Below are 72,089 nucleotides of genomic sequence, written 5' to 3'. Positions count from 1 at the left end.
TGTGGTATTCCTTGCACTTTACAGAGATGTGCAAGGGCTTGTTGTGGTTTGGTCCCCCAGCGGGGATTTCTTCATCGGTGAAGGTGAGGTGATCATTAGCCGTGATGTGACTAACAATCCCCTCAAACTTGTCTTGGGAGATAGTGTGCGACACATATGCCTCGTTCAAGACTTTCAACAGAGCTTGCCGATGCGGTTCGGAGCATAGGATCAACGACAACAGAGTAATCTTTGCTGGCGTTCTATGAAGTTGATCCACGATGGAGTACTCGCTCTGTCGGATAAACTTTAACAGCTCATCAGTCTCCTCCTCGGATTCTTTGTTTTCCTCGGTTTTCTCTTCTTTTTCTTTCCCTTTATTCTTGGGAGCTTTATCATGAAGATCTTCGGGAGTGTAGATCCTGCCACTCCTAGTCATGCCCCCAAGTCCAGCGATGTTAGAGATATCGCTGTCGGCAGAAGAATGGATGTCGTATATCCATGGCACAGCCTTATTTGATTCGTAGGGAAAAGGCCTTGGAGTAGTGATCCTTAACGGTGTCGGACCTTCCCTTTTATTCGTCTTGATTACCAACAACGGAGTTGATGTGCGCTCGCTTGGCGCGGTTGTTGGCTTACACTTAATAACAAATGGCGTGCGATCCATCTTGAACATACGCATCCATTAATTCTTTCTTTTTATTAATGTTTATTAATGATTTATTGGGAGGGATGTATGAAATGCAAACCTAGATTCCTCCATGATCTTTGATAAGAATGCATGACATGAGATGATGACGTTGAATATGCATGCATTGTGTTTATTCAACTAAGCATTATCATGTTTTCGGGATGCTCCTAAGATGATGCATGATATTGCTTGGTTTGGATAAATATATTTTTCTTTTTTTCTTTGAGTATTTTTTTTGTATTTTTGGGTGAAAAGGGAAACTACCTATATGAATGTGATGAAGGTAGATGTTAACACCATGTAATGGAAGATTTTTTTTTATTCCTATTTATTCTTATTTTAAAAAGGAATGTTGTATGTTTAAAGAATGCAATGTATGCTCAAACAATGTCACATAAACAATGCACACACAATTCACTCATCCACGAACAGTCACGAGCGAATCACGAGGTAGGGGTATCCTGCAGAAAAGTGCATATTCAAGGTGGTTCTAACTGTTCTCACCGGTCTGAGGCCCCCAAGGTGCCCCCATTATAGGGACCCAATTCCTCTCGTCGTAAGTCGATGGAAAGTTCCAACGCACTATCGGACTTGAGTTCATGGTTATCACCTTGAGTGATGCTTTTCGACAACGGTCTACGGGCACCTAGGCCCATTCGACAACCGGCCGTACTAACATCCGCTCCCTATGGCTTACCACTCATGCCCCCGGGTATAGAGGGAACTGTTGTGTGCAAAGGTTTGTGTGCAGTTTATATTTCAAACAATTGCGAGAATTTAAATATACAACAGTTATTAAAGCCAAATAGATAAAGCATGTTATCATACAAGTAAGGGGTAATAAAGTAATTTTAAACTATTATTTTGAAAAGAATCCATCACTAAATGGGACTGACTCTCGAGGCTTCCCCAGTGGAGTCGCCATCTGTCGCCACCCGCCAAAACGGACGTTGGCATTCGCGACGATGGTCGGACTCTTTTTAGGTTTTGGAAAAATGATGGATTGTTAGAACGACTTATTCTCAAACTGAGACCTCATCGAACTAACAATTTTATTAAATGATTCACCAATCCATGTTAATCCCAAGCGGGACCCTCCATGGATTAGTGGTTTTCGCAAAAAGAAGGGTTCTTGGAGTCGCCACCAATGTTTTACTCAAAACATTGGAAAAAGGGATAAGGCAATTGATTTTCGTAAATCAACCTTGGCCATTACAACCAGAGTTGGGTAAGGGAGTCGATTACATGCGGGGAAGGTGTTAGCACCCCACAACGCCCCTTTCGGGTTCCCTATGACGGATTATTTTATTAATAATAGTGTAAAATTACTAAATTACCCCTATTTATTATAAACGGCTATGAATAAGATATCTACATGATGAATAAATTAAACATGCGATGCAACAATCAGAAAGCAGTAAAAGGAAGGATTTTGAAGAAGAAACCTTTGAAGCGTGCTTTTATATATTCAAATGTTAGGAGGCTTTTTGGCGCTCCTTCTCACTACACGCTCGCTCGCTCCTTCCCTAAAAATTAATTTTTACTATGGAAATCCAAAAGATTTCCCTTCGACTAGGTTCGAGACTCAAGCAAATGGCTCGTGACTCAAGAACTTCGTCGGATCGGCTCTTGGAGAGATTCCTAGGGCAGAACACTGCTCAAAAACCCCAGAATACTCAAGAAGAGAGTCCAAGAAGTGTGAAAAAGTGTGGAATGACGTCCAAATGACGTCCTATATATAGGGATGAGGCGCAGTACGGCCTCTGACATCAATACGGCCCGTACTGAGTTTTTGAACTACAGTACGACCGTATTGAATTCAGTACGGCCGTACTGAAGTTCAAAAACTTCAGTACGGCCGTATTGGTTTCAGTACGGCCGTATTGTAGTGTAAATTGTTCAGTACGGCCGTACTGAACTTCTAGGAGGCCGTATTGAGCTTCAATCCTCCCACATCCTTATTTTAAGCTACTCTAAGACCTCTAAACCTACGAATAATTATCCTAGGGTCTTCCAGGGTCTTCCAGGAGTCCTTCCGGTTGACTTTCCTTCGGTCTTCGAGAGTCTTCGAGTCTTATTTCCGACCCGGACAATTTTAGGGGTCTACAAGCCTCCTAGAGGCAAAAATGTTGAAGACACTCACAGACCAAAAACAATCATTCACACACTTGCTCATCTCCAAGTGAAGGGTTTTATAGTAGTCACCATGATGATGGCTACTATCAAATACTCCCTGAGCAACATAGGCCTAGGCATGAATAAAGCTCTCTAAGAGAACCTCAAGTTGACCTTCCTCCCTTTCATGTAAAGGATAATGTGGATGATTACTTGGATTAGGAGATGAAGGTTGAACAACTCTTCACTTGCCACAATGTGAGTGAAGAGAGAAGGGTTCCAATGGTTACCCTAAGCTTTCAAGGGTATGCCATGTATTGGTGGACTTCCCTTGAAAGGGAAAGAAGAACTCATCATACGCTTCCAATTCAATATTGGAATGAGCTTAAAAGTGGCTTAAGGAGAAGGCACATTCCTCCTTATTTTGAGAGGGAGTTGATGGACAAGCTCCAAAGATTCAAAAAAGAAACCTTAGTGTGGAGGAATATAGACAACAAATGGAGTTGCTAATGAAGATGGTTGGTATTAGGGAAGAGGAGATAACCACCATTGCTAGGTTTCAAAGTGGTTAAACCTAGAGATTAGGGACAAGGTTAAACTACTACCTTATAGAGACCTTAATGAATTAGTTCAACTTTGTGTGAGAGTAGAACAACAACTTAGGAGAAAGCCTACCCTTAGGAAGGAATCTACCTCATACCCTAGAAAGCACTTCAAGAAGGAGGGTCACTCCTCCTATTCAAAAGATAGACCACTTGAAAAACAAAAAGAAAAAGAAAAAGAAAAACCTTCCAATGAGACTAGAACTAGTTCCATTAAGTGCTTTAAATGCTTAGAGAGGGGACACATAGCTTCCCAATGCCCCATAAAGAAAACAACGATCATTAGGGGAAATGAGATCCTAAGTGAGGAAACACTTCATCTTCTTCATCCTCCACAACTGAAGAAGATGAAAACCTTAGTTTTAGTGAGGAAGCGCCATGTGAAGGTGACATATTGATTGCTCAAAGGTTACTTACCAACCAACCCAATGAACAAGACCAATCACAAAAAGAGAACCTTTTCCATTCTAGATGCAAAATTTTTAAGAAAACTTTTTCTCTCATTGTTGATAGTGGATCTTGTAATAAATTTGTAAGCCAAAGGTTGGTTGATAAGCTTAACCTTAGTGCTATAACCCATCCTAAATCTTATAAACTTCAATGGCTTAATGAGGATGGACCTATAGAAGTTAAGGACCAAGTAAATGTTCCTTTCTCCATTAGAAAATATAAAGATGAAATTTTATCTGATATAATTCCAATGGATGCAAGCCAAATTTTACTTGGAAGGCCTTGGCAACATCATAGGAAGGCCATTCATGATGGTGTTACAAACAAAATTCGCCTGGTCCACCTAGGCAAGAAACATACCTTGACTTCTCTTTCACCCTCACAAGTGTTGGAGGATCAAGTATTTATGAAATAAAAAAAACAGAAAAAAAAGGAGAAAGAGAAGGTTCTAGAGTTGGAGAGTAATGTCTCCTCCAAGGAAGTTATTCCTAGAAGTTAATTTTCAATAAAACATTCTATTAAAAAATGTCTTCTAGTTGAACAACCTTCTTACCTTCTCAACACTAAAAATACACAACTCTTAGAAAAGAGTAAGGAGGATAATGTCTCTTCCAAAAATCTAGAGATAAAGGAAAGTCACTTTTCTAATAAAAATGATTGTCAAAATACTTTTCTTCTTCACATAGATTTTAGCTCTTTTTCGACTATTGTCACAGACTTAGAGCTCAAAATCCACAACCTAAATATTTTTGAAAAGAAAGGATCACAAGTTCTTAGTTTAGTGAAGAAGAAGCGGACTTCTCCTAGTTCTACTTCTTATGCTACTACTTTGGCGGTGCCTAAAGTAGATAGCCATTGTCTATTTAGGACTTCTTCTACTTTATTTGTTCTAATAAAGCACCCAACCTTTGGTTTATATTGTTTATTAGATACATCTCATGGTTTTTTATTTTCTATTTTTGATCTTAAGGGAAGTTCAAGCTTCTTTAAACTTAACTTGACTACTTCCCTTCAAGATCAAATTAGATTTTATGACTCTTCTAAATGTTAAGTCATATGAAGCGATTCCCAGCAATGTTTTGAATATGCCAAATACAATACATATTGTTATTACTAACCTGTACAGTATAAGAACAGGCAAAACTAAAGCATGAAGCATGGTCGAGCAAAACAAAGATCAGACAAATCAAGCCAAATGATAGAAGGATCATGACTTGTGCACCAAATGACAACGAATACCAAATGAAGATATGTCAAGAACAATCTAGAGCACAATATAAGAAATTAGAAACAAGACCAAAACTAGAACAAGACAATGTTGGCTCAGCACCAAATAAACATCAGATGAAGCTCACTAGTCAACCACATAAAGATAAAGTGATGTAATCATGCTTAGAAAGGCAAGAGGTGACATCCTAAAAGATCCAAGAGGAGTGGGCTAGACATGGAAGTTTGGGCCAGTCAAGACCCAATGGGCCCGATGGGCTTGGAAGGCCCAAATTAAACTTCACATGGGTCTATCTTGTTATGAACATTCTTCTTATGTTTTGTTAGTATAGTTTTCATATATTTTGGTATTGTATTTTGGACCACATAGAGTAGCATTTTGCGCTTTAGGCTTAAGGGACCTAGAATTGGTCTTCATGGGCCTTTGGGGTTTTGACACCTAATATTGGGATCATTTTCATTCTTGTAATTTTTCCTATTCATTGTATTTCATTGACCATTGTATTTAGGTCATTAGTATAGGAATTATGGAGGAATACTTGTTTAAGAGGATTAGGCAAAACTAGGTTTAATTTAGCTTGCATTTAAGTTGCATTTTGAGTCACATGGTTGGCGCCACCTTTGGCTGAACATGTGTGACTCAAATTCAACCCTAAATGCAAAATAAATCAAACCTAAATGCATTTAGCTCCTTGGAATCCGGTGATGCACATGTGGTTTAAGATTTGAATTCAAATTTCAAATTTGAATTCAAATCTTGGCGCCACATGTGAAGCCTCCACATTGGAGCCAAGTGCTTCCTAAATCTGGCCTTATAAAAGCATTCTTCCTAGCTTCATGTAATCACTTTTGATATATAGAATTTGTAAACATTTCTTCAGCCAAATTCTTCAAGAGTCACCGAGAGAGAGAGAATGCCTTCAAACCCTAGGAACCTTGCTTAGTTTCCTACCTTTGAAGTGAACAATCTTTTGATGCTTAAGCTTGGATACTTCCATCCATAGTTTAGGTCACTTTGCTCCAAAATCTTACATTCTTTTAGCCTTCTTCATTTGGTCAAGTATTCTTCAAAGAGGAGATCCTATGCAAGGTGAAAGCAAGGAAGAGTTCTTCAATCATTTCTCCTAGTTTTCTCCATCATTTTTGGCATCTAGAGCATGGTGCTTCTTTAGAGATAAGTTTACTTGAATTTGACTGATTATTTTGTGTGTCTTGTGTTCTTGTTTGTCACACATTGAGTTTCTATTCAGATCTATAAATTTTTGAAATCATTTTATCAATAGATCCAATTGTTGATTGTATCTTGAGTTTCAATCCACAATCAACACAAATAGGATTCAACTTGTGCTTGAGTTTAATTTCTTTGAGTCATTCTTATTTGCTTGTTTCGATTCGGCTATATCTTTGGTATGCACGTGTTTTGATTTTAATTTTTGAATCTTAGGTTGTCATGTCATGTTAGTCCTTTAAAATGTCAAAAATATTCAAGATATGCTTGTATTCATATGCTAAACACTTTTCATTCATTTTATAGTTTTGGCCGAGACTTGTTTGAATTTAATTGTGCCTTGCTTGTTTTCTTTTCCATTTACATATTTGAGTTAACTCTTAGTGTTAGGTTTCCATTGTGTACTTGAGTTTTCAAATTTACTTTCCTATTACTTTGAATCAATCTCTTGTAACTTGAAAATTTTAAGTGAATCATCTTACTTCTAGTAAACTAATTGTTTTGGATTCAATTTTTAAAAGTTTACTTCCTGGAAAACAGAGAAAATACAGAGCATAAAAATTCAAAATAGTTTTAAAAAAATAGAACAAAAGAATCCAACAAAGGTTTAAAATCTAGTGCACTAGTTCTTCAATTTTCACTTGAAATTCTTCATTCTAGTAGATCTAGTTTCTATACTTTGGAATTGTGAAAAATTTGAAATCAAAAAGCAAGTATCTTCTCTGGAAAATACATTTGAATTTAGAAAAAGAAAAGAATTAACATATATATATATATATATATATATATATATATATATATATATATATATATTAGCAAGGAAAAGCTGAGAAGAACAATTAATAGAAAAATACACTTGATTCCACAAAGTAATTGGACTAATAGTTTGCTTCTACTTGTTAATTTTTTTCCAAATCTTTTTTAGTTTTGTTAATCTACTCTAGTGCCTATCTAGGAACATTCTTAATTGTGTGCTAGCTTTCTTTGGAGTCTTAATTTTCAGCTTTCATTTTTGAATATCTTTGAGTCTTGTCTTAAACACTTTAATCTTCAATTTTTGGTATAAGCTTGTTAAATTATGCTTTTGTTGCTTGTCTAGTTTTCTTTGACTAAAAATTCTGTGCTGGAAGTGGCCTGAAATCCTTTCTTAAGGACCAAACATTGACTCAACAATAGTAGGAAAGGAATTGGACATAAAAGACTTGAAATCTTGACCTAATTTAGTGACCAAAAATTCCTAAACCTACCTTCACAAGAATGATCTTTCCATCTACCTTGTGAGCATCCTTCATTCATCTTTTGTTTGTGTTATTTGTAAAGGGTCCAGGAGCAACAATAAACAAGGATTAGTGGCGGATTGGGACACTTAAACAAGTGTTGGAAAACTTGGACAACAAATCTGTCACTAATTGGTCACTAAAGCCGCCACAAAATTTGTTTTATTATAGTTTAATTTTTTGCAATTTCTTTGTAATTCCAATCAATTTGTAAAGCTTGGCGGGAGTATTAAGAAGTTGGTCAGGTATATCTAACCCTTGGTAGCTCACTCACGCATAGTACTAGTGGAAGTGGCTTGGAAATTTCATATGTTTCAAGCTTCCACTTAGGGCAAAATGACTAGTTGCTTAATCTTGCTTCTTTTGAATTGTTTGTTCTTTAATTTGTTTACTTGGCTGCCTTATTCGACTAGCATTATGCAGAGCTCAATTTTTCACGTTTAGTTGTCATCCAAAACCATTGTGAAAAGCATACAACATAAAAATCTTTGTGAAAAGTTTTGTGGAATTGAAAATACCACAAGGGAGTTTAGTGATTTCCACTTGAAAAGGCTTGGTTATTAAGTGTCTCTTAGTAGCTCACCTCCCTTGATAGTGCAATTTGTACACTTAGACTTCCAAGTGTTATTTTTGTTCCTAGAAAAGACCAAAAATATTTTGTTTTCTTTTGCATAGCATATAAACTTCTTATTGCTTAATCATGAGTCACATTTCTCAAAGTGATAGTGATCTTGAATCTCCTAAAAGTTTTTCTCAAATTGTTAAGGAGGTTGAGGCACTAAAACTATGGAGACAACAAGAGGTACTTCAAAAAGAAAGGGAAAAGATTGAAAGGGAAGTACAACTTGTTGCTCTTGAGGAAGAGATAAACAAAATTAAGCAACAAGAAGCAAGACTTTTGGAAAAACAAAAAAAAAAGAGTAAAAAAAGTTCCACTAAAAGTTCCAATAGCTCCACAAGACAAGGGGATGTGGGTAGTTTGAATGTAGATGAATATTACCAACCCATACCTAGAAGAGTTATTAAGGAACCAAAGGTTAGGGAATCAAGAGTGGATCTCCCTTCCTTTCATGGAAAAGAAGATGTAGATGCCTACTTGGACTGGGAAATGAAAGTAGAGCAAATCTTCACTTGTCATCAAGTAGGTGAGGAAAGAAAAGTTCCCTTAGCCACCTTAGCTTTCCAAGGACAAGCTATGTATTGGTGGATAGCCTTGGTAAGAGAAAGGCGACTTCATAATGATCCTCCCATAACCTATTGGGATGATTTGAGGAGTTCTATGAGAAGAAGGCACGTACCTTCTTATTATAGTAGAGAGCTTATGGATAAGCTCCAAAGACTACAACAAAAGAATATGAGTATGGAGGAGTATAGGCAAAGAATGGAGTTGTATTTAATGAGGGCTGGAATAAGGGAGAAATAGAGATTGTCCATTGCTCGTTTCTTGAGTGGTCTAAACTTTAAAAGTTATAACAAGGAAGAGCAAAAGAGGGAGCGAAGTTCATTTAAAAGTTATGTTAAAGAAAACCCTTCTAAAACTCAAGAAATAGACAAAGATGTAGAAAAGAAAAAAGGTCACCTCACACACTAGTTCAAAGACGAGTAAGATCAAATGTTTTAAGTGTCTAGGGAGAGGCCACATTGCCTACCAATGCCCCACCAAAAGGGCCATGATCTTAAGGGGTAAAGACATTTATAGTGAAGACTCCTCATCATCTTCCTCTTCTAGTGAGAGTGAAGAAACTAGTGACCTTGAGGCCGAAAAGCTTTATCCTGTTGATGGTGATCTTCTTATGATCAAAAGGCTTCTTGGAAGCCAACCTTGTCCCAATTGTTGATTAACAAGTTCTAATTGTTGATAGTGGATCATGTTCTAATTGTTGTAGTACAAGGTTGGTTAACAAGTTAACTCTTACCACCATTCCCCACCCTCAACCTTATAAACTTCATTGGCTCAATGAAGGTGAGGAATTGGAGGTAAATCAAGAAGTGAAAGTCAAGTTTTCTATAGGAGATTATAAAGATAAAATTTTATGTGATGTAATTCCTATGGAAGCTTGTCATATTTTACTAGGTAGGCCATGGCAATTTGACAAACACACTATACATGATAGCCTCACTAACAAAATATCCTTCACTCATAAAAAAATGGAAATTGTTTTTAATCCTTTAACACCAACCCAAGTGTTTGAGGATCAAAAACAAATGAGAAGAAAAAAAAATAAAGAAAGAAAAGAAAATAAACTAGGAAAGAGTGTGGATGAAGGGTGTAGACCCCTAAAATTGTCCGGGTCGGAAATAAAGCTTGAAGACTCTTGAAGACTGAAGGAAAGTCAGCCAGAAGGACTCATGGAAGGCCCTAGGAGGATTCTCTGTAGGTCTAGAGGTCTTATAATAGCTCAAAATAAGGAAGTGGAGGGAATGAAGCCCAATACGGCCTCCCAAAAGTTCAGTACGGCCGTATTGAACATTTTGAACTACAATACGGCCGCACTGAACTCAATACAGCCGTATTGAAGTTTCTGAACTTCAATACGGCTGCACTGAACTCAATACGGCCGTATTGAGGTTTTTTGAACTTCAATACGGCCGTACTGAATTCAATACGGCCGTATTGTAGTTCAAAAACTCAATACGGGCCGTATTGACCCCCAGAGGCCGTACTGCGCCTCATCCCTATAAATATGACGTCAATTGGACGTCATTTGACACTTTCACACGGAGTTTTAACCCTCTTCTTGAGTATTCTGGGTTTTTTTTGAGCAGTGCTCTGCCTAGAAATCACTCGGAGAGTTGATCCGACGAAGTTCTTGAGTCACGAGCCATTTGCTTGAGTCTCGAACCTAGTCGAAGGGAAATCCTCCGGATTTCCATAGTTAAAATTTTATAAGAGGGAGCGAGCGGTCTTGTAGAGGGAGGGAACGCCAAAACGCTTCCCAATTTCTGTCAAGATATATAAGAAAGCACGCTTCAAAGGTTTATCTCTTTAAAGTCCCTTCTTTTACCGCTTTCTGTGTGTACATATTTAAACTGTCATCATGTAGATAGTTAATTTATAATTGCTTAGAATAAATAGGGGTAATTTAGTAATTTTTGCATTATTATTTTAAGAATAATCTGTCATAGGGAACCCGAAAGGGGCGTTGTGGGGTGCTAACACCTTCCCCGCACGTAACCGACTCCCTTACCCAACTCTGGTTGTAATGGCCAAAGTTGATTTATAAAATCAATTGCCTTATCCCTTTTTCCAATGTTTTGAGTAAAACATTGGTGGCGACTCCAAAGAACCCTTCCTTTTTATGAAAACCGCTAATCCATGGAGGGTCCCGCTTGGGATTAACATGGATTGGTGAGCCTTTTAATAAAATTGCTCGTTTGACGAGGTCTCAGTTTGAGAATAAGTCATTCTAGCAATCCATATTTTTAAACAAATAAAAAGAGTCCAACCATCCTTCGCGAATGCCGAAAGCCCGTTTCGGGCCGGTGGCGACAGATGGCGACTCCACTGGGGAAGCCTCGAGAGTCAGTCCCATTTAGTGACAGATTATTTCTAAAAAATAATAGTTTAAAATTACTTTATTACCCCTTGCTTGTATAATAACATGTTTTACCTATTTGGCTTTAAATAACTGTTGTATGTTTAAATTTTTGCAATTGTTTGAAATAAAAACTGCACACAAACCTTTGCACACAACAGTTCCCTCTATACCCGGGGGCATGAGTGGTAAGCCATAGGGAGTGGATGTTAGTACGGCCGGTTTTCGAATGGGTCTATAGGTGCCCGTAGACCGTTGTCGGAAAGCATCAACTCAAGGTGATAACCATGAACTCGAGTCCGACAGTGCGTTGGAGCTTTCCATCGACTTACGACGAGAGGAATTGGGTCCCTATAATGGGGGCACCTTGGGGGCCTCAGACCGGTGAGAACAGTTAGAACCACCTTGAATATGCACCTTTCTGCAGGATACCCCTACCTCGTGATTCGCTCGTGACTGTTCGTGGATGAGTGAATTGTTTGTGTATAGGTTTATGTGATATTGTTTGTGCATTAATAAAACCTCGTGATAAGGTCTAAAGAATAATCCCCATGCATGAAAATACCATGACATGAGAGGAAAGACCATGTGTGGAAATATAATAAAAGTGAGGAGCATGTACATCATTACCAATAAGACATCATGCATCCTCATAGACCATGCATTTTAGGTTCACCAATACCTCTTGACATGAGTAAAAGAGACCCATAATTATCGAGATTCTCCGTTGAGGAGAGATTATAAGTCAAGGAGGGTGGTAACACTCTGTTTTAAAAAGGCAGCGCCTTAAAAATGGAGGGTTATCAAGCTCATGTCAAGAGCGTATTCATTCCATAAATTAATTAAATTAAATATTCATTTTTAGAAAGTGGCTGGTCATCTCTCTGTCCTCACACGCGCACAGAAAATCAAGAAGATGGAAGCGCTGGAGGACCAAAATAAGAAGCTTACAGCCGAGCTCTCACAGCTCAAAGAACAAATGGCGCAAATGATGGAACTCATGCGTCACCATAATGTACATGGGTCTCACCACAGTGACCATGAGTCCCATCATCATGAGGAGGAGGAGCACGAGGAAGAACCTCCACGAGCTGTACCCCTTGGGGCGGGGATCATGATTAAAGAGCCCGAGGTTTCAAGGGAACAATTCCATGCTCTTGAGGATCGGCTAAGGGCTATGGAGGGGCATGATTTTGACATCAAAGATGCCGCCGATATGTGCTTGGTGAGGGACATCCAATTCCCTCCCAAATTTAAAGTGCCAGATTTCCCAAAATATGTGGGATCGACTTGCCCCAAAAGTCATCTCACCATGTATTGCCGAAAAATGGCTGCATATGCTACCAATGAAAAGCTCTTAATTCATTGCTTTCAAGAGAGCTTGGCTGAAACCGCACTCAATTGGTATATGCAGCTGGATGGAAATCAAGTGTGCACATGGAGGCAGTTGGCCGACGCCTTTCTCAAGCGCTATAAGTATAACATCGACCTAACACCCGATAGGTCCGATCTTCAAGCCTTGAGCAAGAATAATGATGAATCTTTCAAAGCGTACGCCCAACGATGGAGGGAGTTGGCGGCACAAATAGAGCCCCCGCTGTCGGATAAGGAGACGGTGTCCTTGTTCATAAACTCGTTGACCGGTCCTTATTATGACAAGATGATAGGGAACACGACAACACTCTTCTCGGACATCATCACCATTGGCGAAAGAGTGGAACAAGGGCTGAAAAGTGGGAAGCTAGCTGGGCTTTCCCAATCATTTGAAGCCAAGAAGACCTACGGGAAGAAGAAGGAGGGAGGAGTCAATGCCGTAAATATTTATTCATCTTCTTCCACTTCGAAGTCAGGAAAGTCGCAATACAACCCTGTGAAGAAGTTTGATAAACTTCCGACCACATATAGCGACCTCCTGCCGAAGCTAGTGGAAGCACGTCTTCTAGCTTACGTTCCACTAAAGAAGATTGATCCACCTCATCCCTATTGGTACAAACCGCAAGACAAATGTCTATACCATTCTGGGGCATCGGGGCATTCAACGGAGAACTGTAAAGCTCTCAAAAATAATGTCCAAGACCTTATCGATGCTGGGTGGATCACTTTTGATTCAACAGCGCCCGACGTGAGCAAGAATCCTCTGCCGAAGCAGGAGTAGAGAGAAGAGCAAGCCACAATAGGGCCCCTCCATATTCTTCTTTTAGGGACTCATGATCAGTACCCGAGATCATGAGAACCTTTTCATGTAAATAAGGGTTTTTGTACAGTTTTAATACATATCAATAAAGAGGCATTTTTCACATATCATTCTCTCTTTTGTTCTTTTCTCTCTTCCCTCATTAACATTAATAATTCTAAACCTAAACAGAACCAATAAAATAATTATGTATGTAATTGTTCGCTCTGACCGGGATCCAAAAGTTGAGGATGAATGGGTTGAGTTGGACAGTGATGAGGAGACCATCTCTCCGGATCTGCAAAGACTGCTAGATCAAGAAACTCGTCTACTCCAACCGTGTCAAGAGAAATTGGAGACCGTGAATTTGGGGCAGGGCCGAGAGATAAAAGAGGTCAATATTGGGACCCATATCAGTGATGAAATAAAGACTAATGTTTCCACTATGATTATAATAAAATCATTCTTTATTCTTTCTCATTGCTTCTTTTCTTGCTTATAATAAAATTCTAAACCACATTATTTTTAAACCTGTTTGAATAAACATGAATGAGGTTAAAATCATCTTAATAATAATAAACCCGCATCATTTTTATGTGGAAGTGTGTGTGACAACTTGGAGCACCTTCCCTTGGCCTCGACAAGTGCCATCATGGGTAAAAAAAAATCTTTCAAAATAAAAGAAGCTCGGCAGGAAACCCAAAAAGGGGCTGCGCAAAAATAAGAGCAAAAGACCCGCTAGGAATCCCATGAAAGGGTAACCTAGGCAAAAGTTAGGGTTGCAAAAAATAAAAAAAAAACAAAAGTCCGCTAAAACGCCACAAAAGGGTGTTTTAGGCAGAAATAAGGACAATCAAAAAACAAAAGAAATCCATGATGGTACCACGAGCCGAATTCAAGAAAGGCTCAAGGGAAGCTATCTAAGTTGTCAAATCACAACGTCAATAAACAAAGATTTTCTTAACTTCATAAGTGTTTAATCAAACAAGCCTAAACACATAAGCCTACCTCGGCCATCCATTCTTACAAAAACCATTTTTGAAAAATAAATCCCCTCTAAAACACAAACTTCAGAATAAAAATATCTTTCCCTTCTTTTCTCTCTTATCCCAAAAGATTTTAGAATAATCTAGTGGAAGCATGGAAAAATAAATCATCACTGATAATGAATCTAATCTGAACAACAAAATGGTGGAAGAACTGTGCCAAGAATTCAAAATCCAACACCGCAACTCTTCCCCATATCGGCCAAAGATGAATGGGGCAGTCGAGGCAACCAATAAGAACATCCAGAAAATAGTGCAAAAGATGGTTGTCTCATTTAAAGACTGACACAAGATGTTACCCTTCGCTCTTCATGGTTATAGGACTTCAGTACGCACATCTACAAGAGCTACTCCATTCTCCCTCGTCTATGGGATGGAGGCAGTTCTACCCGTCGAAGTCGAAAAACCTTATCTAAGGGTAATCATGGAAACAAAACTTTCCGAGGCAGAATGGGTTCAAAGCCGATACGACCAGTTGAACCCTATCAAAAAGAAACGGCTGAACGCCATATGCCATGGTTAAGCCTATCAGAGGAAGATCAAAAAAGGCTTTTGACAAGAAAGTCCACCCTCGAGTCTACCATGAGGGAAAGCTGGTAATGAAGAAATTACTACCAGCTCAAAAGGACCAAATCGGAAAGTAGGCCCCAAATTACGAAGGACCATACGTGGTGAAGCGAGCCTTCTCAGGAGGAGCATTGATCCTCACAGACATGGATGGAGAAGAACTTCGATACCCAGTCAACACTGACGTGGTAAAGAAGTACTATGCTTGAAGACGTTGCTTGCATAGGCCCGCTAGGATGAAAACCCGAAAAGGGCGTCCTAGGCAAAAGTTAGGGCAAAATAAAAAGCCCGCCAGTACAAGGGTACTAGGCAAAACAAAGGTGAATTTATCCCCGCTAGGATACGTCCTAGGCAAAAATTAGGGGCAAAAGAATAAGATACAAAAACAAAGCAAGCAACGATCACTTGAATCGAAAACCGAAAGGCGGTTCAAGTGATTATCTTCTAAAAGCAAGCGTCTTGCAGCATCTACACTCCTGGCTCAGGCCGAAGCAATTAGGGGAACGTAAAGAGCAACAATTACAGATATAATTGTTAAGCCCAATGTATATAGCCTACCCTGGTCAGCCATTCTTCAGAAATTTCCTTCTGTATATTTTTCTGTAAAAACACTTGTGAATATCAATAAAATATCTATTCATTTCTCTTCTCTCTTGACCATGTGATTATGTCTCTAAATTGGTATTTCATAAAAAATTGTACGAAATTCCTTTAATAATTGGTCAATAAAGAAAATTGGAGGGGTTCCTATAAAATCCATAATCTCCTGCATAAAAGGCTCACAAAAATATTCCCTCACGTCGACGACAGAAATTCCTCCAAGAAGAGGAGGATAGGGAGAGCCATTCATTTTTCTAAAAAGCATTAATAAAATAATCAAACTTGCATTTGTGCATCACACACACATTAGTTGCACATTCAAAGACCTTATCATGAGGCAATTGCATAAAATAGAAAAAAATAGAAAAATTGCTTGTGTATGACAGCAGTCAACAGAAAAGGCCAAAAACGACAAAAAGGAAAAAATACAGAAAAAGCCAAAAAATAACAAAAAAGGCAAAAATACAGAAAAAGTCAAAAGTCGACAAAAAAAGACAAAGATTCCACATCCCACAGAATAATTGAGCCTGGAGAGGCTTGCCGAAATAATACTCATACAAAATAACTGAGCCTGGAGAGGCTTGCCGAAATAATACTCTCTCAGAATAACTGAGCCTGGAGAGGCTTGCCGAAATAATACTCCCTCATCAGAATAATTGAGCCTGGAGAGGCTCGCCGAAATAATACTCCCCAGAGATATCTCAGCTTAAGCTCATGGAACAAATCCCCAGCGAGAACTATCAAAGCAAGATCATCAAAATCCCCAATGGAAGCGCGATCATCCAAGAAAAATATTCAGTCAAAGGACTTGAAACTTCCTCAGTGGAAGATAGCTCTCTGACTCAAGCGCTGAGTGAGGCTAAGCCTGCAGAGGCTTCCTAAATAATACTCTGGGATACATAAGATCCCTAAATCCCCAGTCGCCTACTCAAGAGGCACCTCTACAAAAGGAGAAAAAAAAAATATATCAATAAGTATTCCCCAAGCGGAATTCGGCATCCAGCCAAACACCGAACATCAAGATGATTTGCCTAACAGAAAAGGCCAGTCAAGAATTGAACGACAGAATCCCCCAGTGGATAACAGCCTACACAGAGGCGACAAAAATCAGAAAATCCAAAAGAGATACCCGAATAAGGATAACCGGGATACTCCACCAACGTCGAAAGGACGACAGCCAATCATAAGGCATCGCTCACCTCAGAAAGAGCATCTTTGTGTCTACACCCCCAAGGAATCAGAAATTCCCCAGTGGGCACCAACTACGCAATGGAAAGTTGGGACACAAAGACCTATGAGTAACTGCACATCCCCTAGACGGATCCCTGCGTTATCCAGCCCTCAGTGGCACAAAAATCAAAAACAATCGTCGAAGCAGCATCGTGGACTGTGGAGACAAAAATCATCACGACAAAATCCCCCAGTGGATAATAGCCTACACAGAGGCAACAAAAATCAGAAAATCAAAAGAGTCACCCGAATAAGGATAACCGGGATACTCCACCAACGTCAAAGGACGTCAGCCAAACATAAGGCACCGCTCATCTCAGAAAGAGCATCTTCGTGTCTACACCCCAAGGAAATAGAAATTCCTCAATGGGCACCAACTACTCAATGGAAAGTTGGGACACAAGAACCTATGAGTAACTGCACATCCCCTAGACGGATCCCTGCGTTATCCAGCCCTCAGCGGCACAAAATCAAAAAAACAACTGTCGAAGCAGCATCGTGGACTGTGGAGACAAAATCATCTCAAATCCCTGGAGAGGGCAAACTCACATTGCCAATGTCGTCAAGAACACGGAGGCAGACCCTGGGGAGGGCAAACCGCAGACCCTGGAGAGGGCAAGACTCACGCTACCAAAGTGACTAGAAGCACGGAGGTACGCAGACCCTGGGGAGGGCAAACCGCAGACCCTGGAGAGGGCAAACTCAAGCTACCAAAGTGATCAGAAGCACGGAGGTACGCAGACCCTGGGGAGGGCAAACCGCAGACCCTGGAGAGGGCAAACTCAAGCTACCAAAGTGACTAGAAGCACGGAGGTACGCAGACCCTGGGGAGGGCAAACCGCAGACCCTGGAGAGGGCAAGACTCGCGCTACCAAAGTGACTAGAAGCACGGAGGTACGCAGACCCTGGGGAGGGCAAACCGCAGACCCTGGAGAGGGCAAGACTCATGCTACCAAAGTGACTAGAAGCACGGAGGTACGCAGACCCTGGGGAGGGCAAACCGTAGACCCTGGAGAGGGAAAGACTCACGCTACCAAAGTGACTAGAAGCACGGAGGTACGCAGACCCTGGGGAGGGCAAACCGCAGACCCTGGAGAGGGCAAGACTCACGCTACCAAAGTGACTAGAAGCACGGAGGTACGCAGACCCTGGGGAGGGCAAACCGCAGACCCTGGAGAGGGCAAACTCACGCTACCAAAGTGATCAGAAGCACGGAGGTACGCAACCCTGGGGAGGGCAAACCGCAGACCCTGGAGAGGGCAAACTCATGCTACCAAAGTGACCAGAAACATGGAGGTATGCAACCCTGGGGAGGCTACTCAACCTGGAGAGGCTACTCAACAATTTTCCACCGGAAGACACTACAAGTCGGAAGGATGGCTTATTCCCCGGACAATTGGGTCAACTCCTTTACTTGTCAATCGATACACCAAAAAGACCGTTTGACTAAGTAAAGGGGGGGCAGCTGTAGACCCCTAAAATTGTCCGGGTCGGAAATAAAGCTTGAAGACTCTTGAAGACTGAAGGAAAGTCAGCCAGAAGGACTCATGGAAGGCCCTAGGAGGATTCTCTGTAGGTCTAGAGGTCTTATAATAGCTCAAAATAAGGAAGTGGAGGGAATGAAGCCCAATACGGCCTCCCAAAAGTTCAGTACGGCCGTATTGAACATTTTGAACTACAATACGGCCGCACTGAACTCAATACGGCCGTATTGAAGTTTCTGAACTTCAATACGGCTGCACTGAACTCAATACGGCCGTATTGAGGTTTTTTGAACTTCAATACGGCCGTACTGAATTCAATACGGCCGTATTGTAGTTCAAAAACTCAATACGGGCCGTATTGACCCCCAGAGGCCGTACTGCGCCTCATCCCTATAAATATGACGTCAATTGGACGTCATTTGACACTTTCACACGGAGTTTTAACCCTCTTCTTGAGTATTCTGGGTTTTTTTGAGCAGTGCTCTGCCTAGAAATCACTCGGAGAGTTGATCCGACGAAGTTCTTGAGTCACGAGCCATTTGCTTGAGTCTCGAACCTAGTCGAAGGGAAATCCTCCGGATTTCCATAGTTAAAATTTTATAAGAGGGAGCGAGCGGTCTTGTAGAGGGAGGGAACGCCAAAACGCTTCCCAATTTCTGTCAAGATATATAAGAAAGCACGCTTCAAAGGTTTATCTCTTTAAAGTCCCTTCTTTTACCGCTTTCTGTGTGTACATATTTAAACTGTCATCATGTAGATAGTTAATATATAATTGCTTAGAATAAATAGGGGTAATTTAGTAATTTTTGCGTTATTATTTTAAGAATAATCTGTCATAGGGAACCCGAAAGGGGCGTTGTGGGGTGCTAACACCTTCCCCGCACGTAACTGACTCCCTTACCCAACTCTGGTTGTAATGGCCAAAGTTGATTTATAAAATCAATTGCCTTATCCCTTTTTCCAATGTTTTGAGTAAAACATTGGTGGCGACTCCAAAGAACCCTTCCTTTTTATGAAAACCGCTAATCCATGGAGGGTCCCGCTTGGGATTAACATGGATTGGTGAGCCTTTTAATAAAATTGCTCGTTTGACGAGGTCTCAGTTTGAGAATAAGTCATTCTAGCAATCCATATTTTTAAACAAATAAAAAGAGTCCAACCATCCTTCGCGAATGCCGAAAGCCCGTTTCGGGCCGGTGGCGACAAAGGGGTATCCACTAAACCATTTGTGATCAAGGAGAGTTATTTTATTACCAAACAAGCCTTGAAAAGAACTCTCTTTATTCATAAAAGTTTTAACTCTTATCCTAATGCTGCCATTAATCTTTAAGTTGAGAATGAGGAACAAAATAAACTTCAAACAAAGAATTTTCAACTTCAAGATATAGTGAAAAAGGAGTGGACTATCTCTAGTTTTATTCATTATACTACTTCCTTGGAGGTGCACAAGGGAGAAAGTATTTCTGTAGTCTTAATAAAGCACCCAACTTTTGGTTTACATTGTTTGACGGATACAACTTGTAATAATCTATATTCTATGTTTGCTTTTATGGGAAGTTCTTACTCTTTTGAACTTAATTTGATTCTTTCCCTACAAGACAAATGTAGCTTATATGTTATGAGTATCTAAAGAGCAATCAAATCCAAAATTGTTTAGGGCATTTTCTAGTAGTTTTTTCTTTATATTCTAGGAAGAGCAAAGGATACCATTTAGGGTACTTTAGGCAAGATGTTGTAGTTTTTAAGAATCATTCTTTTTATTGTCTTAATCATAGTGTCACTACATTTTTAGGATTTCATTCTAGGTTATGTTTAGAAGAGGATCCTATTTCTACTTTTAGGGAGTCTAATTTTGATAGTTTATTTTTCTTTGTTAGGCTAGATAGAAGGAATCCTCTTATGAACCATAATCCATTTTTTACCATGAAAATTTCATCTCTTATGCATTGCATGTTGTGCATGTAGGTGTTGATTCTTATTCCATGCATCCTCGAGATTTGAGGACAAATCCTTTTCAAGAGGGAGGGGATGATGGAATCATGCTTAGAAAGGCAAGAGGTGACATCCTAAAAGATCCAAGAGGAGTGGGCTAAACATGGAGGTTTAGGCCAGTCAAGATACAATGGGCCCGATGGACTTGGAAGGCCCAAGTTAAGCTTCACATGGGCCTATCTTGTTATGAACATTCTTCTTATGTTTTGTTAGTATACTTTTCATATATTTTGGTCTTGTATTTTGGACCACATAGAGTAGCATTTTGCGCTTTAGGCTTAAAGGGCCTAGAATTGGGCTTCAACGGCCTTTGGGCTTTTGACACCCAATATTGAGCTCATTTTCATTCTTGTAATTTTTCTTATTCATTGTATTTATTGTATTTATTGTATTTATGCCATTAGTATAGGAGTTATGGAGGAATACTTGTTTAAGAGGATTAGGAAAAACTAGGTTTAATTTTAGCTTGCATTTAAGTTGCATTTTGAGTCACATGGTTGGCGCCACCTTTGGCTGAACATGTGTGACTCAAATTCAACCCTAAATGCAAAATAAATCAAACCTAAATGCATTTAGCTCCTTGGAATCCGGTGATGCACATGTGGTTTAAGATTTGAATTCAAATTTCAAATTTGAATTCAAATCTTGGAGCCACATGTGAAGCCTCCACATTGGCGCCAAGTGTTTCTTAAATCCGGCCTTATAAAAGCATTCTTCCTAGCTTCATGTAATCACTTTGGATATATAGAATTTCTGAATATTTCTTCAGCCAAATTCTTCAAGAGTCACCGAGAGAGAGAGTGCCTTCAAACTCTAGGAACCTTGCTTAGTTTCCTACCTTTGAAGTGAGCAATCTTTTGATGCTTAAGCTTGGATACTTCCATCCATAGTTTAAGTCACTTTGTTCCGAAATCTTACATTTTTTTAGCCTTCTTCATTCGGTCAAGTATTCTTCAAAGAGGAGATCATACACGAGGTGAAAGCAAGGAGGAGTTCTTCAATCAGTTCTACTAGTTTTCTCCATCATCAAGAAAACAATCATCAATCATTGGATAACACAAGACCAAGAAACATTCCAAATGGAATAAAAGTCATTCACCTTCTAGATTGATCAAATGAGATGACAAAGTCAAAGTCTAACTCTTAGGCGCAGACTCAAATTTCCAAACACAAATGAAGTATGTTGAAAAAGCTTCTGAAGTCCACTAGCCACAACGAAAAAGATCATATATCATCTCCATTCATAAGAAAAGCACATAGAGTTATCAAAAATATGAAAAAAAAGAAGAGAAATTCAAGAGCGCGAATTCACAAGTCAAAGTTGTTTGTGTCAGGACAAGTACACCTACTTTTTAGAGAAAGGCAGCGCCTCTACAGCTACAATAACGAAAAAAGGACAAACATACCTAGGTAATGATTGAAGTCGGAAATAAAAGGGAACAAATTATGTAAAGGACTTCACGTAACACAGATTTAGCAAACAAAGCATTTAATGCAAAATCAAACGCATTAAATGAAAAAGATCTATGTAGCCATGAACAAGCGATCATCTGCACCAACGGAAAGCTCCGCCTCAACAAACACATTAAAATTCAAACAATTGGCAGATTTATCAAAAGGCTATAAATATCAAGACCTAAGAAGATAAGAAATAGAGAAGAGAAGCAACAAGTAATAAGCAAAAGCAAACGTCAAAACAATCTTACATCTCTTATTGTTCAGATTTGAATATCAGTGTAAAACTAAGATAGTTTATCTTAGTGAGTGTAGAAACTATTCCATCCTCTCTATGAGAGTTACATACACACTCTAAACACATATTTGTTAAAATAAGGTTGAATACCTTAGTGAGTGTAGAAACCATTCTATCCTTTTTGTGAGAGTTACATACACACTAAAAACATCCATCGTCTGTAAAGCCTAAAAAGGCTAGTAAAAGAATACTTGGAGAATCAGAAGTGGTTTAAGAATACTGGCGTCAGCAAGTGAAGTTGACAAACTAGGAGTGGTTCAGAATACTCGGGAAACCAGAAGTGGTTTAAGAATACTAGTGTCAGCGAGTGAAGTTGATGAACTAGAAGTGGTTAAGAATACTTGTAATCAGTTATGATTAGTAGAACCCTTCAGTTGAAGGAGACTGGACGTAGCTCAGAATGAGTGAACTAGTATAAAAACTCTGTGCATTAATATTTGTTTTAGAAATGTAGTTTTACTTATATTGATTTATTACACTGAAAATTTTGCCTACTACTACCTATTTTCTAAACAATAGTTAGACAAAATTATATTTGTTTAACTTAAGAAATTATTTTTGAGCAGACGTTAGATCTTCAGACGCAAAGTTTTGTTTAAACCAATCTCGCACATTTTTTAAGTATTTGAAATATTATTTTCTGACAAAAAGACACACCTTTGCGAAAATGTTTTTAAAATCCTTCATTTACACACATTTAACCCCCTTCTGTGTGTTTTCCATTAAACTTCACTAAACTCTTTACACCCCCTTCCATGATATATCTAAAAAATAATATGATCAAGGATTGTCTAGGAAGTTTCCTTATTATATTCACTTTGTTTTCTTGTAGGCTCCTAGGTTACTACATAGGGTACTTTAGGCAAGATACCTTAGTATCTAGGAGTACTTCTTTAGTTTCTTATAGTTTCAGTAATTTCACATTTTTAGGATTTAGTTTTACACCTAGACTACACTATAGTGAGGATCCTATTCTTATTCTTAAAGAACCCATCCTCCCTAGTCTAAGGACCCTTGTTAGGACTATAGAAGGATTTCCTCATAGGGTGCACTTTCCACATGTATTATATGAATATATCATTCCTAATGCTTTGTTTCTTATTTTTGTAGGCGATGTTATCCTTGTGGAAGGACCACTGGATTTGAGGACAAATCCTTTCGAAGAGGGAGGGTATGATGGAAATCTAATCCCCAAGGATCCCTTTGGAAGAGGTAAAACCAAGAAGGGTGAAGGTTGATCCAAGGAGACTCACACTTGAAGACCATCGGGCCTTTAATTAGGTCTATGGTTAGGAGGCCATAGGAAGTTCTTCTTAGACCTTTGTTTTTCATGAGCATTGAGTATGATTCCTCTTATTAGTCTCTTAGTCTCCATTGTATATACATTGTATGATACTTGTATATAGTAGTTACTTGTATAGGTGTATTTTGTCTTTGTATTTGTGAGGCACTTTCTTTCTTTTATTATAGGTTATCCTTTCAATAGTAGAAGTGGGATGACAAATAGCAAGGTGTGTAGGTGCAACTAGTAATTGGGACAGAATTGGGCCTAGGCCAAATTTTACATATTAGGCTTATTTTGCTCTATATTTTCCAAGGAATTAATTTAGCTAGGTCTCACCATCATTTGGTGAACCTAACTAAACCAACTCCAAGTTTTTAGATTGGATTAAATATGGAAAAACAAGTGTTGGCCGCTTAGCCTAATCCTTTGGCCAAATTACTTGGCTTGTCTTGCACACTTGGGAAGCTTGTGCTACAAGCTTTTAACATAGCTTGCTTCCCAAGTTTCTAAGTTAGAAGCTTGCTCCACAAGCCTCCTAAACCAACTAGGCCAGTCAAGCTAAGCGAACCATGATTCTTTTGAACCATAGTTAGCCTAGCTTGCACTATAAGTTTCCCCACTCTATATAAACCTTTTTCTTACCTTTGTAATCATTTTTGATCATATATTTGAGTGAATTTCGAAATTGTTCAAAAATTCTATCTTCTAAAAGTCTCCAACCTTTTTGATATTCATGCAATTCTCTTATCCTCTCAAATAAGAGTGTGGTGAGGATTGAAGTGACTTATCTCTTATAAGGAGTGGCGCCTCTTGAAGAGTGAAATCCAAAGCTTCTCCTCCATTAGAAGCTTTGGAAAAGCTTGAGAAGAATCAAGGAGCCAAAGGTCTAGGGAGGAACTGAAGAGGAATCAACATCAATCCGGTTCCATTACAAGTTTCCATCAGTGTTTATATATATATATATATATATATATATATATAATTTTACACAACATATTTTTCCCTTTTCATGTATTTTCTTTTATATTTCGTTTTTTAACACTTTTTAATTTATTTTTCTTTTGGATCAAATTTGTAACTTTTTTCTTTTGATATAGTTGCTAGAAATAGTCACAAATGTTTTGAGAAAAGAAACTCAAAATTGCAAATTTAGAAGTAGAAAATCAAGAAAGAACAAAAAATTTAGTGAGAAATTTTAAGGTAACCCTTGTTTTCACGTGCAGTTTTTTAACAATTTTTGAAATTTAAAATAGCAAGTTCATATCACTTATATTTCAGCACTAAGTGTTTTAAGAATTTCATCAAATTTGAATTCAATTTGAGTTACAAAAAACAAGAGGAATCAAGAAATAGTGAAAACTATAAGACATAAGGAAATCTTATTGTAAAATAACATGTATGAATTCAAGGATTATAAACAAAAAAAAGCTTAATACTCTTTGATCAAGACATATATCATATGTTTTTCAAGATTCAAAATTAAAATAATTAACAAGAAGTGATGACAAGAAAGAACTACACATGACTCTAAGATAACATGTTTTTGCATTGATTTCAAAATTAAAGTTAATTCTTGTACTATCTGTACTGCTAAACCGAGCTCTGAGCTAGGTATCTCAGCGCAACATGACCTCGAGCACGCGCTACGCGATGTCAGCTCAGCAATTAAGTGAATCGCAACAGATTCCCGAGGATCTCGCCCCATACGAGATCCATTATTTAATCGCATTATATCTTATCTCAGGCCCAAGGCCGAAAGCAACCCTAAATCACACTAAGGTACGTGCATTACTTATATGAGACTAATACTCATACAAATTCTAACTTTGGCATCGAAGTCTCTTTTTTGCAGGTACCTCCCCCATCTTGGAGCATCAATGTACCAAGCGAAGGAGGCTCACCGATCTTACCAGGCGGATCAGCTTTACAGCAGATTTCCGGTAAGAACAATTCTATATATATTTCTAATTTTTTAATTAATTTATTTATTTTAATATTTCTATACTCAACACAAAATGCATCAAAATGAAGCGAGAAACATAAGGAACATGAATCTTAAAGGAATACAATAAGATATGGTTCATATAACACTAAATCTAAAAATAAAAACCAAAATTATTTCAAGACAAAAAATAGATCCAAGATTTAGCATACAATAACCAAATCTACTTCATCATAAGCTCAACAAGACATGAAAAGCATTTATGAACATGACAAAAATACTAGAACAAAGACAACATACTTTTTCAACCTCATGAAGATGACCATGCTCTAAATACCAAAAATGATGGAATAACCTTCAAAGAGGATTGTCTTCTCCTCTAGATTTCTTCCTTCTCCCTTGATATTTCTTGCATGGGGATTGAATGTAGAAGAAACTTCAAATGATGGAAAATACTAGAAGATGGTGGCACCATTCAAAGAGCAAGATAAGCCAAAATGTGATTCTCACTATAAGAAAATGATCCTTGATAAGAGATGCAAATGAAGTTGCACTCAAAGAGAAAAACCCCTAGACTTGAAAAGTGTGAGAGAAAACTCAATCTTGATTCTCATATAGCTCAAAAAGAGAAGACTAATGTACAAGGGGTTCCTATATATAGAGTTTGAGAGCTTGTGGTGCAAGTTAATCTAACCAAGGTTAGGTTAACTTGTCCTCAATTTAATTGACTGTAGTTTAAATTTGAAATTCAAATATGAACTTTGCCTACTAAATGGACATCCCACTCCTAGATCTATATTAACACATGAGAGCTTATCACATGGTAAGGTGCTAAAGGTATGATCCGGGTACGTTAGTAGAAAAATGAGTGTAGAAGCAAACATGTCAAAAGTGTGATTAATGTTTGGGTCATGTGATTTTATGGGTTTTATTTGAACTAATGAGAGATAATTACACAAGAAGTGAACACCCACTTCTTTGGAGAATAGTCTCCATTCTCTTATGATCCAAACAAATCAAATAAACACATTTAAGAGATACTAGTTACAACCTATAAGATACTAAATACACTCCTAAAAAGAAATTACAAAGAGATAAATTTCTTAAATATTTAATCCAAAAATATAAAGCCAAAACTAAGAAAATATTTTTCATAAAAATATATATAAAGAAGACATAGACTATAATAAGTATCATCAAATATGTTAACATTTAATAATTTGAGATGAGTAATTAGAATACATGCATTTTAATTTAAGATGAATACCTATGATATTATATTACCAAAATTTATTAACACAAAAGATTTGACAACTATACTCTTTAATCAAGTAACAAAATTTAATTCCAATTTAGTGTTGAGTCACAACATAAAAAGAAAAATACTCTTTTATCCTAAAGATGAGCTATAACAAATATAATTTCAACTCTACTGATCAATGAATCTTATTTTTACTCTTTCCCTCTTATTTCTGTGCAACCAATGGTTAACTTTTTTTAATAATCAAAAGATATAAAGTAAAGTGGTACTTTATAGCAAATTCGACTATATTGAAAAAGTGAAGTTTTAAGCAAACTACCAATATCTATTGAATTCATGAAAATAACATGTCTTTTGTCTTCACTTATCCTATGTTGAATCAAATGTTGTCTTGAACCAACCAAACCAAACCAAACCATTTTTGTTTCCTTTTCCAATTTCCATCCGAATTATTATAATAATAAAAATAGACTCCAGTGGCAGCGTCTGCTTCTGCTGGGCTTCACCACAATGAAGGACTTCCAATCCGATTTATCCTCCGTCGTTCGCCTCAACATCGGTAATATCCCTTTTCCCCTACCTCTCAACACGACGCCGTTTTCCCCTCCCTCCAATTCCGTTAATTTTCTCCCTTAAATTATTCCCAGGAGGCAAGAAATTTTGCACCACCACCGACACTCTCACTCAGCGGGAACCCGATTCAATGCTAGCCGCTATGTTCAGTGGCCGCCACACGCTTTGCCAAGATCCTCAGAAGGCAATTACAAATCATCATCATCATAATTATTATTAACCTAATATTTGTTTTAGGACCCTCAACTTTGGATTTTCAACTGCATTAGATTTCGCCCTCGGTCAAGCCAAAATAAAATATAAGATCACGGATGAAATCCCCACGTATTTCATAAATTCGAGGATTATAATTTATAACTACCATTTTTAAATTGTAGGGACTCAAATTAATTTCGATCAAATCTTCTTGAGAGAGTTAAAAACCAAATTTTACCCTGATTAATTAATACTACTGCTACTATTATGATTATTATCATCAGTATCGAAATTCTGTGTTTGTCTAATTATGCATTTAATTTTAGGGATGTTTAGTTATTGATTTGGTGAGTGGCAATGGGTGCAGGGGTATGTGTTTGTTGATAGGGATGGCAAACACTTCAGGCACATTCTCAATTGGTTAAGGGATGGCGTGGTGCCCACTCTAGAGGAATCTCAGTACTCCGAGCTGTTGAGGGAAGCTGAGTACTATCAGCTACTTGTAAGCACTGTTCTGTCATGTTGGAATTTGATTGCCATCAATTGCTTTTGAAGCTTAAGTTTATACCTTTCTTAGGATAAGTGGTTTTAAATTGCAGTTGTTGCAATGCGCAGCCGTGAAAACTGTAATAGCAATTGTGATTGCTGGCTGTAATTTAAAACCATGATGGGATTCCTTCTGTTTGGTTTTTCTAGTACATGTTGTGGTTTTTTGAGTCTAGTTAGTAGTACATGATTATTTGTCATGTCAAGTTATTTTTCGATAAGATTGTTGCCTTGGCTTTGTGATGATGCCATGTACTGCCATTAGATCCTTTATGTAATTTTTTATTTATTTTATTTTTAGTCATTTTTAATTATGTGTTAGGTTAATTTATGCATTTGATAGATTCTCATCTTTTGTGCTTAACTCTAAAGACAATGCAGTGTCAATTCTCCCTTTGCCCCTTTTCTTTTCCAGTTTTAAATTGATTTTGATTTATAATCTTTGAAGTTTTTGCCTGTTAGATTGATCAGCCCTCATTTTTTTTTTCTTCATCAGATTTTCCAGAACATAGCTTTAAATACAAGGTTCATATTCATTGTGGTTTTTGTATCAAGAACAGCAATCTGTGATGGAAACTTTTCCAGTCTTAACTCTAAACAATGTCTTTTGCTGTATCATAAACAGATAAATGCATACTTCCACTTGATATCATTGCTAAATTATATATGCCATGATATTAGACTTGAAGTTTCTTCTATTTTTTTTTGCCTAGATTTCTTCCAATTACTTTACCAAATCGAAAAGAAACTTAAACTTCAGTCCTTATTGAAATCATAAAACCTATGATCACTTGCTAAATTGCAGGGGCTTATAGATGAAATCCATGCTGTACCTAATAAGAGGAAGGAAGATGATGAGTTCCGTACAGAGTTAACACGTATAGATATCATCAAGTGTATTCAATCTGAGAAAGTAAGGTTTCGAGGGGTGAATCTTTGTGGCCTTGACCTCTCCAAACTGGTAATTGGACCAAAAATGTTTTTGAGCAGTATCTTATTATGCTTAGAAATAATCCATCTGATTACTTGTATTTGAGTTTTGGAGAAACCTGAATGTTTTTTTTTTCCCATTAAATATATCTCTTGCCTCTTAAGTTTGCTTTATCTTGTGTTCATATTTTGACAATTTTATACAACTGCATATTTGCTTTCAATATTAACAATTGGGACATCTTAAGAATGTTTGCAGCAGAGGATGACATGCAAGGTGTTTTACCTTGGGTGAAGAAAATATCATTTCAATAACCATTTTCTGGGAATAAAGTAATGTATGATTCAAGTCTAACTCATATTCAATGGAGTTTTGAAGTGGAAAATATATGCTTGGTAATATATCTGCTTACATCATCCCCTCGCATAGTCTTGATCTCTTGATTATGGATTTTCAGGATTTATCATATGTGGATTTTAGCCATGCTTGTCTTAAAAATGTGTTTTTTTCCAGAGCAAACCTTCAATGCGCAAAGTTTCAAGTAAGTATGGTTCTGATTAGATTCAATACTTGGGGTATTAATTTTGCAAGTTGATTGGGCCTATTTGTACAATGCAAATTAGATCTTAAATAACTGAATCTTGGGTTAAATTTAGTCAGGCTGTTCCCGGGTTTAGGCTTATTGGAGTATAGTTTTACTCCTTTATTGTTATTTTCGGTTATTATAGATATTTCAGCTATTATAGATATTTCGGTTATTATAGACCAATCTTATTTGGCTCTATATAAACCTGTCCTGTACTCTGTTTCAGTCACTTAATGAATTACATTCTTTTGCCTATTGTAAATCTTCTCTCATCTCTCTCTCTTGCTTTCTCTCTCTCTCTCTCTCTCTCACATATAATTCCTTTATGGTATCATAGAGCTTCTTGATCCCCTTCTTCTTCTCTCCGTTTCCGCTTGTCCAACATCTTCCTATGGCTGAATCTGCCTCTACAATGAATTCTTCCCCACCACCACCGCCTCCTCCACCCGTTCATGCTAACCCCGTAAACACCGTCCCTTCCAAGAATCCTCCCCCTAACTCTCATCCGTCCCTCACCTTCTCTCACACCATCTCCGAAAAACTTGACACCAAGAATTATCTTCTTTGGTGTCAACAGGTTGAACCCGTCATCAAGGGTCACCGCCTTCATCATTATCTTGTCAACCCCCAAATTTCTCAGAAATTTGCAACCCTTGTTGACCGAGATGCTGGTCGCATCTCTGAATCCTATTTTGCATGGGAACAGCAAGACCAATTACTACTTTCTTGGTTACAATCCTCCATGTCTAAAGACATGCTTACACGAGTTATCGGTTGCAAATTCTCCTTCCAACTTTGGGACAAAATTCACTCATACTTTCACTCCCATATGACTGCCAAAGCCCGCCAATTGCACAATGAACTTCGCAGCACAAGTCTTGAAAATCAGTCAATCTCTGAATATGTGCTTCGAATTCAAACCCTAGTTGATGCCCTCACAGCCATAGGCGACTCTGTTTCTCCAAAGGAACACCTTGATATAATTCTTGAAGGACTGCCCGAAAAGTACGAATCCACCGTGTCTCTCATCAGTAGCCGTTTTGACCTTCTGACCATAGATGAAGTCGAGACCTTACTTCTTGGCCATGAATCCTGTCTTGACAAGTTCAAGAAAAAAGCCGTTGCCTCCATTAATGTCACCACCACCACCCCTGAACCCAATCTGTCTGTCACGAACCCACAAGCACATCTTGCTCATCAACAAAACCAATCTGCCTTTTCTCAACGTCGAGGGGGTCGCACCAATTTTCGTGGTGGCCGTTTCTCCAATCGGACAGGCCGTGGACAAGGCAGATTTGCTGGGTACCAATGTCAAGTCTGCCATAGATACGGACATGTTGCCTCTGCCTGCTATTATCGTTTTGATGAAACCTATGTTCCATCCTCACCTCTTGAAACCTATGTTGCCTCTACCAACCAACATGCAAACCCAGGCGTATGGTACAACAATCAACCTGCTTCGCCTTCTCTTCATCAAAATGGAATTCTTGGACCTAGACCTCAATTTACTCCTTAAGTCCAATTCACGTCCACCCAGGCGCAACCTCAAGCCATGATTGCATTGTCCTCCTCTTCAAGCAACAACAATTGGTATCCAGATTCTGGGGCATCAAATCATGTTACCAATGTCTCTCAAAATATTCAACAATTTACTCCTTTTGAAGGACCCGATCAAATCCATGTGGGTAATGGACAAGGGCTTCACATTAACTCCACAGGTGTTACCACCTTTCATTCTCCAATCAACCCTAAGTTTCAATTTGCTCTAAACAATCTTCTATTTGTGCCCTCCATCACAAAAAATCTAATTAGTGTTAGTCAATTCTCCAAGGATAATTCTGTATATTTTGAATTTCACCCCTATATTTGCTTGGTCAAATCACAGGACACTAAAGAAGTTCTCCTCCAAGGCTTGGTTGGTCCTAATGACCTGTACCAGTTTCCTGCACTTCTTCCAACTCCCAGTACACGATCTGTCCAGCAGGTGCAACCGGCCAGAACCTTCTCTGTTAATACAACAACAAAGAGTTCTATTTCTTTTGCCACTTGGCACTCTAGATAAGCACATCCTAATGTTGATGTAATGAAACATGTTTCCCGGAACTTCAACATTCAACTTGTGACCAATAATATATCAGATTTCTGCACTCCTTGTTGTCTTGGTAAATCCCACAGATTACCTTCCAATCTTTCTAAAACTGTGTACAATACACCCTTTGATTTAGTATACAGCGATTTGTGTGGACCTGCTCCGGTTACGTCAACCTGTGGATATCAATACTATGTCACCTTTGTTGATGCTCACACACGCATTACGTATCTTCTCAAAAGTAAAGCTCAAACCTTTAATGTTTTCAAACAGTTTCACGCTATGGTTAACAATCAATATCACCACCTGATCAAAGCATTGCAAACTGATTGGGGTGGTGAGTATCGTTCCTTCACTAATTATTTAAATGAAGTTGGAATTCAACATCGTCTAATCTGTCCACACACTCATTATCGAAATGGAGTTGTTGAAAGAAAACACAGGCATATTGTTGAACTTGGTCTCACGTTGTTGGCTCAAGCTGAATTACCTATGCAATTTTGGGATCATGCCTTTCTCACTGGCGTTTATCTCATTAATCGACTTCCCTCCTCATCTATTCAAAATGCTGTTCCTTATCACAAACTATTCCATCAACCACCAGATTATCTCTCTCTTAGAATATTTGGTTGCTCTTGCTTTCCCCATCTTCGGCCCTACAACAAACACAAACTTCAATTTCGATCCCAAGAATGTGTTTTTCTTGGTTACTCCACTTCCCACAAAGGTTACAAATGTCTTGCTGCTGATGGGCGTCTCTACATCTCCAATGATGTAGTGTTTAATGAAACTAAACTTCCCTAAAAGGAACTCTTCTCTTCCACAGCCAGTGTCTCCCACCATCCTATTTCGGTTCCTCTCACTATAAACCCCACTCCCACACCCTCCCATGAGACCAAACCCACCTCCCCCAATCCACCCGCAACCTCACCAAGCCTAGCTTCTGATTCCTACATCCCTGGTACTGCTGCCACGGGTACCTTTCCCTCCACTTTATCCATTCCAACATCCTCCAACCTTGACCCTTCCTCAGCTCCTGTCATTCACCCTTACAATGTGCACCCTATGACCACAAGAGCAAAAGACGGTATAGTCAAACCGCGTCTACAACCCACCCTCCTATTAACTCATGTTGAACCAAAAACCATCAAACAAGCCTTATCTAATCCTACCTGGTCTGCTGCCATGCAAACAGAATACAATGCTCTTCTTCACAATAACACCTGGTCTCTTGTTCCTCTACCACCGCATCGCACTGCTATAGGTTGCAAGTGGGTCTTCCGTGTCAAGGAAAATCCTAATGGTACGATCCACAAGTACAAAGCACGTCTTGTTGCCAAAGGATTTAATCAACAATTTGGCTTTGACTGTCATGAAACTTTCTCCCCTGTTATCAAACCCGTCACTGTCAGGCTCATTCTCACCCTTGCCCTAACTCATCGTTGGCCCATTCAACAACTAGATGTTAATAATGCCTTCCTTAATGGCACCCTTGATGGGTTCCTTCTCCATGAAATGACGTAGAGATGAAGGAGAGGAAGCCTTGCCATTGATCTAGGTTCAACAAGGAAGACAAAAGGGGCTTTTGGGGTGGAGAAAGGAATGGGTTGCGTGAAAAGGGAGGTGTTGGGCGGAAGCTATTTAGGTGATGGTGTTTGGTGATTTAAGTTGGCTCACTCCAAGGTAGGTGGAGGCCACTCTAGGTCTCACTCTCCAAGGGTGGAGAATGAAGGTAGGCTAGCCGAATTTAGCTAGGGACTAAGGATAGGGACTTGAGGCATAAGAATGCTCACTCAAATTCATATATATCCAAAGTGTGTACAAGTGGTGGGGTGTGGGGTATTTATAGGAGGAGAAGCATCTAGGGTTTCATTTGGACATGCATGGCCGAAATTCACAAAGGCAAATGCACTCCAAATGAAATGCCAAATGAACCCTAGATGCTACTTGGTGACCAAGTTTGGAATCTATGGGTCTAGATTGGCTACATCAAGGTGCATGATATGATCATGCAACCTTTGCCCTCCACTTGGGCCTAAGCCTTTCTATCACCAAAAATAGATCCAAAAACTCACCAAAAATGCGTCACCTCCTTATGTAATACCCTAGCCCAAAATAAAAAAACCCTAATTAACTAAAGCACCCCAAAATACAAGGGTAAAATGGGAAATACAAAGAAAATAAATCCTATGACTAAAATACCCCAAAATACAAGGGTAAAAATGGAAAATAAAATAAATCCTAAATTAATGAGGCGTAGGAGAGCACTAATACTCTATGATCATGAGGAGAGTATCCTTTGGTGTGTGAACACCCTCCTCCTCTTCAACTCTCCTAGCCATGGACCTAGTGATGGGGCCCACGTGTGTCTTCAAGGATGGTCCTCCATCATCCCCTCCTTCTTGAGAAACATCTGTCCTCAGATTAGATTCCTCATCCAAATCCTCAGCTCCTAAAAATGGTGTGAGATCACAAACATTAAAAGATGAGCTAGTGCTATAATCAGAAGGAAGGTCTAATTTATATGCATTGTCATTTATTTTGTGAAGGACTTGGAATGGTCCATCTCCCCTAGGATTTAGTTTTGACATCCTTTGAGTAGGAAATCTATCCTTCCTCAAATGAAGCCAAACCCAATCCCCAACTTCAAAAGTGAGTTTCTTTCTTCCTTTGTTGTTGTATTTGGCATATTTTTGAGTTTGTTGTTCAATTTGACCCTTGATCTTTTCATGGTATTTCTTAATGAAATCTGCCCTAGATACTCCTTCTTTGTGAAACAAGGAAGGGGTATTAGGGAGGGGTAAAAGATCAAGAGGAGTGATTGGATTAAAGCCATAGACAACTTCAAAGGGGGAAAGATTAGTAGTTTTATGGACTACTCTATTGTATGCAAATTCTAAATGGGGGAGGCAATCATCCCAAGTTTTCTTATTTCCTTTGAGAAGTACCCTCAACAAAGTAGATAGGGATTTATTTACTACTTCGGTTTGGCCATCGGTTTGAGGATGACAAGTAGTAGAATAGAGGAGCTTAGTTCCTAGTTTTTCCCATAAAACTTTCCAAAAGTGACTAAGGAACTTAGCATCCCTATCGGACACAATTGTTTTGGGTAGACCATGCAAACGGACCACTTCCCTAAAGAAAAGTTTAGCTATATAGCTAGCATCATCCACTTTGTGGCATGGTATAAAATGAGCCATTTTGCTAAAACGGTCCACTACCACAAAGATGGAGTCAAATCCCCTTTGAGTCCTTGGAAGCCCAAGGGGAGCTAGCTATAGGAAGGGGGTATAGAGTCCATGAGGCATTACTCTTGATTTAGCCTTCAAACAAGTAATGCGTTTGGAGCAATGCCTTTGGACATCTATTCTCATGTGTGGCCAATAAAATTTAGCTTTCAAAAAACTTAGGGTTTTATCAACCCCAAAATGGCCCATGAGACCTCCTTCATGACTCTCTTTGACCAAAAGTTTTCTAATGGATCCTTGGGGTATGCAAAGTTTGCCCATTCTAAAAAGATACCCCTCAAGAAGATAGAATCCATCAAAAGGCTTTTGGAGGCATTTAGCATAAGTGGTTTGGAAGTCTAAATCAAGCTCATACAATTCCTTTACATCATCAAAGCCAAGTATTTGTGTTCCTAAGGTGGAGAGCAAGGTGTGCCTCCTTGAAAGAGCATCGGCTACCACATTGCTCTTTCCCCTTTTATATTTGATGATGTAGGGGAATTGTTCAAGATATTCCACCCACTTTGCATGCCTTTTATTCAACTTCCCTTGCCCTCTAAGATACTTGAGTGACTCATGATCGGTGTGAATAACAAATTCTTTAGTCACTAAGTAATGCTCCCAAACTTGTAGAGCTCTTATGAGGGCATAGAGTTCTTTGTCATAGGTGGGATAATTCAAGGTGGTCCCATGAAGTTTTTCACTAAAGTAAGCAATGGGGTGACCTCCTTGAAGTAACACGGTACCTATGCCCAAACCGGATGCATCACATTCTAGCTCAAAAGTTTGTTCAAAATTTGGTAGAGCTAGAATGGGTGCATTGGTGAGTTTCTCTTTTAGGGTTTTGAAAGCTTTTTCTTGGGCTTCACCCCAAAGGAAAGGTACATCCTTCTTAACAAGCTCATTAAGAGGGGATGCAAGTGTGGAGAAGTCCTTTACAAACCTCCTATAAAAGCTAGCTAGGCCATGAAAACTTCTAACTTCTCCAACACTCTTTGGGGTGGGCCATTCTTGGATAGCCTTTATTTTCTCGGAGTCAACTTGGACTCCCTCTTTGCCAACAATGAACCCCAAAAATTTTACTTGTTCTTGGCAAAAGGTACATTTTTCAAGGTTGGCATAGAGGTGGTTGACTCTAAGAATTATTAAGACTTGCCTTAGATGTCCTAGATGATCATCTAAGGTCTTACTATACACAAGGATGTCATCAAAGTAGACAACCACAAATTTTCCTATACAATCCCTAAGAATATGATTCATTAGGCGCATGAAAGTACTAGGGGCATTAGTGAGGCCAAAAGGCATCACTAACCATTCATATAAGCCAAATTTGGTCTTAAAAGCGGTTTTCCACTCATCACCTTCTTTGATTCGAATTTGGTGATATCCACTTTTAAGGTCAATTTTGGAAAAGATGTTGGCCCCATGCAATTCATCTAACATATCATCTAACCTAGGGATTGGGTGCCTATATTTTATTGTGATGTTATTGATGGCTCTACAATCAGTGCACATCCTCCATTTGCCATCTTTCTTAGGCACCAAGAGAACGGGGACGGCACAAGGGCTAAGGCTCTTTTGAACCCAACCCTTCTTCAACAAGTCATCAACTTGAGCTTCTATCTCTTTGGTTTCTTGGGGGTTAGTTCTATAGGCGGGCCTATTTGGAAGACTAGAACCCGGTATGAGGTCTATTTGATGTTCTATTCCTCTTAAAGGTGGAAGTCCACTTGGGACTTCTTGAGGAAATAGGTCATCAAACTCTTTTAAAAGTTTTTGAACCCCATGAGGTAGAGACTCAAGTTCATGACTAGTGGCAGCAAGTGTCTCTTTGAAATAGAGAAGGTACAAAGGTTGTTCAATCAAAAGTGTGTTTTTGATATCATTTTTAAGGGATAAAACACTTTTGTGAACAACTTCTTTAGAGGAGACACTTGCCTCTAAACTTGGTACCTCCTCTTTCCCTTCTTTAAGGGAAAGGTCTTTTTTTTCTTTTTTTTGTTTTCTACTTTTTTTTTCTTCTCCCTCTCTTTTGACTTTCATTTTGAGTTGGTCCTCACACACTTGAGATGGTGATAGAGGACACAACACAATTTTCTTTCCTAAGTGATGGAAACTTATTTTGTTGGTTAGGCCATCATGAATAGTTTTTTTATCAAATTGCCAAGGCCTTCCAAGTAGAATATGACTAGCATCCAATGGCACTATATCACATAAAATTTCATCTTGGTATTTGCCAATGGAGATTGGTATATTTACTTGTTGATTAACCACAATACCTCCTTCCTCATTGATCCATTGCAATTTGTAAGGTTTTGGGTGAGGTATAGTGGTTAAGGCTAACTTTTCCACTAATCTAGTGCTACAACAATTGCAACTAGATCCACTATCCACAATGAGAGAACAAGTGTTTTCTAAAACCTTGCATCTTGTGTGAAACAAGTTCTCTCTTTGGGATTGATCTAAGTTACTAGATTGGTTTCCAAGAAGCCTTCTAACCATTAACAAGTCTCCTTCACAAGGGTGGATTTCTTCCTCGGACTCTAAGTTTTCTTCTTCTTCGCTTGAAGAAGAAGAAGTAGCTTCATCAAGGCTACTATAGTGGTCTTGGCCCTTTAAAATCATGGTTTTCTTTGTTGGGCATTGAGAGGCAATGTGTCCTCGACCAAGACACTTGAAGCACTTGATGTCACTTGTCTTAGTGTTTTTGGAAGATGTTTTTTGAGAGGTTTCTTTTTCTTTTTCTTTAGGAAAAGGATTGGAAGAGGGGCCCTCCTTCTTGAAATCCTTGGAATAAGATGGAGTGGAATCTTTTCTAAAAGTTTTTCTTTTAAGTTGGTGTTCCACTCTAGAACAAAGTTGAACAAGCTCATTCAAATCCCTATAGGGTAAGAGTTCAACTTTGTCCCTTATTTCAAGGTTAAGACCACTTTGAAATCTTGAGATGGTGGTCCTCTCTTCTTCCCTTATCCCAGCCCTCATCATGAGTAACTCCATAGATTGCCTATATTCTTTCACACTAGATGACCCTTGTTTCAATCTTTGTAGCTTATCCATAAGCTCACGGTCATAGTATGGAGGAATATGCCTCCTTCTCAAGGCACTACGGAGCTCATTCCAATATTGAATTGGAGGCTCATGGTTTATTCTTCTTTCCTTTTCTAAGGAGGTCCACCAATACATGGCATGCCCTTGGAAGCTAAGGGTTGCCAAAGAAACCTTTCTCTCTTCACTCACTCCATGGCAAGAAAATAGTTGTTCTACTTTCATTTCCCAATCTAAATAATTTTCAACATTATCTTTGCCATGAAATGGGGGAAGAGTGATGTTGGGTTCCCTATTGGAAGACTCCCTATTTCTATGATGCCTTGGGGGTCTTTGATAGTAACCATCATTGTGATGACTACTAAAGAAGGTATCACTTGGAGGTTGGGTATGATGCCCTTCCTCCTCATGGACACTTGAATGTCTATGCCCCCCTCTTCTTGAAGGTTGAGGAGAAGTGACTCTTGGTTTTGAACCACTAGCCTCTCCTCCCACAACTAATCTTTCAAGCAATCTTTTTATTTCTTCATTATTTCTTTCAAACTCTTTTTCTTTTTTTCTCAATTCTTCATCTCTCTTTATATTTTCCTCTTCTTTTTTTCTTAGGTAATCTTTCAATTCCCTAAGTTCATCCCTAACACTAGACCTAGTACTATGAGAATTATGACCATGGATACTAGAATGATCACTCATCTTTGATCCAAAAAGGTTTTCAAAAATGTTTTCAAAAGGTTTGAAAAGGTTTTCACAAAGAGTGAGTGATAAAGAGTTTTCACAAAAAAAAGGTTTTCAAGGTGCAAGATAGGTAGGAAAAGGCCTAAGTGTACAAAGTGAACTTTCAAGGGGAGGTGGACTACAAAGAATCACTTAATAACCAAGCCCTATCAAGTAAAAATCACTAAGCCTTTTCTACTTTTCTTACAAAACAATTTGGCACAACAAGAAAGTGCGTGTGTGCACGGACCCTTAGTAGGCCAAAGCAAGCCTTCTAAACGGATTGCACAAAGATAAAGTCCTAAGCAATTATACTACTAAAAGCTTTAAAAACATGCAAAAGGAAAGCACTTAAAACATGTTCTAGTCGAGGTCCTAGGTGAAGGTTTTCAAATCACCTTCAACTACACGAATTAAAACCAAGTTGAAGAGGTTTAAAAATGGCCAAATTACAAACCAAAATAATGAAACTAAGGCCAAAAACAACAAAGAGGCCGTGAGAGAAAAATTAAGCACAAAAAATTTAGACAAAACAAGAATTTAAGTCTTCAACTCCTCCACTTGGGCTCCTTCACAATGAACAAACGTGTTAGACCTCTCCAAGTGTTTGTTCACTCCTTTATGTGTGGTGTAAGTCCCTCCAAAGGCTAGGCTTGGATTCGGTTCACCCCTCCACTCAAATCCACCAAAGGTGTGAAAATTGACTAGAGTGGGTTTTGACCTACAATGAAATTAAAACCAACCCAAAGCAAGAGTCCAAGAAATAAAAACTGAAAAGCACAATTAAGAAAGGCTAAACTCAAAGAGAATTTAAAGATGACAAAACAAAAGAGGCCAAAGAAAGACAAGCTAAAAATTAAGACTCAATCAAATAAAGGAAGCACACAAAAGAGTAATCCTAGGAAAGCACTAGAATGAATAAGTGTTTAAGCTCACTTGATGAAGTCCTTTAATGATTCGGTCCAGCCAATATTAAGGTCCCAAAAATGGTCCAAAAATGTCACAAGTCCAACTCCAAATGCTTAGGTAAGGGGTCCAAGTCCACAAGTCTAGCAACAAGTCCTTTTTGGTCAAAAAAAATTTTTTTTGATACTTTTTTTTTTTTTTTTTGTTCTATTTTTCACGGCAATAATTTTTTTTGATGTCCTTGGGTCCAAGTTCTTTTCTTTATGTTCAGCCCATTGTTGCTTGGGTTTTGCACTTGTGGGTGGTGAAAATTAGGTCAAATTTTTAGGAGAAGGAGAGGAGGACAAGTGGTGTGATTTTAGAGGTGTTTAGGGTATCTTTTGAGTGGAAAGTGTTTTGTACTAGTTGTTTGCACAAAATTTTCAGCACACCTCTTAGATTCTTTTAGGGTTTCTTTAGGCATAAAAATAGACTAAATCAAGTGAGAAATGCAAGGAAGTGGGGCGGCAATGCATGTGCAAGAAAGCATTTACACATGGATGACAAAAATCACATAGAACATGCTAGGACTAAATAGCATGCATGAATGACTCCTAGATGGTTCATATATGTCACGCCCACTATGTAATGCAAGATGGCATATTTTGTTGATGTGTTACATGCAAAGTGTTTGGCACATACATGGAATTTATGTAGACAAAAATATAGGAAACAAAAATGACAAAACTTTAGGTGGATTCAAAAAAATCAAAAGCATGTTCATGGCATGTTCTTCATGTTCATGTGAGACTCAAGAAAAATGAAAAGCATGGCAAACCTAACAATGGAACCTAAAATTGCAAGGAAGGCTCACAAGAAACAAGGTGTGAACCCCAAAGCTATTCGGCCACACAAAGAAAACAAGAAGAAGGAAAGTGACCGAAAGCAAAAGACTCAAAGGAGACACACAAAAAAAAGATTAGATGTTACCCTTGTAGAACCTTGGCTCTTGATACCACTTGATGGGTTCCTTCTCCATGAAATGACGTAGAGATGAAGGAGAGGAAGCCTTGCCCTTGATCTAGGTTCAACAAGGAAGACAAAAGGAGCTTTTGGGGTGGAGAAAGGAATGGGTTGCGTGAAAAGGGAGGTGTTGGGCGGAAGCTATTTAGGTGATGGTGTTTGGTGATTTAAGTTGGCTCACTCCAAGGTAGGTGGAGGCCACTCTAGGTCTCACTCTCCAAGGGTGGAGAATGAAGGTAGGCTAGCCGAATTTAGCTAGGGACTAAGGATAGGGACTTGAGGCATAAGAATGCTCACTCAAATTCATATATATCCAAAGTGTGTACAAGTGGTGGGGTGTGGGGTATTTATAGGAGGAGAAGCATCTAGGGTTTCATTTGGACATGCATGGCCGAAATTCACAAAGGCAAATGCACTCCAAATGAAATGCCAAATGAACCCTAGATGCTACTTGGTGACCAAGTTTGGAATCTATGGGTCTAGATTGGCTACATCAAGGTGCATGATATGATCATGCAACCTTTGCCCTCCACTTGGGCCTAAGCCTTTCTATCACCAAAAATAGATCCAAAAACTCACCAAAAATGCGTCACCTCCTTATGTAATACCCTAGCCCAAAATAAAAAAACCCTAATTAACTAAAACACCCCAAAATACAAGGGTAAAATGGGAAATACAAAGAAAATAAATCCTATGACTAAAATACCCCAAAATACAAGGGTAAAAATGGAAAATAAAATAAATCCTAAATTAATGAGGCTTAGGAGAGCACTAATACTCTATGATCATGAGGAGAGTATCCTTTGGTGTGTGAACACCCTCCTCCTCTTCAACTCTCCTAGCCATGGACCTAGTGATGGGGCCCACGTGTGTCTTCAAGGATGGTCCTCCATCAACCCTTGAAGAGGAAGTCTACATGACACAACCACCTGGATTTGAAGCATCTAATAAAAATCTCGTCTGCAAACTACACAAAGCCATCTATGGGCTCAAACAAGCACCTCGTTTGGTTTGACAAGCTCAAATCAACTCTGCTGCAATTAAATTTCTCTGCCAGCAAATGTGATCCGTCTCTGTTTGTATACTCTCATGCCAATAATGTCATCTACATTCTGGTATATGTTGATGACATTATAATCACTAGCAATAATTCCACAATTCATACGCTTGTCTCTAAACTCCATTCAATCTTCTCTCTCAAAGACCTCCGTGATCTTGATTTCTTTCTTGGCATTGAAGTAAAATCTCGGCTTGATGGTTCTCTCATTCTCTCACTCAAAGTAAGTACATCCGGGATCTATTGAATCGTACTGATATGGAAGGATCAAAGCCTATTTCTTCTCCCATGATTTCTGGAAGCAAACTATCAAAAGCAGGATCTGAAGATTTCTTGGATGCCTCTCTCTATCGTTCAGTTGTAGGTGCATTGCAATATGCTACCATTACAAGAACCGAAATTAGCTTCTCTGTAAACAAAGTCTGCCAGTTCATGTCCCATCCTCTTACACATCATTGGGCTGCTGTTAAAAGAATTCTCAGGTATCTGAAGGGCACTACGTCCTGGGGTCTTCGTCTGCAACCTGCTTCTTCCCCTTCCTCCCTCTCAATTCATGCTTATTGTGATGCAGACTGGGCGTCTGATCCTGATGACAAGCGATCTACATCTGGTGCCTCCATCTTCCTTGGACCAAATCTCGTGTCCTGTTGGTCCAAAAAGCAAACTGTCATTGCTCGCTCTAGTACGAAAGCCGAATACAGGAGTCTTGCCCTTGCCACAGCTGAAGTTACTTGGATACAAACTTTGCTCTCTGAACTTCAAGTCAATCATTCTACTCCAATTATCTTCTGTGACAACTTGAGCACTGTGGCTCTCGCTCACAACCCTGTTCTTCATGTGCGTACCAAGCATATGGAATTAGATCTCTTCTTTGTTCGCGAGAAAGTGGCGGCCAAGTGTCTTCAAGTTGTTCATGTTCCAGCTATTGATCAATGTGCTGATGTGCTCACCAAAGCTCTCTCGCCTTCGCGGTTTTGTGATCTTCGGTCCAAGATTCAAGTAGTTGAGTCTCCTCATCCTACTTGAGCTTGCAGGGGGCTATTGGAGTATAGTTTTACTTGAATATTAAGATGGTTTTGGAAAAGTGTTTTTCACACTTTCTTCATTACTTGATTGAGTATATAAAAACATACAATATAGGCTGAAAAGGCTAAGAGCCTAGGACTGCTCATCAGACATACAAAAAGAAGATAATATAAAATACAAAAGCTTCCCTAATAAGCTATTCTAACACTCCCCCTCAAGCTGAAGCATACAGATTGTATGCACCAAGCTTGGAACATAAGAACTGAATGCGAGGCCCCCTCAATGATTTAGTCATAACATCTGCAAGTTGTTCATTGGATGTGACAAATTTGGTAACAATTTCCTTAGATAGCAACTTCTCTCTAACAAAATGACAGTCAACTTCTGTATGTTTAGTTCTCTCATGAAATACTGGATTGGAGGCAATGTGGAGTGCAGCTTGATTATCACAATACAACTTCATTGGATGACCTTCACAAAACTTTAACTCTTGAAGAAGTTGCTTAATCCACATAAGTTCACAAGTAATTAAGGCCATAGCACGGTATTCAGCCTCAGCACTGGATCGAGCAACAACATTTTGCTTCTTACTCTTCCAAGATATGAGATTTCCACCTAGGAACACACAGTAGCCAGTAGTAGAGCGTCGGTCTATAGGACAACCAGCCCAATCAGCATCACAATAGCCAGAAATTTGGCTGTCTCCTTTGTCCTCATACAATAATCCTTGTCCTGGTGCCTTTTTGATATATCTAAGGATACGTAAAACAGCATTCCAATGATCAATATGAGGGGCCTGCATGAATTGACTAACAATCCCTACTGCAAAAGAAAGATCAGGTCTTGTGATTGTGAGATAAATAAGCTTCCCAACCAATCTTCTATATCTCTCTGGGTCTGTGAACAGTTCACCTTGATCAGCCATCAACTTTTGGTTAGGATCCATAGGACTATCAATGGGCTTGCAATCCAACATGCCAGTTTCCTTCAAGATATCAATAGCATATTTTCTTTGTGAAATCACAATGCCTTCCTTTGATTGAGCAACCTCAATACCCAAAAAATATCTCAGATGCCCAAGGTCTTTGGTCTGGAACTGACTAAACAAATGTTTCTTCAATTGAGAGATTGTAGTTGCATCATTCCCTGTAATCACTATGTCATCAACATAAACAATCAAATAAACACATCTCCCAGGTGAAGTGTGACAATAGAACACTGAATGATCTGCTTCACTCCTTTTCAACCCAAAATTCTGCACCACATGACTAAATTTTCCGAACCAAGCCCGAGGAGATTGTTTGAGACCATAAAGGGATCTTCGCAATCTGCAAACTAAACCAGACTCCCCCTGAGCAACAAACCCAGGAGGTTGCTCCATGTAAATTTCCTCCTCCAACTCCCCATGAAGAAACGCATTTTTAATATCTAATTGGTGGAGAGGCCAATGCCGAATAGCTGCCATAGCAAGGAAGAGACGAACTGTAGGGATTTTGGCCACAGGAGAAAAGGTATCACCATAATCTAGGCCATAAATTTGAGTATATCCCTTGGCCACCAATCGGGCTTTGAGTCGATCAACTGTACCATCAGGCCCAACTTTAATGGCATAGACCCATCTACAACCAACTGGTTGTTTACCAGGAGGAAGTGGAACTAACTCCCAGGTGCCACTATGTTCAAGAGCTTGCATTTCAGCAATCATAGCTTGTCGCCATCCAGGATGATCAAGTGCCTCATGGACATTTTTAGGAATGGTTAAAGGAGATATAGAGGAGATAAAAGAACAATATAAAGGAGATAATCGATGATAACTCAAAAAATTGTATATAGGATGAGGGTTCCGAGTCGAACGAATACCTTTGCGAAGGGCAATTGGCCAGCTTGAACTATCATCATTCGGACCCGTAGTAGGGGAACTTGATGGTGAAGGAGATGAAATTGGTGGTTCTTCAGGAATTGTCAAATCAATTTGTCGAGTTCGACGCTGATAGGTGAGAAGAGGAGATGAAGTAACGGGAATGGGTCTATTTGTGGACAAGGTGGGTTGAGTTACCTCTTGATTAGGGGCTAAAGGTTGAAGTGGTATGGATAGATGGGAAGATACAGGTAGAACCTGTTGGATTGACACAGAATCATTTGTAGAGGATAGGAAGAAAGGAGTGTGTTCAAAAAAGGTAACATCAGCAGACATGTAAAATTTTTTGGTCTTTGGAGAATAACACTTGTACCCTTTCTGGAGACGAGAATAGCCTAGGAAAACACATTTGATAGCCCTAGCCGATAGCTTATCCAAACCAGGAGAGACATCATGGACAAAGCATGTACACCCAAAGACTCGAGGTGAGACATGAAACAAGGGTTCCTTTGGAAAGATAATCGAGTAAGGAATTTTATTCTCAAGAGAAGACGATGGCATTCTGTTTATTAAAAAACAGGCTGTAAGAATTGCATCACCCCAATGATGTACAGGAACATTTGCATTGAGCATCAGGGTGCGTGCAGTCTCTACAAGGTGTCTATTTTTCCTTTCTGCTATTCCATTTTGTTGGGGTGTGTGTGGACATGTAGACTGATGTAAAACACCTTGTGAAGATAAAAAAGAAGACAATTCAAGGGAGAAATATTCTTTGGCATTATCACTTCTAAAAATTTTGATTGTTTTTCCAAATTGGTTCTGAATTTCATTAAAGAAGGAAACAAATATAGACAAAAGTTCAGAACGATCTTTCATTAAGTATACCCAAGTACAACGAGAAAATTCATCAATAAAGGTTACAAAATATCTGAAACCAAAAGATGTTACACGGCTTGGACCCCATATGTCAGAGTGAATGGTGGTAAAAACTGAGTTACACCTTTTTTCAGTTTGTTTGGGAAAGGATGATCTAACATGTTTGCCTAGTTGACATGACTCACAACCTAACTCTTCCAATGTTTTGAGACTAGGAACTAAGAGTTTCAACTTGGACAAACTTGGATGACCCAAACGATCATGCAAAAGCTTGGGTGGCAAAACAGCAACACAAGATACTGATGGTTGCATTCCAAAATAGTAAAGACCACCAAATTCATGTCCTACGCCAATCATCTTGCCCGTACCACGTTCCTGAATGACACAAGATTCAGCATTAAAAGTTACTGAACAGTTTAAGGATTTAGTTAATTGACTTAAAGAGATCAAATTGAAAGGACATTTAGGGACAAATAAAACAGATTTTAAATTTAACATGGGAGAAAGTGAAACTTGACCAATTCCTTTGGGGGCAATTTTGGATCCATCTGCTAAGGTGATAAGATGGGGTGATTTAAGAGAGGACATGGACAAGAATAGAGAATCATTACCAGCTATGTGATCAGAGGCACCTGAATCAATGATCCATGGACTTTGACTTGCAGTTAATTGAGAAATACAGGCTGTAGAAATAGTAGGAGTAGAGGAAGATTGAGCTTGACTCATAGCTTTCCATTGAAGATATTCTTGGTAATCATTTTCAGGAATCTTCCTATCAACCTTTTCTGATTGATCAGACTTGGACAGATTTGCTATCTTTTCTGGAAAACCATTGAGAGAGTAACAATTCTCTTGAGTGTGACCCATCCTTTTGCAGTAGGAACATTGAGGACGGCCACTTCTACCCCCTCTTCCTCGGTTTCCACGACCACCCCTTCCCTTGGAAGAGACCATAGCAGAAGCTTCAACAATGGCGGTAGAATTTTCACTCTTGGATTCAGTTGGAACTCGAAGTAGTCTAGTAACTAAGTTGTCCATTGAGGGGATTTCATGACCGGTCAGGAGTTGATCACGAACATGATTAAAGTCTGAATGCAATGTTCTTAAAATCATCACCATATATAGCCTATCAAGTTTCTTCTTCATTCCTTCCAATGACTCATCATCAAGAAATAATTTTAGTTCTTCCACGGCAGCTTGAGCTTCAGCCACATGAGAAACCATATCATGACTAGTTTGTCTCAAAGAGGCTAGTTTTTGTGCAGCATCATACAGCCTTTGAATGTCATTAGCATAGATACTTTGAGCCTTCTTCCAAAAAGAGCAACAAGTTTTAAAGGCTCTAAGTGTTCCAAGTATATTGGGTTCCACAGATTGCCACAAAACAGCACATAACTGAAAATCAACTTTCTTCCACTGAGCTTTATTCTCTATTGACCCCTCAATGTCTTCCTTTTCTAGGTGGTCATGGTGTCCTTGACCAAGGAACCAAAGTTCCACAGATGCAGCCCATGAAAGATAGTTCTTCCCATTTAACTTTTCTGCAGTAATGGTAGGTGTACCAGCAATAGCAAGAGCAGGACCTGAAGAAGCCATGGGAGAAGAAGAAAATTGGAAATAAATACGAAGAGGAGGAGATGAACAGTGACCGCGACCCAAAAGACCAACTGGAACAATAAACTGAGGTCTGAAACGGACCCAGACAGCTCAGGCGAACACAACGGTGGCGGCGTGGCGGACTTCCGGTGACCAGAAGGCGGCGCGTGAGACACACGCGCTTTGACGGACAGACACTTGGAGCGGCGCGTGGGAGCGCGTGGATACTTGGATGCGCTCAAAAACAGCAGGGTTGGGTCGCGCTCAACGAGGCGCACCAAACCCTACGTTCTTCGAAAAATTTGGTCGCCGGCCGGCGGCGGCGGACGGTGGCCGGCGGCGGAAGACGGTGGCCGGAGGCGGCGGACGACAACGAGCGACAGAGCGGGATCGGACCCGCTCTGATACCAACTTGAATATTAAGATGGTTTTGGAAAAGTGTTTTTCACACTTTCTTCATTACTTGATTGAGTATATAAAAACATACAATATAGGCTGAAAAGGCTAAGAGCCTAGGACTGCTCATCAGACATACAAAAAGAAGATAATATAAAATACAAAAGCTTCCCTAATAAGCTATTCTAACAAAGATAGACCCAATCACCCACCTGAACTGTGTGGATGTTCGTCTACCCTTATCTGCCTGAGCCTTCATGTACTCTTGAGCTCTGCTGAGGTCATACTTTAATTTCCTCAAAGCCTCATCTCGGTTCTTCAAATCTTGCACTACTTCTTAATGATAATTTTTCCTGGCAGAAACTTGGCTAAGGAAGGTGGGGGTCGCCTGTAAACACCTTCAAACAGGATACATTTAGCTGCTGAATTATAATTAATATTAAACCAATATTCTTCCCAATGTAAACTATCCATCCAAACCTTCGACTTCTTTGTGTATTATCAAAATGCATTTTGCATATGGGAAATTGGCTTCCAGACTGCAAGGATGGACAAAATGTTGAGAACAAATGTTTGTTGCAATAATAGAAATCTTAAAAAGGATTAAGAAACAACTATATGATGAGACTCCAGCTGATGTTTCAATTGCTGAAACAGTTTTCTCCAACACTCCAACTCTCCAACTCTTGACTCCATCTGTGCTGGTGGGTTCTCGGAAATACAGCAGGTCGGACCAAAATTGATAGATTCTTAATGAGAGGAAGAAAAAACAGAACAAGAAGCCAAAAAAGGAATTCAGTGTTTTATTCCTCTGCTAAGGGAAATATCCCTTCTCTCAACTGTTTCCAGTTATAACAATAATAATCATTAATCAACCCTCTCTCTTAACACCACACAGTGCTATTTAAAGCTTTTGAAACCCACCCTCATTTCCCAAGTCCCTACACTACCTTCTGCACTACATTTTTAATAATGGATCTTGGGTCATTTCTATTAACGGGCCTTGGGTCTCTGCGCCTAGCAGATATATAATCACGTATGCACTCCTGTACTTAGTTAATTTACACAAAGCATCGTTATGACTTTTGACCTTTTAAATCAATAAAACTTGTTTATAAATCAATCAAGTGTTGACTTGACCTTTTTAATTGTTAATTGTATAGTGGCAATGAAAGTTTTATTTATAATATATTTTACTGGACAGATAATTTTGATTTCAAGAGATGGGTTGTAGCTTGATGCAAGCAGATTTAGTGTTATGTCTTGAATAAAAGTCTGTGATGGCTAATTAGTTAGTGTCTTTTAACTTCACAGAATGCAGATCTTACTAATGCCAATCTAGAGGGGGCAGTCCTAGAAGGAGCAAATTTAAAGGTAAAATACTTATGACCTATTTGGGTTCATATAATAGTTTCACAGATGCTTAACACAAAAAAAGGATAAGATGAGTTCTGCATTATTTTCTTAAAAAGAAACACTATGAAGAATATTTATGCATTATCTTCTTTATCTTTTAACACACACTTAATACATATTAAGTTTCAGAGAAACTGATCAACTAAGATTTATAATGTTAAAAATGAATTTCATTTCTTCTGAAACTGATTACAAATGTCCTTTTTTATTGATGCAGTAGACTCTGACTAACCTAGAGTTAGTTAAAGTTACAGATGGAATTGATGATGCTGTCTAATAACATCAAAATTACTAATTAGTTAGAAAGTGACTGCTAAAGCTAATGAACTACTTCTGTACAATATAAAAAGTAAAAAAGAACAAGTAAAATCTTATAGAGTAAAACTACTCTAATAATACTCCTCCCCGAGACTCTCACTGATGTTGAATAACTTTGTAGAGTATTGAATAACATAAATACGTACAAGCTGAAGTTTGGGGAATTATGCTACGCATCATACATGTATCATTGCTAAACATATAAGCATGCATGTGTATATTATTTAGAGTAAATTATTGAGCTTCTTTAGTGCAATGATTAGGTTGCATACTTGTGATATGTTGTCATGGGTTCTTATGATAGAAACAGTCTCTTCTATCACAGATGCAAGGCTCTGTACCTGTGACACTAGACCCCTCATGATAGGAGTCTTGTGCATTGGCTGCCACTTTTATGTGGATTTGTCTTGAGCTTTTATAAAATTACAGAAAAACCTCCTTTATGTTTCAAATTACATTGACCTCTCTTCCAACAAAACATTAAGGGCGGCTATGTTAAGAATGGGATGTCTTTGTTATTCTGAAAACATGAAGAGAGGTTTTATATTGAGATTTAAAATAATGGAGGTGTAATTTTAAAACAAGGTTGTAATTTTATTAAACATATGGGTATGTTGGTTTAATTTACTATCAATTTTCAATTCATTTTTTCTTGATCGAATAATATTATGGCTTTGCAAAATGTTGTTATCATATTTAGTTTGAAATTAATTCCCCATTTCTCAGGGTGCTAAACTGAACAATGCCAACTTGAAGGGTGCAAACCTTCGACGAGCCTATCTTTGTCTTGTCAATCTTCGAGATACAGTATGCTACTTAGCTGCAATTTTCTAGTTCTTTTTAATTTTTTATGTAAATAGGAAAATATATCATTATTGTATAGCTGAAAATTAGAGACTACAACTGTTATTTGTTTACTTAGTTATATCATTATTGATTATAAAAAAAGCACTGCATGTGTGTTAGTACACACATTTCAGCAAAACTAATATGGTATCCAAAGTTCAGGCCTTTTTTTTCCATTCTCATTTTCCCCCACTGCAGTGTGCCCCTTTTTGTGTACACAGTACCATAAGACACACTTGAAAAAGAAGAATAATTTTATTATTATTATTCATACGTATTACATTTTCCTTATACCTATTTGTAACAATCTAATCCTCTAAAATAAGGAAATAAAGAAAAATATTCTGAAAAATATCCTAGAAGATTCTATAGATATTTTCTCTAATAAGGAAGATTTTTCCTCTAATTACAACACTCCCCCTCAAGTTGGTAAATGAATATCAATCATTCCCAACTTGCCTACAAGATCTTGAAATCTACCCTGAGGGAGCCCTTTTGTAAAAATATCTGCTATCTGAAGTTCTGTAGGAACATGAGTTGTAATCACAAAGCCTCTGTCTAGATTATCTTTGATGAAATGTCTGTCAATCTCAATGTGTTTGGTCCTATCATGTTGTACTGGATTATGGGCAATGCTCATGGCAGACTTATTGTCACAGTATAGTTGCACGGGGTTGTCTACCTTGACTTTAAGGTCATCCAAAATGATTTTCATCCAGAGTCCTTCACACATTCCTTGAGCAAGGGCTCGAAATTCAGCTTCTGCACTAGAACGAGATACTCTATCTTGCTTTTTGCTCCTCCACGTTACGAGACTATCTCCAAGAAACATACAATACCCAGAAGTAGATTTTCTGTCAGTAATAGAACCTGCATAGTCAGCATCAGTATATATTTTCATAGTCAATTTATCTTCCCTTTTGAACAATAACCCCTTTCCTGGACTTGACTTCAAGTACTGGAGAATTTTGTCAACTGCTTGCATGTGTCTCTCTCTTGGATCATGCATAAATTGGCTCACTACACTAACTGCATAAGCAATGTCTGGTCTTGTGTGTGATAGATAAATCAATTTTCCTACCAATCTCTGATATTGGGCCTTCTCTACAGGAGCACTTTCTTCACTTCCAATTCTGTGATTTTGTTTTATAGGAACTGTTGAGGTTCTACATCCCAGCTTCCCTGTTTCTTTGAGGAGATCAAGTACATATTTCCTTTGGGAGATGAAAATTCCATTTTTGGAATAAGCAACCTCTATTCCAAGAAAATACTTGAGTTTTCCTAGGTGTTTCATTTCAAATTGGGCTGCCAATTTTTCTTTTAATGCCAATTTTTCTGTTTCATCATCTCCTGCAATAATCATATCATCCACATAGACAAGCAATAGAGTGAGTTTACCTGTAGAAGAGTGTTTTATGAATAGAGTATGATCTCCTTGGCTTTGTCTGTATCCCAAGGAAACCATTACTTTTGTAAATCTTCCAAACCATGCTCTAGGGGATTGCTTAAGACCATACAATGCTTTCTTTAGGAGGCATACCTTGTTTTTTTCATTTTTCACTTCAAAACCTGGGGGAATCTCCATGTACACTTCCTCTTCTAGATTTCCATGAAGAAAGACATTTTTCACATCCAACTGGTGTAAGTCCCAACCAAAATGAGCAGCCAAAGCGAGAACAACTCGAACTGTATTCATCTTTGCCACTGGGGCAAACGTCTCCTCATAGTCAATCCCATAAGTTTGGGTATAGCCTTTTGCCACCAATCTAGCTTTATATCTTTCTATTGTCCCATCTGCCTTATGTTTCACTGTGAATATCCATCTACACCCTACTGCCTTCTTGTCTCTTGGCTTATCAACAATCTTCCAAGTTGAATTTCTTTCTAATGCATTCATCTCTTCTTTCATGGCTTGAGTCCAATGTTCAAGTTTCATGGCCTCTTGGACTGAGGTAGGAATTTTTGTGGCATCAATGGCAGCAATAAAGCTTCTGTGCTTATCAGAGAGATTGTTAGTGCAAACATACTGAGAAATAGGATATTTAGCACATGATCTTCTTTCCTTTCTCAATGCAATGGGTAAGTCTTCAGTAATACTTACCTCCTCACTGTTATCTTCAGGGATCCTCATCTCCGGATTAGACAATTTTTCTTGCTCGAGAGTTGAAGTGGGTTGTTTTCTTCTTTCATATTTTTTGCCGAAAAAATTGTCTTCCTCTTCTTCTGCTTCTTCCTCATTGTGGACCATGGTAGCTTCATTGCTTAGATCTTGGGCATCTTGCAAAGACAAATATGGTAATGACAAGAAGGAGAGCTCCTCCACTTCAAGTGCTTTCTCCCCCTGAAGTGGTGGACTGGCATAAAAGGATTGTGTTTCCTGAAAGGTTACATCCATGGTGATAAAGACGCGACGACTCTAAGGATGATAACATTTGTACCCTTTTTTATTATAAGGATACCCAATAAAGACACATTTAAGAGCTTTGGGATCTAATTTACTACGATTAGGATGATGAGAGTGAACAAAAACAGTACATCCAAAGACTCGACTAGGTAGACTCGATATTAGAGGGCAAGAGGGAACAAAAGACAATAGAGACTCTATAGGACTAATGCCATTTAAGATACGGGTGGGTAACCTGTTGATGAGATATGTGGCAGTTAACACAGCTTCTCCCCAGTAATTTTTTGGAACAGACATTTGAAAAAGAAGAGCTCTAGTTACTTCTAGAAGATGACGATTCTTTCTTTCTGCAACCCCGTTTTGTTGAGGGGTGTTTACACATGTTAGTTCATGAACAATACCATTATGAGACAAAAAATTGATAAATTCATGATTCACATATTCAGTACCATTATCAGACCTGATTCTTTTGATATTTTTTCCAAATTGATTTTGGATTAGACGAAAAAAATTAACAAAGATTTGAAAAACTTCTGATTTATTTTTCATAAGGTATGTCCATGTGACACGAGTACAATCGTCAATAAAGGTAACAAACCATTTGGCTCCAGAAATAGATTCTACGACAGGTCCCCAAACATCAGAATGAATTAAATCAAATGGAGAAGTACTCTTTTTATTACTAATAGGATAGGATGCACGATGGTGTTTTGATAATTGACAAATATCACAATTAAAAGACTCAACTGACTCCTCGATAAACAAATGAGGAAATAAGGACTTGATAAGGTTGAATGAAGGATGCCCAAGCCTTTTATGATGTAGCCATATTTGGGAATTTGCCCACGTCTCAGATGTAGCTTGTTGACTCATGATTTTTATTTTGTTTTGGTCATCGGATTCCAACAGATACAACCCACTCTGCTCTTTAGCAGTTAAAATTGTCTTCCCCGTAGCAAGGTCCTGAAAAACACAATAAGTCGAGAAAAAAGTTACTGAACAATTTAAATCTTTTGTGAGCTTTTGCATAGAAATAAGATTATTGGCTAATTGTGGAACATGTAAAACATCCTTTAATACAATAGATGATTCCAAACTTATATTCCCAGAGCTGCATATGGGTACACCTTGACCATTTGCAACTGTAATAAGTTGTTCTCTATTCCTTTGAATATATGATTTGAAGATCATACGAAAAGGTGTCATATGATCAGTTGCTCCTGAATCAAGAATCCAAATACCTTGAGACACAGGACCCACAATATGGAGAGAACTCTTACCTTTCATGGACAGAGTACATGGTCCAGAGGGCTTACTTATTGATTCAATCATTCCTTTCAAACGATCTAGTTCCTCTTTAAAAGCTTTCATCTCAAAAAATTTGATGGTAGTAACTTAATGGATTGATTCTGCGACTCTGTATGTGGCTACAACAATGAGTGAGCCGTGGAACGGACTTAGGAGGCTCTTGCAACCAGTTCTGTGACAGTAGCGGCGAGTGGGCCTCGTCGGAGCTAGGAGCGTGGGACGTCACCAGAAAAAGGAACAAAACTCAACTCAGATCTATCAAATTTGCGCCAAATGGGACGTCACTGACCCGTGGAATGGATTCAGAAGGCTCCGGCGACAATTTCTGTGGCGGCGGCGGCGAGTGGGTCTCGCCGGAGCTAGGCGCGTGGGCTACACGCACCGGCGACGGTCACGGAGCGTGGCGGCGTTTTTTCCGAAACGAATTCCGCCGTTGTATTCGCCGGAGTTGGGCGCACCTTTCTGCCCTATCAACGACCCCAACGGCTTCGGTGGCAGCCGCAGTGGCCGAACAGCGGCGGCGGTGGCTACTGTTTTCAGCGGAAACGAAGCTCCCAAGATCGGGAGCTCTGATACCAACTTGAAAAAGAAGAATAATTTTATTATTATTATTCATACGTATTACATTTTCCTTATACCTATTTGTAACAATCTAATCCCCTAAAATAAGGAAATAAGGAAAAATATTCTGAAAAATATCTTAGAAGATTCTATAGATATTTTCTCTAATTAGGAAGATTTTTCCTCTAATTACAACAGTCACTTCTGGCCTCCTTTAGCCATTGTTGAGTTGTCCTTCTCTGACACTACCATACCACCGGAGTTGCCACCCTTTGGTGTCTACTGTGCAATCTGTATCTCCTTTGTTTGCTGCCTCATGCGTCCCACTCTTTGGCGTGTAAAACTCATGTGCCTGCCACAGATTAGCACATCATGCCTTTTCTAGCCACTTCCATTGATTGACGACCCCTTTGCTACGCTTCTCTACTTTCAATGACCTTGCCCAATCTTCTTTAACTCCCCTTTTCATGGCTTTTCATGATTCCTCTTCTGATTCCAGATCTGTCATGACCTTTAACAATGTACAGTTGATCTCATGTGAAAACTTAATTGGTACCGAGGTTTAGGGTTTAAGATTTATGGCCACCACTGCCTAGTTGTGGTTCCCAGGTGAAGGTTGCATTGATCACTTGACAACCCAAGCCAAGGATATTCATACCACAAATCAAGCTCGTTGGCAGCAAATTGATGTCTCCTTATGCAGCGTCCTGTGGTTCTCCATAACCTTTATCCACAATACTAGGCTTATTTCACCTATTATGAGGTTTGGGTGAAGGCTGAGCAAATCTATTCCAATGATGTCCATTGTCTCTACAATGTTATAATTGCTTTGATGAATACAAAATAAGAGAACGTGGATATGTAAACCTATCTTGCAAAGAATTGTTTACAAGGTTATCGATAATGGTTAACGGTCTATGACGATGCGTTGAAAATCCTTTTTAAACATGTGGCAGACAAAAAAAAATGTATACAAAAAAAAATATGTATGTGCGTGTGGGTGGGTGTGTATATATATATATATACATATAAGTAAAAAATTACATAACAAGCATCAAAGATAAATTAAAAACAACAGAATATCAACTTAAATAGTTAAATATCATAACAACATTGCCATAATTCATTAAGTCTCAAACATAATAGATTAAAACACAACAAAAAGAGTAGAAAGACAACAAGAGTGTAAGACACATTTTGCTGATCTTTTCATCATCCTTCTCATCCTCATAATACTCCTCCTTTTTCTCAATGTAATCATTTTCCTCATTGAAAGTCAAAGTGGCATAGCCTTCAATTTCTCTTTCTGAATTGTCAAAATTAATATTTGGCAATTCTTCCTCTAACTCCTCACCAAAGTCTTCTGAATCTTCTTCAACAACTTGAACCATTTTTCCTTTCCTAGTTGAAGGCCCTCCATTGTCTCTTTTAGAAGCCTTTTGAGATGATGCTCCTTCCCCTTTTGGAGGTTGCTTCCTTTGTTTCTTACCTGGTGAAACCGTTTTCCTCATTAATATGACAACTTCACTCCTAAAATTTCTATTGCAACTTTAGAAGTGTGCAGCTCCAACATGGTTTTTTGCTCCACTCGTAGATCTCCCACCAACTTATTGATGCATGCATATAAGCTCTTTATAATCTCACTATCAAATTCCATCTGAGAGTTGTCATAAAACAACTCTGAATTCAAAAAATGACCAGTTGCATGTAATGGGCGATGAAGCTGAACATTCCATCTTTTATCAACAATTTCAAACACTGCTTTATATTTGGTCTCATTTTATTATAAGACTTCATAATATCTTCCTTTGCCTTGTCCATAGCTTCATATGTATAGCCCATAGCTGGCTTTTTCTCACCATCAACAAGCTTAAGTACTTTCACCAGAGAAGTCATGACTTCAGGTATATATAGATTCCTCCAAAAAGAAGGCATTAATACAATTTTACTTGTTTCTCTTCCTTTGACAAGTTGTCTGAATTTCACTCATTTGAAACAAACATCTTTCTTAAATTTGATTTTTCTTGGTGGACCCTCTCCAAGGAAAGAAGAGAGGTTGCAAATCAAGTCACTACATGTCTCACTAGCTTCCTTATGTTTGTATAAAATCTTAACAAACTTAAAGTGCTTGAATGACTAAATAAAGCCAACAAGAGGGATTGCCCATTGAATTGTCTTCTTAATATTGGGAAGCTTCCCAATGTCATCCAACATTAAATCTATGCAATGTGTTGCACATAGAGTCCAATAAATTCTGGGTCTTTTTTCATACAACATCTTGCCAGTAAGAACTTAGTTACTCCCATTGTCCGTGATTACTTGGACAACTTTTTCCCCTCCAATCCAATGTTGTTAAAATCGAGATTTTACTTAGGATCGGAAAGAGAGTGAAACACCGTAACTCGAGAATTGTAACTTGGATTGTAAGATCTTACATTCCTACTCAAGTTATTAAAATATAATACCCAAATTTGAAATAGAAATATATATATATTTGACAACTCCTAATAGAATTAGAAAGTTCATAAGTCACAAGACTTAATAACTAAAAACATAACAATTATAAATTCATATAAATCTTGCATTCTAGGACAGCATAAATTTCTTCTTGACAACCATCATCCATGTTATCTTCATTCTCATTAATGGCATTAGCATCTCCCACCATTCCAACTCCAGTTAATTCATCCTCTTCAATAGGAGGAACATCCAAATCGTCCACAAGTGCATCACTACCACCACTAGTTCCAATATCTTGTCCAACTTCAAGTATTTGAAAGGTCTTCCAATTAATTCAAGGAATTCAAATTTGAAATTCGATCATTTTACTGCACAATCCAATCATCATCGGAAGAAAGGTCTTCAATACCATAGTTTTTTTCTTTCCTAACTCGCTTGTTCAATTTGGAATTTGCCATGACATAAACTACATCATTCATGGTCTTTTGCAACAAACAATTCCTTTTCTTGGTATGGACCTAAATGAAAAATCAATTATCATATAATAGGAAGAAGGAAATGAAATACATTATATATACACAGATATACCATTTTAAATTAGAATTTTTACCCTTTCAAAGACACTCTAGTTGCGCTCACAGCCGGATGAACTACATGTCAAACTCAAAACCCGAGTTGCAAATTGTTGCAATTCTGGATGTTTATCTCCATAAGATTCCCACCAATCTGTTGAACTTTTGGTATTAAGAGCACGTTGAGCTATAGGATGACCAAAAAGGTCTTGTTTTTTTCGTGAAATCCTCAAGTTGGTCATCAATTTTTCCTATTATTTCAAAGTCTCCAACAATCTTTTCCATGCAATCAATGAATCCTTTCTTAACTTCCCAATCAACCTTAAAATTAGGAGCATAATGTAGTATAGGATTAAGGTAGTAACATGCAGCATGCAAAGGCCTATGTAATTGTTTGTCCCATCTTTGATCAATAATTTCCCATAAGGGAATGTAGCTACAATTGAAAAAAAAAAAAATAGTTTTCAACCAAAGTCTTAAGTCTATAATTTATAAAATGAAGCACATAGAATAAAAGATAATTACCTACTCTCATCTTCTCTAAAAGCATATTGTATCTTTTCTTTAGCTCAATCCATTTCTTCATAAATGAACCCCATGGCTGGCTTTTCATTTGAATCCACTAAGCGCAAAACTTTAACCAAGGGAAAAGCACCTCTCATACAATTCAGAACATTTTTCCAAAACTCCTTATTTGTAACCAAATTCTCTATAAACTTTCCATCCTTGGTCTTTGCTAATTGACTAGAAGTCCATTCTTTAGATGTAAACATTCTAGTTAATGGACCCTTATTCTCATTCAAGCATCCCAAGGTTAAGTAGGAAGTAGCAAAACGAGTCAAGCCAGGTCTAATCAAGTCACCCCCCTTAGTAAATTTATGCAATAAAGCAATAAGACTTATTCTACCATAGATGTATGATGTGATCCTTCTACCATAGTGGTATCTTTTTCTCAAAATCTTCAAGCATTAAGTCAATGCAATGAGCTGCACAAGGTGTCCAATACAACTTAGTCCTTTTCTTCATCAACATTTCCCCAACTGCCTTGTAATTTGCTGCATTGTCTGTTACAATATGAACAACATTTTCTTCCCCAACCTCTTCAACTACATCATCTAACATCTTGAAAATTTTGTCAGCTGTCTTGCATATCTTGGATGCATCAATAGACTTCAAAAAATTGTTCCAAGTGGACTATTTACTAAAAAATTTGATAGTCCTCCTCCTATCTGTCCATCCATCTGTCATTATTGTGCATCCAAATTTTTTCCAATAAGTTTTATGATCATTTAAAGAAAGATTGTTCATTTCGACATGATACTTTAAGTATTTCACCCTAATCTCATGGTAGGATGGTGGGTCAAATCCTAGACCGTGTCGAGCAACTGATTCAAGCATTTTCTTATATGCTTCACTATTGGCTGCATTAAAAGGGGTAACATTCAAATAAAAAAATAGAGCAATGTTCTGACATGCTTCCTCCCTCAAATCCTTCTTAAGGATCTTGTTGATTGTCATTTGGGAGCTAAGTTTTCTCTTGAAAAGATTTTGACTACCAATATCACCACCTTCCTATTGAACAACAAAACTACTACCTATTCTTCAATGTCATTGGATTTTTTTTGGAGATTTTGTTGTAATGATGAAATAATACCCAACATTTCTTTTTTAACATCTTCAAGAACTGATCTACATGCTCCAACATCTTTGGATGTTCCTGCTAAATGATGTTTCAAACGATAAACCCCTCCTGTAAATGTCTTTTCGCAAAATTTGCACTTGACTTTTCTTGCATCCCCATCAACAGAAACACAATATTTCCATGCCACATCAATTTTCATTCCAGCGGCATTTTTATGCAATTTTCGTGGTGGTTCATTTCCTTGAGTTCCTTCTCCTGATGCCATTTTTTCTTCAATAGTTTTAAACAAAAACTGATAAAAATAATAAATTAAATGAGAAAAAAATTAGTGAAGGAAGAAAAGAATTTAAAAAAGGAATTAATTGAATGAATATAAAAAAAGGTTGAATTATTCAATTATATCGATATTAAATTTAATAATAAAATTATATTTATTTAGGATTTAACATCAAAAAATAAAAAATGATTGAATTACTATATTTATTTAGGATTGAATTTTTTTAAAAATTAACATATTTCACTATTTTTTAAAATTCTTAAAAAAAATTATATAATGCTTAATTAATAAATAAAAAATAACAATACTTCAAAAGTAATACAATAGATATTTAAAAAATAAAAATTATTAATTTATAAATCTTAGATTTAATATATTTATAAAGCAAAAAGTTAAAGAAAAAATTATATAAATAAAAAGTAAATAAATTATTAATGGTAAGAGTGCAAACATTTATATTTTTAAATATGTTTAAAACTTAAAATTAAAAGAAAAGAAAGAAATTAAAATATATTTAAAACTTAAAAGTTAAAAAAAAAATACAACAGGTAATGTGTAGAACTATAAATGTAAAAAAAACAAAGGAAGATAATAAATATATAATTAAATCTTAAAAGAAAAAAGAAAATAATATAAGAAAGAAAAGAAGGGTCCAGAGAAACGCGCACAAAGCTTTCTTCTTCTTTTGTTGCGGTTCCGTCTTCCGTGTTTCTTCTTCCACCGCTTCCACTACCATACGGTTCTTCTGCCGCTGTCCTGCGTTCTTATTCTGCCGTACTGCGTTCTTCTTCTACTTCTACTGTGGAGAAGTGTTCTTCTTCTTCTGGTGTTGCGGAGTGTTCTTTTTCTTTTGTTGTGATGCAGTAATATACATAAGAATAAGAAATTAGGGTTTTTTCCGTTGAAGATCTGCAGGTGCGATCTGCCCAATATTTCTTTTTTTATTTTTTCGAATCGTGAAAGATCGAAGATCTCACAAATCACCCGGAAGATCGTGATTTTACTCCGATCTTATTCCACCCTGATTTTGCATCCGATTTAGCACAGAATTTTTCCACAAACCGTACAATCTCACAAGATTTTACGAGTTGGGTCGCGATTTTAACAACACTGCTCCAATCTCATCTACAATAGAATCAAGTAACTCAAATAACTTCTCTCTAGTTTCCACAAAATTAGACCCATCAATAGATTTGATGAACATTGTCCCTACAGAAGAGTTAACCAAAAAATTAGCCATGCATCTTTGCTTATCTGTCCAAGCATCTAATATGATGAAACACTCAAAGCTAGCCCATTGCTACCTTTGACTCTTCATCAAATTATTAGTATACTCTACCTCCTTTTGGAGAAGTGAAACTCTTATATCATGATAAGATGGAGGTCACAAATGTAGTCCAAAACATCCAATAGTTGTAAGCAACCATGTCATGGAAGCTCTCCAATTTGATCATGTTAAAAGATAATACAACCTGATACCAAAATCGGGCTATATATTGGTGGATCCTTGCTGTAGCTCCCTTGTCACAAGTCTCCCTTATACTTGTTTGCTTCAATTTTTCCTTGTTTCTTGCAATTGTTGTTTTCTGAAATTTACAAAAGAGGTTAATAGGTCCTTTTTTCATAGTGATCCTCTTCCTCTCATGGGAACCAAGTGTTTGAGCTTCTAATTATCTAAAATTCCCCAATTTCACTAACAAGAGTCACATCTTCCACTACTCTTTGTATTATCAGAAGTGGAAGAAATCATTCTTCTTATTTTATTCAAATGATTGGTCTAGTACATAAATAGGTAAAACAGGGAAATAAAAAAGGAAACAAATAATAGGAAATTCCTATAATTAAATAGGAATCCTTATAAATCAGTAACAACAATAAATAATAAATCATAGATCCTAATCCCTGAAATTCTGTAACATAATAATATCCCATAAATTAATCCCTGAAATTCTGCAACATAATAATATCCCATAAATTTTGGGATTTCTATCCAAGACTCCCCCTCAAGCTGGTGAATAGATGCTAGTCATTCCTAGCTTGCTAATATTAGACTCAAAATTTGACTTCAACAAAGCCTTTGTCAGCAGGTCTGCTTCTTGTAATTTGGTTGGAACATAATGTAGAGAAAATGTACCATTTTCCATTTCTGACTTGATGAAGTTTCTGTCAATTCTTACATGTTTCATCCTGTCATGTTGCACTGGGTTATGTACTATGTTTATGGCTGACTTGCTATCACTGTACAGTTTCACAGGCTCTTGAAAGGGAATAAATAAATCATGTAATAATCTTTTTATCCAAATCAGTTCACAAACTCCTTGAGCAATTGCTCTATATTCAGCCTCTGCACTGCTTCTTGCAACAACTGATTGTTTTTTACTTCTCCATGTCACTAGGTTTCCCCATACTTTTGTACAGTATCCTGTGGTAGATTTTGAATCTTCAATTGAACCTGCCCAATCAGCATCTGCAAAACACTCTACACTTCTATGTTCATTTTTTTTTAACAGTAATCCCTTTCCAGGAGTACTTTTGAGATAACGAAGAATTTGATTTACAGCATCCAAATGCCTCTTCCTAGGAGAATGCATAAATTGACTTACCACACTAACACTGTAGGCAATATCTGGTCTAGTGAGAGATAGGTAGATTAGTTTTCCTACAAGGCGTTGATATCTCTCCTTTTCAACTAGAGGATCATCTTCAATAATCTTGTGCTTCCAATTTCGATCTAGGGGAGTTGTTGCAGGTCTACACCCCAGTTTCCCTGTTTCTCGAAGCAAATCAAGAGTGTACTTCCTTTGTGAGATGAAAATACCTTTCTTGCTTCTAGCTATTTCCATCCCAAGAAAGTATTGAAGCTGCCCAAGATCTTTAACCTTGAATTCTGCTTGCAAACAACTTTTGAGATTGTCAATTTCTTGATTGTCATCACCTGTGATTACCATGTCATCTACATAGACAATAAGAATAGCCCTTCTTTCATCTTTGGATTTTTTTACAAAAAGGGTGTGGTCTGCTTGGCTTTGAACATAGCCAAGTTGTTTCATAGTAGTGCTGAATCTTGTGAACCAGGCCCTTGGGGACTGTTTCAGTCCATACAGGGACTTATTTAACTTGCACACAACATCATTATTTTCTCCTTCAAATCCAGGGGCCAATTTCATATAAACTTCCTCCTCCAACTTCCCATTCAAGAAAGCATTCTTCACATCTAATTGGTGTAGTTTCCAATCCAGATTTGCTGCAAGAGAAATGAGAATTCTAATAGAATTAAGTTTTGCAACTGGTGCAAATGTTTCTTCATAATCTATACCATGGGTTTGGGTATAGCCTTGGGCCACTAGCCTCGCCTTATACCTGTCTATCTTCCCATCTGCACCCATTTTTGTGGTAAATATCCATCTGCAGCCCACAACTTTCTTCTCCTTGGGCAGCTTGACAATATCCCAGGTCTTATTTTCTTCTAGTGCAGCCATTTCCTCTAGGACAACAGCTCTCCATTTTTCGTCTTTAAGAGCATCAAAGACAGTGTTTGGGATCTGAACTCTATCCAATTCTGTAACAAAAGCTCTATATCTCGGAGATAGGTTAGAATATGCGAGGAAATTTGATATAGAATGCTTTGTACAAGATCTAACTCCTTTTCGTAATGCAATAGGCAAGTCAAATTCATCCATAGTATCATTTTCAACATTAAGATTTTCAACTGCACAATTACCTTCAGTGTTACAGTCTATTGCTTCCACATGATTTGGCTCCAAGTCTGAAGATTGACCTTGCAAAGGAACATTATGTCTCCTAGTGTAGAATTTTGGAAAAAATTTGAACTCATTTTGAGTCCTCTTTTCTGATTCTCCCCCTTGACTGGTTATTGGTGTAGATTCTGTTTCAGATTCTTTTTGTATAGGTTCAGGTAAAGGAAGAGAAATTGGAAGAGAGATGGAAGGATCCCAATGATGAGGTTCAATCATATTCTCCCCCTGAAACGAATCATTGTGAAAGAAAGGTTGATTTTCAAGAAAAGTAATATCACATGATATGTAGAACCTTTTGGATTTTGGGCAGTAACATTTGTACCCTTTTTGTGTGGGAGAATAGCCAAGGAATATACATTTATGAGATTTTTTGGATCCAGTTTTCCTCTTGTAGGACTTGAGTTATGAACAAAGACTGTACACCCGAATATTTTTGGTTGAATAGACTCCAACATTCTGACTAAAGGAAAAAAACTTTTTAGACAGTTAAGAGGGGTTAAAAATTGGAGAGGTTTGGAGGGAAGACGATTGATAAGATAGGTAGCAGTTAACACAGCTTCTCCCCAAAAATGGTTGGGAACATTTGTGGTGAACATAAGAGAACGAGCAACCTCCAAAATGTGCCGATTTTTTCTTTCAGCAACCTCGTTTTGTTGCGGGGTATGATTGCAAGAACTTTGATGGAATATGCCATGTTCCTGTAGGTAACCATTAAGATCATTAGAGAAGTATTCCCGCCCATTATCAGTACGAAGGATGTGAATTGAGGAGCCAAAAATATTGGTGACAAGTTTATGAAACTGTTTAAAGGTTGTGCTAGCTTCAGATTTTTCTTTCAAGAGGTACACCCAACACACACGAGTATGGTCATCTATAAAGGTGATAAACCATCTAGCTCCATTTATGTTAGGAATTCGAGAAGGACCCCATATGTCACTATGAATGAGGTGGAAGGGTTGTGATGGTTGATAGGGATGAGAGGGATAATTAGTTCGAGATTGTTTTGCAAGAATGCAATGTTCACACCTAAAAGAAGAAATATTTTTATTGATGAATAAATCTGGATACAAGTGTTTCAAATAATTGAAATTAGGGTGACCAAGACGGTTGTGCCATAGAAAAACATTTGAATCTGACACGGTTGATAGGGAGATGGTTTGAGGAGAATCCGACTTTGATGGTGAATTAGATACAAAGTACAGACCATTATGTTCCTTAGCACTGCCAATCATCATCCCCGAAGACAAATCCTGAAAAATACAGTGAGAAGGGTAAAAAATTATTGCACAATGTAGATCTTTAGTCAATTTACTGGCAGATATGAGACTGTATTTTAATTCAGGAACATAAAGGACAGATTTTAGTTTTAGTCCTGACAGATTTAAGTCACCAGTACCAGCTACCATTGATGAATTACCGTCAGCTACTGTAATAGTAACACCTTTATTAGCTTTCTTGTATGATGTAAAGTCAGCCAATGACCCTGTCATATGGTCAGTAGCTCCGGAATCTAGGATCCATTCTCCTGTATTTTCTTGTCTAGACAAGAAAGAAAACTGACCATTACCTTTGTGAGCAATGTTTGCTATAGAGTTTGCTGGTGCAGAAGCTTCAGGTTTGAGTTGAGAGAGTAGGTTCTTTAGCATATCCATTTGCTCATCAAAAAAAATAGCAGAACATTGCTTCTTTAAATCTGCAGAAGATTCAGCAACATTAACAGAGGCAGCAGTTTTGCGTTGACTTCTAGGTTTCCAATCTGCAGGTTTTCCATGAATGAGCCAGCATGTCTCCTTGGTGTGGTAAGGTTTTTGGCAATGATCACACCATGTCTTGGCCTCTTTAGGACGGATAGTCTTTAGATCATTTTTTCGAGACACAAGAGCTGAGTTTAGATGAGGATCCTCAATTGTAGGATTGTTTTGCAACATCACTTTCCTCCTACTTTCTTCTCTTCTAACCATGGCAAAGGCTTCCTTGAGAGTTGGTAGTGGTTTGAGGCCAAGGATCCGTCCCCTAACTTCATCTAATTCTTTTGTAAGTCCCTGAAGAAAATCAAATACCCTTTCTTTTTCCAGCATTTGGTCATACAACAATTTATCCTCAGAACATTTCCATGAAACAATATAGAACAAGTCCATTTCTTGCCATAACTCTACCAACATATTAAAATACTCGGTTACAGATTTGTTACCTTGTTGAGTATTACGCAAAGTTGACCTTATTTCAAAGCATTGGGCTGAGTTTTGGAGGTCTGAGTACATCTCCTGAACAGTGGTCCATATTTCATGGGCAGTTTTGCAGAAAAGGTAAGTTCTGCCAATTTTAAGTTCCATTGAATTTATCAACCAAGCCATGACAATGGAGTTCTCTGCATCCCAGTTACTGTAGGAAGGATCAGTCATTGGTGGAGCTGCAGAAGTCCCTGTAAGATAGCCCATTTTTCCTTTCCCTTTGATGACAAGAAGGACCGACTGGTACCATTCTCGGAAGTTTAACCCATTTAATTTGTGTTGGGTTATTTGAATTGAGGGGTTTAGGTCAATAGGTTGGAAGGATGAAGCCATATGGGCTGGGTTGTTTAGGTTTCTGTTGGAAGGCGAAATATTTTCTGGTGTGAATGGTTGTGTGGGTGGCACATCAGCCATGAAACTTTATTGAATTTTCATCTAAGATGAAGAAGAATTGGCTCTTGATACCATATTATCAGAAGTGGAAGAAGTCATTCTTCTTATTTTATTCAAATGATTGGTCTAGTACATAAATGGGTAAAACAGGGAAATAAAAAAGGAAACAAATAATAGGAAATTCCTATAATTAAATAGGAATCCCTATAAATCAGTAACAACAATAAATAATAAATCATAGATCCTAATCCCTGAAATTCTGTAACATAATAATATCCCATAAATTAATCCCTGAAATTCTGCAACATAATAATATCCCATAAATTTTGGGATTTCTATCCAACACTTTGGCATGACTTACTCTCTTTCATCTTTTTATTTTCTTTCAATTACCCGCAACTCATCTATAACCTCTTTCGAACAACTTTGGAAAGGGGCAACATTTCCCTTCTTTTGTATTAGATGTTGCTTTCCTCTAGTAATTCCCCTTTTCATAATTTTTTGACAATAATTACAAAAAATTTCATTGATATCATTCTCTTTGGTAGGATGACAATGTTTCTATCCTATGTCTATCCTCTAAATAGAGTTTGAGAATGTGACTTTGGTTTGGATTGCTAGACATTGTCCTAAAAATAAGAATAAGAACAATAATAAAATAGGAATTCAATGTTAATCTTAGAATTTAGAACAAAATAGGAACTTAAATTGGACCCAATTGGTAGAAGTCAGATTAAACACACAAAAAATGTTAATGCAAATGCATTGAAAGGAAGAAGTAGGAAAACATGAAGGAAGAATTAAGAAAAAAAAGGAGAGAATGAAAAAGTAAGCATCAACAAGTAGATGAAGAATAAATGAAGGAAGAAGTAGGATTAAAAATGGAAGAAAAAAAAATTGTGTTTGTTAGAGTGTTGGGCCACTGCGGTTCAGGTTGCCAGCTGGAAAGGTGAATAGGGAGTGGTGGTCGATGTTGAATGAAGGTGATTGGAGAGGTTTACGTAGCTAGGGTTTGCATGAGTATTGTTTGTGTTTTGTGAGGGCGATTACGGATAGAGATCAAAGTGAGTCAAGTAAAAAGCCTAAGGGCTCACTCCATTTGGGCCTGGGTTGAAGCCTAAGAACAAGTTTTTTCAAAAAAAAAAAAAACATCACGACTACCATGGCCACCATAAAACTTCACGATGCAATGGCCATGGCGGGTGCTATGGTAGATATGGTAGATGATGCCATAAATTGCCATATAATGGATGGCGAATAGCGATGAACCCAAAATTCGCCCCACCATAGCTTTTTAACGATGTTATAACCATTTTTTGACAACATTGGCTGTTTAGCGCCATTTGGTACACAAGCCTCCAAGCCTTTAGTCTAAAGGAAGAAAAGGCTTAACAAATGAGGTAGGTTTAGTCGAACACTTGTTGGGATGCCGTCAAAGATCATTTGATGTTTGATGAATATAGATTGTCACATCTAGGTTCCTTCCCCTTGTAGATGCATATTGTTTTAGGGTTATCGTGTGTCAAGAAAGGGAGAAGATGTTGCTTCACATCCTTACCTCAAAAGGTGAAACAATGTGTTACATGTAATTCATAATGATTTGATGGTTTACATCAGTTTTCACATTTGGGCTTTCAAGCCCTTCCCTTGATGTAACTAGAGGACCCATGATTTGACCAAATCACTTCACCTTAAAAGATCATCTCATATCAAGTACTAAGATTTCCAAGAACCTTCCACTTTAAGAGTCTTCCCTTTTGCAAGTTGAGTACCTATTAAGTATGAATGCCTATTATTTCATTATGACTTAGTCATACTTTGTGGGAGTCCAATTGTTTCGATAACCTGGGAATGTTAGGTTGGGAGGTTCGATCAACAGGTAAACCTTCCTCCAAGGGTTTGTCAACATCAACTTCCTTTTCTTATAGCTTGGCTTCTCCAATTTGTGACCAAGGCTTTCCTGCTAATAATCCAACCTCAATCAAATGCTCTTGTGGTGAAAGTTGATAATCTTGAAGATAGTGTCGAAATTTCCTTGTCCGAATATGATTAGGTGAAGAGGAGGTGATTTTGTATTTCTTGAAGTATACCTTAAATTCAATGGCGCAAACCTTTGTCGATACAAGATATAATTGAGTTAGCAAAAGGTGATTGCATGAAGGTGCAACGATGTACCAATTGGGAGCATGTATGCTAAGAAGTAGAACATAACGAGATGTGTTTTTTCTATGTCTATGACTGCATCTTCTAAAGTCTACAAGTTTTACACCCCTTTGTCTCATTCACAATGAGTTTCCTTTCGGTGTTGAATGTGGTATTGACATTATTCTATCCCAACAATTAGGCTTACCTCCAAGCTTTCGATTTGTATGTTGGCTTCTTAGCATTGAACCTGCCCCAACACTTTTTCTCCATTTTTATAACACCCGTTTGGGAGATAGGTTTGGATGGTTGCTATTTATAAGTTAGTCTAACCTTAAACTCCTTGAACCCTACACTAATTCGTTCAAAGGATTCAAAGGGGGTTTCTTGAATGTCTTACCCAACCAAACCAAGAAAGCACATTTCCTTACCCTGGAGGTAATTATATATAAAAATTTCCATTCTATTGGATATAGGTCCCCCAAAAAAATACAATGATTGAACGATAGAGTTGATCAGAAAGGTGGTCAAACACTTGTTGGTTGTAAAGCAACTCCTCGTCTACTATTGACTAAAACATTGTGTCTATAACACTTTCCCTTACTCCTCGGGCTGATGTGGATTGCAAGTTTTTGTTTCTTTTTCTTTTCAACTTGTCTGCTTGTATTCTAATAGCCTCATTTCTTTTCCATATTTTTGTAAGTTTGATGGTTCCGTAAGAGTTTCATAATCTTCATGTGGAGATGGTAAAGAAGGATAGAAAAGCTTGAGAAGATGTTGCCACCGTTGGGAACCCTGTTGGAGGAATGCAATACAATCAGAACTACAACATGTTCCTCTCGTTTGTCCACACCAAAAGAAACAACACAAAAGTCATCGAGAAAAGGTCAGAAGGTCGTTAGGCATGCCCCCAACATACTAGGCCCGGTGAAGCTGACACCTTCACCAACATTTCTGATCCTCCAACTCCAAACAACCTCCTTACTCCGATAGTTTATGGGGAGGGTTTTTTTGGCCAAGGTTTTAATCCTTTGGTCCTGTCATTTTACAATAAAGATCTTTGTATACAAGGGGTTCTTGAAGCTAGTTTGGCTTCCTTTTGTGAGCTTTATTCTCGTGCTTGGGTGATTCCCTAGTTTTTAGGGTTCAAATTGACTAAGGTAGAGAGTTGAGGAGAGGAAATCAAGAATTAAAAGGACCTTGAGTTGTCTTCGACATCTCTACGGGAAGCTTTGCAAGTGAATGAAGGGCTTGCCGATGACATTGTTAACCTTCAAAGCAAAGTTATGTCTTAAAGAAAAAGAAGCCAAATTTAATGATCAATGTCCAGCTGCTGAAGAGGCTAACCACAAGCTTTCATGAGAGATGACTGTGCTAAAGGATTCTTTGGCTCAAGTTAACAAAGAATGAGATGAAGGAAGGACCAGAAGACTTGGTGCTAAGAACCTGGTTGAAGAGGCAAAGGTTCTGGTTTATACTGAACATGTGGTTAGGTTTGACAAGGTTGTCTTCCCGGCCATGCTTCTTTGCAACTTGAGTGATATGTCAAGTTTTGACATTGACAAGGATGTTTACCAAGGGAAGTTGGTGGATGTGGATTCAATTTCTTGGCCTACAGTTGATGAGGAAACTTTGAGAACCCATTCCGGCAATGCTGCTGTTGAAACTGGTAGGGAAAATGAAGAAAATGTTGATCTTTATTACTTTTGTATTCTTGGACTGGTGGTGCCCCTTTTTTCACTTTTATACTTTTTGAATTGAATATATTTTCTAGCATTTTATTTTTGTGGTATCTCGGCATGGGAAGGCATTCGGCCTTCATATGTAATGGTATCTCAACCCCGTGTAGGGTATCCAAACTTACTGGGTATGGGGTATTTTCCATTGTGGAGAGGTGTTGAGCCCCATCAGATATGGGTCCTGACTTGCTATTTTCAAATTCAAATGTTCATTTATATGATGGGAATGGGGAATATTTGTGGTGTATTTGTTTGTGCTACTGCTGCCAATAATTGGTGGATCCCCTTGCAGTTTAAAGCAATTAATTTCAAAAATGTAGTTGGAACTGAAGTGAAGTGAACTGAACTCATGCATTTCAGTTCAAGTATGTTATTCAAGTGTGTTCCACAGACTATTCACATATGGTTGAACCAGATTGTAACCCTGCAAAACCGGAGGTCGTTCTGTATTGTTCAAAGTATGAATAAAGTAAATCACGTAGCATGGAGAACTCCTATATAATTTGTTGTTTCCTACATAAAACTATTAATCGGAGCCAAAAGTACATAAAAGTTAGGCAATTAAATGAGAAGGTTGATAAATACCTTGTCGGCTCAGATTTGAGGTTTTCAATCCCTTTTGTTTTAATGCTCCTTTTGTTTATTTATGTTTTAAAACATGTGGAATTTTTTATTAGAGAAAAAATGCATATTCTTGGTTTTTGGTGTTTTCATGTGTCATTTAGATAATTGGTGCCAAAGGAAAGAGTGGTGGAAAAATAATGGCAAGTGTTTTTATTTCTTCTATTCTAACTGTGATAACTGATAAGCCATCACAATTTCTTTGTTCCATTTTATATTACTCAGCACTTGGAAGGTGCGAAGCTTGATGGTGCCAATTTGCTCGGGGCAATCAGATAATACTTGTGCTGACGATGAAAAAATTGGGAAGTGACTATATGGTTATAGAATGTCAATACTTAGAATGTCAATACTAGACAAGTGAACCTGGGAAGTTATAAATTATCCTTTGTTTGACAGTAATTAATAGTGCTGCTCTTGAAGTTGCTCAACGGGCATTGATTTGTGCTTGTGCTGATGATCTTCTCCAACTTGCTGCTGATGTTGTGAGAGAAGCCGTTAAGGCTGTTCTTGTTCATATTTTGTATTGATTGGGTGGTTTGTTGCTTTTCTAATGTATCTAGCAAATTAAAATTTGAATGTTACTATTTATATTATTTTAATAATCTTGTGTAGAGCACATGGTTGATAAAACCTCGTAATAATGAGTGTGATTAGCATGGTCACGTGCTGGGACGGATGCAGTCATATCACTGTGGGCGCAGATGCCCTTACTAAAATTTTACACTTATTTATTTTTATATATATTATTTACTTTTTATAATATATATAAAAATTATATTTTAATTTATTACAAAAAATTGTTAAATAATGACATACATTTATAGAGATATAATATTTATTACTAAAATTGTTTTTACATATACTAAAGATATAATATATGTTGAAATATTATTAAAAAAGTAAATATACACTATAATAATACTTTTTGTGAGTATATGTAACAATTTTTGCAATGATTATTTTTATATCTAATATGTTAAAATATATTAATATTGCATTTATATTTTATTTTATCGCGTAATTTTTTTATTTTATGACAAAATTGTCTTAACTTTTTATTTATTTATCATTATTATGATAATATACTTTAATTTTTTACTTAAAAATTTATTACTTCTTTATTCATTAAAGATGTCACAATTTAATTTACAAATATAGGTTATTTTTTAATTTTAATTTTAATTTTTAATCTTTTTGATTTTGTATATTTACATTATGTGTTAGTAGAAGATGATCCAAATTAAGAAGAATAAGAGTAATTATTACACAAAATTTTTATTTATTTTTTTACTTAAACATATTTAATAAAAAAAATAGGTATTATCATAAAATACTTTTGTTTTAAATGAATGTAAAAATTTAGAAAAGATACAAAAGAAAATAAATAATAATTATATTATCTTTATCTTAATAATTTATACCATTTTGTTTCTCTAAAATTAAATAAATCACTAAAAATTACAACATGACACTTAAATGTAATATCAGACAGAAAAAAATGAATAATTGTCATTCTACTTATGAAAAAATAGGTATCTTAAATTTTTATCACAAATATATATTTTTTTAAATTATTATATTTTTAATAAAAAATTATAAAATATTTTATTGCCCCCACTTAACAATTTTTCTGGATTCATCACTGGTCACGTGTGAGTAAGTTTTCTTTCGGTTAATTTTGTGGATTTGTAGATATCATTATTCATTAACTCCATATTTTATTCTTTTTAAAAAAATGGGAATATATTGTAGAGGATGGGAGAGGAATGATTTCCTCTGTCTTTGAGAACGGTGTAGAATCAAATGGAATAGGTTTTACTTAGAGGTGTCAAAATGGGCCAATTCAGTCCATATGAAATGACCTACCTCAAGTATGGGACAACTCAACCTGACCCATTTTATATTTACTTAGTTATTTTTTGCCCGGTTTGACCCACTATGAGTTGGTGGGTTATACAGACGAGTCCACCAACCCATAAAAAAATTAAAAAAAAAAGAATTAATAAATTATTTTTACCAACTTCTAATCTTATGCAACTTCCTCTCTTATATATTAAAAATTAAAAAATATTTAAAATAAAGAGAGTCAATATAAATAGATAAAATAATCATAAAAGTTTTGATGTTTTATCATAGAAAACTATAATAATAGTCATGAAATTAAGTAATTAAGTACATCAAATCATGAGCAAAATATTCATCAACATTAAACTTAATTAGAGTCTTGAAAAAAATATCAATAACAATTTCTTCTCTTTTAATATCCACTTTATCTCTATCTACAATAAAAAGAAAAAAAAAGTGTTAACACGAGCTATTATAAAAAATAAATAAGAA

General features: G+C 37.7%; 2 protein-coding genes across 5 annotated transcripts; one reads left to right on the top strand and one right to left on the bottom strand.

The window, feature by feature from the left end:
* Window positions 1-26,823: 26,823 nt before the first annotated feature.
* Window positions 26,824-70,414, top strand: LOC109793144 (FH protein interacting protein FIP2). Of its 4 annotated transcripts, XR_014428625.1 has the most exons (9): window positions 26,824-26,997; window positions 27,086-27,195; window positions 27,574-27,708; window positions 28,558-28,713; window positions 29,141-29,224; window positions 48,376-48,435; window positions 49,522-49,602; window positions 68,093-69,058; window positions 69,975-70,414. XR_014428625.1 is itself a non-coding variant. In XM_083062493.1 (8 exons), the coding sequence occupies exons 1-8, from the start codon at window positions 26,949-26,951 to the stop codon at window positions 70,026-70,028; spliced, it is 729 nt and encodes a 242-aa protein (XP_082918619.1). In that variant the 5' UTR covers window positions 26,827-26,948; the 3' UTR covers window positions 70,029-70,414. The 4 variants fall into 4 exon arrangements, 3 of the variants coding, with proteins under 3 accessions (XP_082918623.1, XP_082918626.1, XP_082918619.1); XM_083062493.1 differs by lacking the exon at window positions 68,093-69,058 and having other exon boundaries at window positions 26,827-26,997; XM_083062497.1 differs by lacking the exons at window positions 49,522-49,602; window positions 68,093-69,058 and having other exon boundaries at window positions 26,825-26,997.
* Window positions 45,261-47,066, bottom strand: LOC145950773 (uncharacterized). Its single transcript, XM_083062489.1, has 2 exons — window positions 45,681-47,066; window positions 45,261-45,444 (listed from the first exon to the last, which is right to left on the bottom strand). The coding sequence occupies exons 1-2, from the start codon at window positions 46,663-46,665 to the stop codon at window positions 45,407-45,409; spliced, it is 1,023 nt and encodes a 340-aa protein (XP_082918615.1). The 5' UTR covers window positions 46,666-47,066; the 3' UTR covers window positions 45,261-45,406.
* Window positions 70,415-72,089: the final 1,675 nt, after the last annotated feature.

Source organism: Cajanus cajan, chromosome 1, assembly GCF_000230855.2.
Source record: "Cajanus cajan strain Asha chromosome 1, NIPB_CcT2T_4, whole genome shotgun sequence".
NCBI lineage: Eukaryota > Viridiplantae > Streptophyta > Magnoliopsida > Fabales > Fabaceae > Cajanus > Cajanus cajan.
The sequence above is the reverse complement of the archived record's forward strand: the minus strand, read 5'-3'. Positions and strand labels throughout refer to the sequence as shown.

Bases quoted from the DNA above. Each gene is read 5' to 3' on its own strand.
- LOC109793144 (XM_083062493.1), top strand. From the start codon at position 26,949: ATGAAGGACTTCCAATCCGATTTATCCTCCGTCGTTCGCCTCAACATC. The intron at 27,196-27,573 runs GCAATTACAAAT...CAATGGGTGCAG, and splicing joins TTTGCCAAGATCCTCAGAAG to GGGTATGTGTTTGTTGATAG. The intron at 28,714-29,140 runs GTAATTGGACCA...ATGGATTTTCAG, and splicing joins GCCTTGACCTCTCCAAACTG to GATTTATCATATGTGGATTT.
- LOC145950773 (XM_083062489.1), bottom strand. From the start codon at position 46,665: ATGGCTTCTTCAGGTCCTGCTCTTGCTATTGCTGGTACACCTACCATT. The intron at 45,445-45,680 runs GTAATGATTCTC...TGTGTCATTCAG, and splicing joins TGCCTCTGATCACATAGCTG to GAACGTGGTACGGGCAAGAT.